This window comes from Sarcophilus harrisii, chromosome 2, assembly GCF_902635505.1.
Source record: "Sarcophilus harrisii chromosome 2, mSarHar1.11, whole genome shotgun sequence".
NCBI lineage: Eukaryota > Metazoa > Chordata > Mammalia > Dasyuromorphia > Dasyuridae > Sarcophilus > Sarcophilus harrisii.
Window position 1 is genome coordinate 85,056,652 of NC_045427.1, and position 72,089 is coordinate 85,128,740.

Genomic DNA, 72,089 nt, shown 5'->3' on the forward strand with positions numbered 1-72,089 from the left:
AGTAAGTGTCTGAGACTGGATTTGAATTCAAGCCTTCCTAACTCCAGGCCAGCTGCCCCAACATGCATATATATGCCCATATACATTTATATATATATCTTCACACTCATAGTTCCCTCATTTTTGTAAAGAGAAGGAGGAACACATTTTCCTCTCTTCTCAATCAAACTTGATCATTATAATTGTATAGCTTTAAATTTCCTTTTTGTTCTTTCTTTAACATGTTGTAGCCCTGAATCTTCCTCATTCTTCTTATTTCTCTTTGCAACACTTCATACAAGCTTTCCCATACTTTTCTGTATGGTTCATATTCATCATTTCTTGCAAGTGTAGAAATATTACATCCTGTTCATGCATCACAATTTATTTAGCCATTCCCCCGTGGATGGACATCTATTCCATTTCCAGTCCTTTGGATCATAAGATAATATATTTAGAGCTAGAAGGCACTTTAAAAGTCCCCTTTTTTAAGTGATAAAAACTAAGGCAGGCAGAGGTTAAGTGAATTTTTTAGTCACACAGCCAGTAAGCATCTGAAGCAGAATTCCAACACAGTTCTTCTTGATTCCAAGTAAACATTGTCCATCATGTCATGCTCTTCTCTTTGCTATTAATAATTACAAATATCATTGTAAATATTTGGATATCCATGCAATATTACTCTCTCCTTTCCCCCCTCTCCTTCCTTCCCTCCCTCCCTCTGTCTCTTCCTTCCTTTCTTCTTTGCTTCCTTCCTTCCTTCCTTCCTTCCTTCCTTTCTTCCTTCTTTCCCTTTTTCTTTCTTGTTAAGACCTGTTTTCTCAGATACATACTAACTCTGTAACCTTGGACAACTTAACCTCTGTTTTAATAGATATAAGAGATGATTATCGCACCATCCTCCCAGGATTGTTGTAAGGCTAAGCAAGACAATATTTTTCGAGCACTTCACAAACTTTAAAGTGCTATATAAACCATTGCTACTGATATTTCTGTTGTTATCCTTGAGGTATTAGCTTAGCAGTGGATCTTTGTGGACTCCATTTCACAGCAAACCATTGGAAAAGAAGATGTGCTTTTAATGACATTATACAAGAAACCTGTTCTTCACTTCAGTGGAAGTAGGGGGTTATACTAGTTAGGCTCCAAACAACCCTCTTTTCTAACTGTTTAAGTCCCACTCATTCTTCAAAGGCTAGCTCACATCCTGCCTTCCCATGAAGCCTTCCTCCATTACTCTACCCATCACTGATGTACCTCCTTTGGACCTTTGTAGTTGCACTTATAGGCCATCCCACAGAATATTGAATAGGAATAATTATTATTTTGACTCCTTTAAAAGTGTGGCTTCCTCCTATCCCATTTCCCCAACTACACTGAAATTCCCTCTCTGAGGGAAGTCAATATCTCCTATATGTTATCTTGTCCCCATCCTCCCTAAGTGTCTGCTTTAGGAGCAGATAGGATGTAGGTGATTAATAAGTGAAAATAACCCTGCTTGGGCTGAGTGGCTCCACCACTCTCACCAACAGGGCTTTAAAATTTGAAAAGCTTTCAACAACCTGGACACTTAGTATTAATTTTTTCACTTTATAGATAAGAAAACTGATTCTCTGACAGGCAGAATAACTTGCTCATGATCACAAAGCTAGGAAGTATTTGAGGCTGGATTCAATATACTGTCTCCAACTTGAGCAGAGTCTATTATGCCATATTACCTCTCAAAGTCACCATGCTACTCTTGTCCTTGAAAAAGTCACCTAATCTCTTAAGGTCTAAATTTCCCTATAAATATAAAATGAAGGGTGGAATCTTCAAATAACAGACCGATGAATTTGGCAGCAGTTTCTGGAAAAATCCTAAAACTTGTCCTAGGGAAGGTTTATGAACATTTAGAACAGGAAGTAGTAATTCCTATAAGTCAGCATGAGCTCATCAGGACCAGGTCATAGCAGACTAACCTAATTTCCTCCTTTGACAAGGTTATTCTACTGATTCACAGTCACAATATTACTGGGGAAGAATAGCGTTAAAAAGATAGTGTTTCATTTTAGGGAGAAGCTTGTGGTCATTAAAAACATCACAAAATCCCCAATACAGCTTGATCTATTCCTCTATTCAATTCTGAACCCATTTTATGGACTATAATAACAAAAACAACAGTAATAGTTACCATTTACATAGCAATTTTAGATTTGCAAGACATGTTTACATATTCTCTCATGTGAGCTTTGCAGCAACCTTGTGAGGTAGGTGGTATCATTATTTCTATTTTACAGAAAAGAATACTGAGGATATGAGATGGTAAGTAGTTTGCCCAGGCTCAAATTGCTAATAAGTATCTAAGGCAGCATTCCAACTCAGATTTTCATGATTTCAAGTCTTACATTATCCACTGCTCCATCTGTAGCATTCCGATTTTCTAAAAATTGCTGCCAAATTCACCAGTTTGTTAATTGAAGATTTCACCCTTCATGTTTAGATTTATAGGGACATTTACACTTTAAAAAATTAGATGACTTCTTTAAAGTCATGTGTAGAATGATGACTTTGAGAAGTAATATGCCATAATAGATAGATGTTGCTCAACTTGGAGATAGGATATTGAATCCAGCCTCAAATACTTCCTAGCTCTGTGATTATGAGCAGGTTGTTTTATTTGTCAGATAAATTACTTATTTGTAAAATGAGAACATTCATATTAAGTGCCCAGTGTTGTTGAGATGAAAGCCCTTTTTATCTGCAGCATCTGTTATATATATATATTATTATTATTAAGATATATATATCTTAATAATAGCTAACATTTACATAGCTCTGACTATGTGTCAGGTTCTGGGCTAAGTACTTTATTGTCTCATTTGACCTTCACATAGCTAGTAAGTATCTGGAATTAGTATTGAATTCAGGTCTTCCTGATTCCACCGCTGGTACTCTATCCATTGTACCATCTAACACTTAACCATGTAGCACAGTTGGAGTTTTTAGCAGTGAAGAATTGCATAACAGATGCAGCATTAAAGATAAAAAAAAAAGGTGGACTGGTCGGAGCAAAGGGCAGCACAAAGTTCCATTAGTACCCATGTAATATGTCAAGAAATTTATAGGAAGCCTACAATCAGGTTAGATAGATTACTCTGGGCTATTTACTCAAAGTAATGGACAAGAGGAACAGGATAAGGTATATGATCTATCTACACAGCTGGAGGAAATACTCCCATTAAGAAGAACCCATATTCATTGAAATAGCCAAGTAATTAAACTGATTGTTCAAAAGAACATAGATACAGTATAACTGGATTTCAGTAAGACATTCAACAGCCTTTCAAATAATTAAAACACAGAAAAGTGGTTTCAGATGGTGGAATGATAAAACTCAAAGAGCAGTTTTTAATAGATCAATGTTAGTTTTGTAGGAGATCTTCAGGCATTTGTCTTTGTATTCAACATTTTTGTCAATGACTTTGTTCTGGGTAGTCTTTTTAATTGGTCAGTATCTTATATAATTGCTGTGATTCATCTCATGATTCAATTTACTATTGATGTGTGAATTTCTCCCTGTAAAGAATAGATCCAAATCATGAATGGCATTGGTCTCATTTCTTGCTTATTGTATACTGAGACAACTAGAACCCCCTTTGGGAGATTTCCTACTCCCAAAGAAGAAACACATATAAAGACTGATATAATAGAAAGAAAACAGAATTTAGAGACAGTGTCTATGTCCTATAATATATAGTTTTGGGAGTTACATGAATATTCAACCCAATGAGATCATCCTCTGAACTAGTTCAGAGAGAGAAGGGAAGAAGGTCTATGACAAAACCTTGAGAGACATTCTTGCTTAGCACAGACAGCATGGTTAAAAAATCAGCAAAAGAAATGGAATGGGAATTGTTGGAGAGTTAGGAGGATAGTCAGAAGACAGTATCATGGAAACCTAAGGCAGAGAGAATGGTAAGAAAGTGGTCATCCAAAATATTCAAAATTGCAGAGAAGTCAAGCAAGGTGAAGATTGAGAAAAGGCCATCATTGTTTATGTAAAAGAGCAATCCAGTTTCCTGTTTCCTTGCTGCTGAATATTTGTCTTGTGATGAGCATATAAATGCTGGTGCTTGTAACAACATGGCTGTGGTGGGCATGGGACTAGGCACTCTGTAGGTCAAGAGGAGCAGACCCTTACCCTGGAACTATCCCTGAACACCCTGCTATTATTTGCTTTCTTTATGCTTGCTAATCCATTAAAGAGCGAGTTTGCTATATTATATCCTTCAATAAACTCCTTTGGATTATGTGACTTAGATGATTGTTTTTGATTATTCCTTCAGTGGCACGGTAGTAACACTTACCATGTAACTAATTATAGAGAATTTGCTGGGTAGGAGAGTCTGGTTATATCACCAACTTTTAGAATTCGTCCCTTAAACCCAGTGCAGACTTGGATAAAGGCATATTTATCAAATCTGTCAATGACTCAGATTTGAGAAGAAAAGCTGGTACATTAGTTGAGGTAGCTAGAGTCCAAAGTGATCTTTACACATTAGAATATAGGGGCAAATATAATAAGATGAAATGGAATGGGACTGTAATCCTACAATTACCTTTGGGAAATCAATTGTACAAGTATGGGATGGGGTTAGTTAACACTTAATGTGAAAAAGACCTCAAAACTGTTATCAAACTTGATATGACTTAATGGTAGGATACAGCAGCTCACCTCTTTAAATTACATTTTCCCCTTCCCCAGTCAGCTTGTATTCTTTTTGTCTTCATCAAAAAAGGCATTATATGTAGAAGGAGAAAGGGCAGCTATGTGACACAGAGGATAAAATGCCAAGCCTGGATTAAAGAAGACTCACCTTTCCACGTTCAAATTTGGCTCCAAACACTCACTAACTGTGTGATTCCAGGCCAAGTCACTTAACATTATTTGTCTTAATTTCTTCAACTGAAAAATAAATTGGAGAAAGAAAAGGTAAACTACTCCACTATCTTTGTCAAAAAAAAAAAAAAACCCAGCAAATAAGGTCATGAAGAATTGGACACAACTGAAATGACTAAACACCAAAAGCAACAAAACTAGAAGGAACTAGTTAAAGTTCTATTCTAATATGCCCTGGTCAGATTTCATCTGGAATATGATGTTCATTCCTAAGCATCTCATTTTAGGAATTATATTGAGAAATTGAAGAATTTCCAGAGAAAAATAACCAGTATCTATCAATTAATCAGCAAAAAACCTGATAACTAAGTGCCTCCTTTGCACCAGGTATTTTTTCACATCCTGAGGATAGAAAGAATGAAATAATACCTTTTTACAAGGACCTTACATTCTAATGGGGGAGGCAACAAGTCTCCCCTTCATATAATAGATACAGCATAATAATAATGATAATAATAATAGCGTTTGTTTAGCACTTTTAGGTTTACAAAAACTTTAATATTATCTCATATTATTCTCACAACAACTTTAGAAGATAGGTGCTATTATCTCTGTTTTACTGATGAGAAAACTGAGGTGTAAAATATATAAAAAAAAATAAATGTAACAAATAATACCACTATAATATAAACATATGATATAAATGAAACAGGTAATACAAATGATAATAAATACAAAAATAGGCAAAAAAGTAAAATACAAAATAGTTTCTGAGTGAGAGAACTGGCAATTAAAGAAATCTAAAATGGTTTCATGCAGATTATGCTTGAGTTGCAGTAAGTTTTAAAAAATTAAATTACATTTTATCTTTTTTTAATTAATAGACATTTCTCTCCCTTCCAATTTATCCCCCACTTCATGCCTATGAAAATCTGTGGGAAAAAGAAAAAGTTCCTTTGTAATTTTTATGGTGACAAAGAAGTGGAAGTAAGGGGGTGCTCATTGGAAATGCCTAAACAGATCATGGTATATGAATATAGTATAATACTGTTATGTCATAAGAATTAACAAAATGGAAGTTTTCAGAAAAACCCAAGAAGATTTATATGAACTAAGGCAGAACGAAGTGAGTAGAACCAGATAAATAATTTATACAATAACATGACTTTTAAAAAGAACAACTTAGAATTTTTAATAGTATTTTATTTTTTCTCACTTACATGTCAAGACAATTTTAACATTCATTTTTACATGATTTTGAGTTCCAATTTTTTCTCTCTCCTTCTTTCCTTTCCCTATTATCTTCCTAAAATGGTAGTCAATTTAATATAGCTTATACATGTGCTATCATGTAAAACATATTTACATATTAGTCAAAATGTGTTTATACATACACAGTGAAAGAAGAAACAGGTCAAAAAGAAAAAACCATGAAAAAGAATAAAGTGAAAGTATGCTTTGATCTACATTCAGAGTCATCAGTTCATTATCTGGATATGGATAATATTTTCCTTCATGAATCCTTTGGATTTCTCTTGGATCGTTATGTTGCTGAGAAGAACTGAGTCATTCATGGTTGATCACACAATGTTTCTGATATTATGTACAATATTTTCCTAGTTCTGCTCATTTCACTTTGCATCAGTTCATACAAGTAAGTTTTTTCAGGTTTTTTCTGAAATCACCTGTTCATCATTTCTTACTGCACAATAGCATTCCATTACATTCATATACTACAATTTGTTCAATCATTTCCCAGTAGATGGGCATTCCTTCAATTTTCAATATTTTTGTACATGTAGGTCCTTTTCACTTTTAAAACAATCTCTTTGGAATATAGACCTAGTAGTGGTATTACTGAATAAAAGGGTAGGCACAGTTTAGTTGTCCATTGGACACAGTTCCAAATTGCTCTCCAAAATTGTTAGATCACTTTACATATCTACCAACACTACATTAGTGTCTTGATTTTCCACTCACCCCTCTAACAAAAAGAAAAGAAAAGAATTACAAGGATTGGAGGTAGCTAAGTGGCACAGTGAAGTCAGGAGGACCTCAGATATTTACACTTATTGTCTGTGGTGACCCTGGGCAACCTTGATTGCCTTGCCAAAAAAAAATACAAGTATCATCTTCTCAATTAAGGATGTAAACAGTTCAGCTTCTTTCAGCTCTTATCATTTTCCTTTTTTGTCATATTAGTCAATCAGATATTTGTGATGTGATATCTCAATGTTGTTTTAGTTTACATTTCTTTAATCAAAAGCTATTTAGAGTCCTTCTTTATGTGAAAACTGCCTGTTCATATTCTCAGTTCTCTATATATTTAAGAAAGGAGACCAAACTTTATTAGAGAGATTTGTTATAAAGATTGTTTCCCAGCTTTCTCTTTTCTTTCTAATCATGGTTATTTTGGTTGTTTGTGCAAAACCTTTTTAATTTTGTATAATCAAAATTATCTTTTTCACATTTTGTAATACTTTCCTCTCTTTTGTTTGATCATGAACCTGTAACTCATTTAATTTCTTTAAGAATTTGGATGCAATACTGCTTGGTGTATATGTGTTCAGTATTGATATTATTTCATCATCTATTGTATCTTTAAGCAAGATGTGGTTTCCTTCCTTGTCTCTTTTAATTAGTTCTACTTTTGCTTTTGTTTTCTTTACAATCAGGATTGCTACTCTTGCTTTTTTTCACTTCAGCTGAAGCATAATAAATAATAGAATCTGTTCCATCCTCTTACTATGCTCTGCTTCAAGTGTGATTCTTGTAAAATATGTGTGTGAGTGAGTGTGTATGTGTGTGTATATATATATTAGGATTCCAGTTCTTGATTCCACTTTGCTATCTGCTTCTGTTTTATGGAAGAGTTCATTCCATTCACATTCCCAGTTATGATTACTAACTGTAAGCCCTACATCCTATTTTTCCTTCTACTTATCTTCTCTCTCCTTTCCCTCTTTCCCTCCTTGAAAGTGTTTTACTTCTGTCCGCTGTCTACCCCATATCAGTTCCCTTTCCTCCCTTAATCTCCTCCTTTCCTACTTCTCTGTCAGGTAAGATAGATTTCTATATTCAAATGATTGTATATATTATTCTCTCTTCAAGTCAATACTGATAAGAGTAAGATTCAAGCAATTCCCATCACCCACTCTTCCATCTGGAATAGGTATTTCACACTTCTTCATACGAAATAATTTATCCTATTCTACCTTTCCCTTCCTTTCGTACCCAGTGTAATTCTCTTTCTCATGCCTAATTTATTTTTATGTTATTCCCTCAAATTTACCTTATATTTGCATTTTCTGTCTATATATATTTCTTCTTGCTGTACTATTAGTGAAACAATTTTTAAGAATTACAAGTATTACAACTCATTCTCCAGGTGATAAATGGTCAAATGATATGAACAGACAATTTTCAGACAAATTAAAGTCATTTATAATCATATGAAACATTCTCTAAATCACTGTTGATTAGAGAAATGCAAATTAAAACAACTCTGAAGTACCATCTCATAACTGTAACATTAGTAAAAATGACAGGAATTAAGATAATAATAAATTTGGAGGAGGTGTGGGGAAACTGGGACAATAGTGTATTGTTGGTACAGCTGTGCAATGATCCAAACATTCTGGAAAACAATTTGGCACTATATCCAAAGAATCTATAAAACTGTGCATATCCTTTGATCCAGCAGTGCCATTACTAGGCCTGTATCTCAAAGAAATCATAAAAGAGGGAAAAGGACCCACATGTGCAAAAATATTTGCAGCAGCTCTTTTTGTGGTAGCAAAGAATTAGAAAGTGATTAGATGCCCATTAATTGGGGAATCGCTGAATAAGCTATGGTATATGAAAGTAATGGGATATGATTGTTTTTTAAAAATGACGAACAAGCTGATTTTATAAAGGTCTAGAAAGATTTACATGGATGATGCTGAGCAAAACAAGCAGAATCAAGAAGATACTGTACACAGGAACAGCAAGATAATGTGATAATTAACTATGATAGACATGGTTCTTCTCTGTGGTTTAGTGGTCCAAAGCAATCCCAACAAACTTTACATGGAAAACACCATCCACATCCAGAGAGAGAACTATGAAGACTGAATATAAATCAACACATTCTATGTTCACTTTTTTTCCCTTGTGGTTTTTCCCTTTTGTTCTGAGTTTTCTCTTCCAACATGATTAATATGTAAATATGTAAAAATGAGTGTGCATGTATAGCTCCCCAAAATATTGTTTTATATGTTACTTGAGAAAAGAAAAAGAAAATAAAAGAATTACAAGGATTGGAGGTAGCTAAGTGGCACAGTGAAGTCAGGAGGACCTCAGACACTTACACTTAATGTCTGTGTGACCCTGGGCAACCCTGATTGCCTTGCCAAAAAAACTATTACAAATATCATCTTCTCAACTAAGGATGTAAACAGTTCAGCTCCTTTGAATCCCTTATGTTTTTTTTCTCTTTTTTTTCTTTTTAGGCTTCTCTTGGGTCTTGATATTGGAGATAAATTTTTATTGTTCTTTACCTTATGAAATCTTGAAAACCTTCTATTTCATTAAATAACAATTTTTTCATTTGAAATATTCTTAATTTTGCTAGCTAGATAGTTCTTGGTTGCAGTCCTACCTCTTTTGTCTTCTGGAACATCATTCTCCATGATTCTTTAATGTTGCAGGTGCTAGGTTTTAAGTAAGTCTGTTTGTCACTCCCTGGTATTTAAATTATTCCTTTCCGGCCACTTGCTATATTTCTGTCCTCACCTGATAGTTCTGCAATTTGTCTAAAATTTTCCTTGGAGTTTTTATTGTAGCATCTCTTTCCTGAGGTGAACAATGGATTCTTTCAATGCCTATTTTGTCTTCTTGTTCCAGGATATCAGGGCAGTTTTCATTGATAATTTCTTGAAAGATGTTGTCCAGGTTCTCCTCTTAATTATGGCTTTCAGGCAGTCCAGTGATTCTGACATTGATCTGTTTTCTAGGTCAGTTGTTTTTCCAATGAGATATTTTACATTTTCTTTTAGTTTTTCATTGTTTTGAATTTATTTGATTCTTGGTGTCTCAAAGAGTCATTAGTTTCCAGTTGCCCAATTCTAACTTTTAAGAAATTGTTTTCATTAATTAGCTTTTGTACATTTTTATTTGGCCAATTGCACTTTAAAAAGATTTTTTTTCAGGGAATCATTTTATATTTCCTTTTCTATTTGACCAATTCTACTTTTGAAGCAGTTGTTTTTTTTTTTCCAAGCTGTTGATTCTTGTAATTTGTTGATAACATTGATTGTAATTCTCTTACATCGTTCTCCTTTCTTTCCCAAATTTTTTGTTTACCTCTCTTACATGAGTTTAAAGCTCCTTTTTGAGCTCTTCCATGATTTCTTTCTGGACATGAGACTACTTTCCATTTTTCTTTCATGTTTTCCCCATAAGTATTTTGACATTGTTATCTTCTTCTGAGTCTGTGTACTGATCTTCCCTGTCATCATAGTAACTTTCTATGGTCAGATTCATATTTATTTTTTTAGTTCATCTTTTTTTGGCCTTTTTCCTTTTTTTTTTTAATACAAGTTTTCAGTTCCAACAGTCTTGTGATGAAGAGAGCCATCTGCATTCAGAGGGAGGACTGTAGGGACTGAGTGTGGATCACAACATAGCATTTTCACTTTTTTTGTTGTTGTTTGTTGTTGTTTTCTTTCTCATCCCCCCCCCTTTTTTGATCTGATTTTTCTTGTGATGCATGATAATTGTGGAAATATATGTGGAAGAATAGCACATATTTAATATATATTGGATTACCTGCCTTCTAGGGAAGGGGACGGGGAGAAGGGAGGGGAAGAATTTGGAACACAAGGTTTTGCAAGGGTGAATGTTGAAAATTATCTATGCATATATTTTGAAAATAAAAAACTTTAATAAAAAATGTGAGTTCTGCTTCCTGGGTGGAAGGGACATTGTTAGTCTCAGGCTTCTTGTGGCAGGGGCTATTGGCCCTGCAGGTTTATCTAACACCGTACTGATGTTTCTCTCAGGCCCCCTAGTAGCTATCTATTTGCTTAGGCATTTGTAGGTTTGGCTATGCTGAAGCATATGGAAGTCTGGCTCCTGGAGTCCGCCTGTTTGACCAGGACTATATTGAAATACCTGGTGATTCTCATAGTTGGAGTCTGCCTCTTCCCTTGGCTATGCTGAGACATATGGAAAGTCCTGATATTGGTGCTTGCCTACCACACCACGTTGGACTTCAGACTTTCCTACTGGTTTGTTGAGGTAGGGTTTGCTGCTGACTTGCTTGGATTCTTTCTGTCCTGGATTCCCTTTTATACAAGTGAGACACACCTTTCCTGCCAATCTTCGGAGTGTCTTGGGCTAAAAAATTGCTGGTTCCTTTTCCTGGTTCTGCTGTTCCAGGATATGTTTATGGACACCATTTTAAGATTGTTTGGAGGTAAATATAAGAGAATTAAGGTGATTTACTGCTTATTGCATCTTGGTTCTGCCCACTGAAATGTCACAACTTAGAATTTCAGTTGCATTTTACAAGATGAAAAGGATTTTATGAGGCTGAAAAAAAATGGGGAATGCTTGGGGGATAGCAAGTACAAAGGCATAGGGATGGGAGTCAGACAATGTCCTGTTTGAGAAACAAAGATCAATTTGGCTGCAAAGAGTGTTCTACAGGGAGTATCCTCTGATGTGGTTGGAAAAAAATAAGTTGAGGTCTGGTTGTAAAGAGTTTAACAAGCCAAATAAAGTCTATTATATTTGTTATTAGAGACAGTAGAAGTAAAGGAGTCATATGGTTGGATCTCTCTTTAAGGACAATCAATTCAGCAGTTGTGTGGAAGATGTAATGGGGTCAGGAGAAATTTGAGGAAGGGAGAGACCCAATTATGAGACTGTTGCAATAATCTAGGTGAGAGGTGATGGGGGTCTAAGGTAAGGTGGAAGCTGTGTGAATAGAAAGATTCTCGAGTATGTAGGATATTTTAAAGATAGAAATGGCAAGATTTGACAGCTGATGAGATAGGTGGGGTAAGAATGAGGAATCAATAATAATAATAATCCTCAACAGGAAGATGAGGGTATAGCCAGTACCAATGAGAATCACTTCAAGAAGCTAATGATATTTAGCCTGCAGGAGAGGAAGACTTGGGGTATGTGATAGTTGTCTTCAAATATTTGAAGGAATTGCTTCTGGAAGAGAAATCAGCCTTGTTTTATTTCAATTAGTAGCTAAATGTAGAAGTGATAGTGAAAGTCGTAGAGAGGTAGATTTAGACTTAATATAAAAAAAAAAAAAAACCTCTGTTATTCCAAAGTAGAACATGTCATCTTGAGACAAGATGGATTAACTCTAACTGAAAATCTTCAGGCAAAACTTGGTTGCCTATTTTGGGGGAATATTGGCAAGAGAATTTCTATTCAGTACAAGTTGGAATCAATGACCTCTGAAGGCCCTTATAAATTCCAATATTCCATGATTCCAGAAATTAATCTCTTCCTTATTTATGGGGTTATTAGGACAGTGAAGTGGGAAAGTGTTTTTAGAAAGAAAAGCACTGCCCAATTACCAGGTCTTATGATTTTTTTTAGATAGGAAGCTTTCTATTATTCCAAGCCAAATTTTCTAGCCCATATATAAATTTACATCAGCCTTCCTTATCTTCTAAAGTAATTCCTTGGAGAATCATCCCAAGTGATCTATAGATCTGATATGTCTTTCTACAACTACTACTGGTTCAGGTATGCACACCTTGGGGCAGATGAGGCTTCAGCTAAAGTCATCTTTCTTGCCAACCCAACAAAAAGCCCCAAAGCAGTTCTCACTCAGCTCACAGACTGCATTTCAGGCCTACTCTACCTCAGTATGATTAAATGTACACACAAACCCTCCACATTGGTGTTAAAAGCACATAAACCACTTTGGTTGTTAAGATTCTCTTGGCACTGGATGTGTGGACAATATCACTAAAAGCAGGTATGATGAATAAAAATGACTAATGTCCCTTTCCCAACATAAACCAAGAAGCTCATCCTTCAGTTCTGTTTATAAATAAAGGAGGGTCAATTTGTTTGGGAACCCCAGCCCCGGCAGTATTCCATTTAGATAACGGCAACATTTCTAACCCAGCTATCACTTTTGGAGTTGGGAGATGGTGATTAATCAAACACTGTTTGAGTTTTCCCCGATATACATCTAGTTCCTCTGGTTTACAGTGGGCTGAAGATGGCTTCAAAAGTTTACAGAACAGCCTGTGCTGATACATTAGAACATCACTGAAGATGAGAGCAGGGAAGACAACCTATCTAGCTGTTCCATTTGGGCTGCTGTAGACTTTGGGAAAGTTGGGCTAAGCTGGACAGGAAGAATGATCAACTATTGAGAGGACTAATGGGTCTGTGAATTGATGGGTGAGTTAAGATGAGAATCCAGGAAGAAGCAGATTACCAAGAACAACTGGGATTGAAACTTGCATAAATAGAAGGGGAGTTTTCTTTTCTTTTTCTTTTTCTTTTTAAAATAACATGACCTGGGTTCAAATTCTAACTACTGTTTACTACTTGTGGCCTTGTTTGGTCAAATAACTTTATTTCTCTGGACTTCAGTCTCAAAAAAAGAGATTAGACTAGATCATAGTTTTAGAACTAAGAGGAATCTTAGAGATCTTGTAATATAACTGTCATATCTTAGTGATAGAGGTTAGAGAACTCTCAGGGTCATGAAGGTAACAAGTAGCAGAGCCAGGTTTTGAAGCCTTGTCCCTGGAGAGCAAATCCAGAGCTTACTCTCCTTCACTGCAAGATATTCTCTAAGGCACCTTCCAATTCTGAATCCTATGATGTCTGATATATGAACTAGCTTATTTTAGCAGAGGCAACCTGATGTGGAAGACCAGGCTGATCTTGGAGTCAAAAAGACCTGGGTTCCAGTATTGCCTCTAGTACAAAGTAATGATGCAATGCAGAGCAAGTTACTAAAATTATGCAGTATAAATCCAGGCTCATTCCTGCTGGAGAATAAAAGCTAAAGTTTAAACTCAGATATTATTGAGTATGATAGTAGTTGGAATGGACACTAACTGCAGTCATGAGCAGTGTGAAGGTGAGAAGTGCATCGGTTTGAGTAGCTTAGGGAAGGTTTCCTAGGAGCTTATGACCTGGGGACCTCTTGTTATGGGGTGTCCAGGCAGACAAAATCTCAGAACATATAATTGTTTTTTTTTTCCTCTCTCTCCTTCCCTTCCTTTCCCCTCCCTTCCCCTCCCTTCCCCTCCCTTCCCTTCCCCTCTCCTCTCTTCTCTCGTCTCCTCTCCTCTCCTCTCCTTTCCTCTTCTCTCCTTTCCTCTCCTCTTCTCTCCTCTCTTTTCCTCCCCTCTCCTTCCCTTAATAATAAGCTTTTGGGGAAGGCAATGCCAGCCAGGCCCTGAAGGCATGGGGCAGGTCCCATCAAAGGGCTTGCTGCACATGTTTTGAGGATTAGTGTCGGCTCTATCTAACAATCTAATTAATGTTTTTATAATTTACCAATTTCATGTGCTCTTCAGAGAGCCTTGGAGGAAAGCAGTGCTCCCATATAAAGCCCGAGTTTGCCTTCATTATTAGAGGACTGCCTTTTCTGAGCCGGTTAATGAGAAACATCCTTTAAGGCTACTTGACAGCAGTTTTGCTGCTGGAAGGAACTGGGACAAAGCATTTGTTTTAGGTTTTAGACCTTAGGGTTAGTTTGGGATGCCTGGAGGGTAAAAAGGTGAAGGCGAAGGGTCTGGATGAAAAGATACCCTCACTCTGGACCTCACATATTAAATGGGTCTAATTCTGCTTCATCTGGTTCAGGGAGGAGGGAGGAGAAGATGTCTGGTACATGAAACAATAGATGTGAAAATTTTTTGCACAATATAAAGTTTTGTGTAAATAAAAAGCAAAATTACTTTCCACATCCCATATTAGCCTGGGGATTTCTGAAGAGTGAAGGACAGTATCTTTTGGCCCTCCCTCACTTTCTCCAAAGGCTATGTGGAGGTTTGGGAATTGTGCTTGGGTTTAGGGACTCAAGGTAGATGAGGAAACTGAACAGAGTGTGAAGAGAGGCTTTGACAACTGAGAGAAAGCATCTGAACTATGACTACTTGCAAAGGACATGGGGTAGATGCCTGTAATATTTGCTATTTCTGCCTAGAATCCTCTAGGATAGAGCTGTACAAGAAGAACCTTCAATACAGGACACCCTTCCTTTACATAATCAATTGATAGTCTCCCCCCCCCCCCCAATTGTGTTCAATTATCTAGACAATCAAACCCTTCTATTACATTATTTCATAGATCACAAGGAAGGGGCTGAGTCTTATTTTCTCACTTTCACTCTCACTATCACCAGAACCCAGGATTTAACTCACCCCTATTACTTCTCCCTCCAACACTGACTAAACTCCTGTTGTGTATACACCACAGAGAGAGGTAACTATGGCCATAGAAAAATGGCCCTGAAAATATTTATAAAGCATGATTCCCAGCATGGTTAATAATTGTCACTCTGACTGACTGTGTCACATATGAACAAGTCACTTCTCAGTGACTTAGGCATCTCTTCAAATAGAAGAATAGGTATAGTATTGACAGGATGACTTTCCTTAGCCAGTTCCCATACCAATGAAATCATAGATCCAGTGCCTTTCTAGCATAGTTATTATGTGTAATAATCTTTTAATGAATATTCTCTCGGAAAGAAAGAAATTACCTTTCAGATCTATGGATTGGGAATTAATTTTTGACTTAAATATGATAGAAAATCTATCACAAAAATAAAATAGATCATTCTAATTATGTTAAATAAAATGGATTTTGTTCACAAATTAATCTGATAAGAATTAAAAGGCAAACAGTTAACTGGGAGTAAATATTTTAGTAAAGAATTTTTCTAATAAAGATCTCATAATTAAAATTTGTAAAAGTAAGAGACATCTCCCATAAGATAAGTGATCAAAAAGATTTGAAAAGACAATTTTCAAAGAAATCCAATTATTGACAATCATATGAAAAAAAATGCTCTCACTTCTTTTTTCCTTTTTATTCACTTGATATTTTCCCAATTACATGTAAATACAGTTTTGTTATGGGCCAGAACTCTGAACTTGAAACAAGGATTCTTACAAGGTGTAAGTCAGTGGAATTGATAAAGATAATGGCTATCTAGTTTAGCATGGTGCTTAATAGTTTTCTAGTTCTGTACATGTACTTAGTACTTAATATAGTTCTATGAGATTCACACCTGTGATAATGTAATTATAAGAGAACATATAAGCTTGGATAAACTCAGTCAGAGTCAGAGCCAGAGAAGACAAGCAGACTGGAGACAGAAGCTCAAACTTTAGGAGCCAAAGAGAGAGATTCGTTTCCATTTTCATCAGCCTTGTGGTGGCTGGCCTGTCCTGCATTTTCTCTACTGAAACCAAGTCCCCTGTGAAGGTCATGAGAAAGCTAGTTGAGCATCAGGTGAAGGAGACAATAAAGACGTTTGGACTTTAACACATGGCTATTCTTGTGGTGATTAATCTGCTGAAAAGAAGGCTGCTCCAGGACCTCCAGAAAACCACCAAGAACATTACAAAGTTTTCAATATTCATTTTTGTAAGTTCCAAATTTTTCTCCCTTCTTTTTCCAAATACAAAAAATAATTTCCAACATTCATTTTTATAATATCTCAACTTCCAAATTTTTCTTCTCTCCCCTCTCCCCTAGACAGCAAGCAATCTGATATAGGCTATGCAGGTAAAATCATGTTAAATGTATTTCCATATTAGTCATGTTGTGAAAGAATCAAAACAAAGGGGAAAAAAACATGATAAAGAAAAAATGAAGAAAATAAACTTTTAAAAAGCAAAAATAGTATGCTTCTATTGTATTCAGACTCCAATAATTCTTTCTCTCATCTAAATTAGGCTTCTTAATCTTTTTCCACTTGTGATGCCTTTTAGCCCAAGAAATTTTTACATGACCCTTGGTATATAGATGTATAAAATATATATACAAAACAAACATTTATTGGTAATAAAACATAATTATGCAGCTCCTACATTCAATTAGAAGATCCCATATGGGATCATAACCCACAGTTTGAGAAACTTTGATCTAAATCATTTATACTTAGAAAAAAATGCAAAGTAAGCAACTTTGAAGTTCTGCCTCATATTTACCAGTCTGGCAAAAGAGGAAAATGATAAATATTGTGGGAAAACAGATACATTAATGCATTTTTGGTAGACTTCAGAACTGGTCTAGTCATCCAGGAAAGCAATTTTGAACTATGTCCAGAAAGTTACCAAATTGTTCATACCCTTTGACCCAACTCTTCTATTGTGGTGTGACCAAACACATCAAAGAAAGAGAAAAAGGTTATCTATATTATATGTAAATATATATATATATACACATATTTATAGCAGCTCTTTTTATGGTAGTTAAAAATTGGAAATTTAAAAAATTGCTCTCTCCATTGGGAAATGGTTAAATAAGTTAACACACTATTATTTTACCTTAAGAGATGATGAAATATAAGTTTTCAGAGGGAACTGGAATGATGTTTATGGATCAATGTAAAGCAAAATGAATAGAAGTATGAAAACAATAAAAATGATAACTTTGTGGAGGGGGAAATATTTTGAAAGATTTTAGAACACTGATCAATGCAATGATAAATCCTGCATTCAAAAGAATGACTATGAATCATCCCATGGTTTCAAGAATCATTTCTTTGCAGTTGTGTCTCAAATCTACTTGTTCAGGACTAATTCTATCCTGACTTCCTCTCACATCTCTTATATAAATCTTAAACTATCAATGTCCAACCTGAATCTGTTGTCTTTTCATTGCTCCTCCAACTTTTCCTTCTTTCTAATTTTCCTATTACTGTCAAGGGTATCATCATCTTCCCAGTCACCCAGGCTTACAAACTAGATGCCATCCTCAATCTCTCATTGTATCTTATCCCACACTCTACATCCAATCAGTTGTTAAGTCCTGTCATTTCTACCTTCATAACAGCTCTCAGATACACTCTCTTCTCCCCTTTGTTACTGCCACCACTTTGGTGCATTACTTACACCCTGGACTACTGCAATACCCTGTTGGGGGATCTATCTCCCTGCCCCAAATCTTATCCCCTTCTAATTCATCCTCCTCTCACTGTCAAATTGATTTTCTTAAAGAGCAAATCAGACTATATCACCTCCCCTACTCAATAAGCTCCATGGTTCCCTGTTTCCTTCAGGATCTAACATAAAATCTATTTGGCCTTCAAAATTCTTCTTAAACTGGATCTTTTCTACTTTTCCATTATTACACTTTATTCCCCTCCATTCATTCAGCCATTCAGTAACCCTGGCCCTCTTTTTCATTACTCCCACAAAACACTCCATCTTCTGACTGAGTATTCATTGGCTAAGTTACATGTCTGTACTTCTTTCCCTCCTAGCTTTCTACATTCCTTGATTTTTCTCAAATCTTAAAAGGGAAAAAAAACTCTTAGAACCAATAGATAATATAAAGTCCCTATATTTTCAAGAATATCTCCTTTGTCCTGAATTCAATACTCTGTATCCTACCTTTTTTGTATCTTTCCAATAATAATTGCACCTTTAAAATTGGGCCCCAAATGACATGGGTATCTACAGCTCTTTTGCAGAATTACAAATTATCATCTCAGTTCCAATCTTTTATATTACTGAGAACTTTCTTGAAAGCACAACTCTTTAAGTCTCTCTCTAGATCCTAACTCAGAGATAGACCTAAAAGGGAGCAGAAATGGGAATGTGTTTGGCTTGTTCTTGTGAATCTGTTAAAAAAACATGAAACAATTTCTTGTATTAAAGACCTAAGTCTTTGAGAGCATGCTTGTACTGGAGCCTATCTATAAATCTCTGAGGTTAACATATTTTCTTCATGGGCCAAATGGATTATCTACAAAATCACAAACATGTTCACTAGTCTGGGCAAATATTCTACATATCTAAGAAGGTACCACATTTGCCACAGACATTGAAAATTCTCCATTGACTTTCTTCTTATAAAAGCATTAATAATTTACTAAATGGATTTGGACAAAAGGGTTTGACAATGATTCTTGATATTTGGGAATACTTCTCTTTAGAAGAGAATTATGGAGAAGATGATAATAGAGTTAGAAGATAAGTCTTGTTTCATCAATCAATTTCTCCAAACAATCAATAAGTAGGCACTGGCCAGGTTATGGCCAAAATGGTGGTAATATCTTGAAGGATATGTCAAGGACCTGTGATTGATAGATATCCTTAGCATGAGAACTCCTCCCTCTTCACAATTCTTTCTCTTTCCAAGTCCAGCACTCTGTGCCCTACATAATATTGCTTCTTAGGTTGGTTGGAAGAAACATAAAAGGAACAATAGGCATGATCCATGCTGTCAAGGAAATTTAGGCAAAAAGCCGGCTCACAGACAAAAAACAATTAGCAAACAATAAAAGAAGTATATATTTATTTAAGTTCATAATTAATTCATTAATGTTGAAAGTTGCCAAATATGAAACTATCTGTGTAGGAGGGGTAGTTGGCTTCTAACCAATTGGTTCCCAGCTCATACAACCACAGAAATTACAAAGTAGATGAAGACCATGTTTGACTGTAAAAGTTCCTCCTTGACCCACATTTCCTTGTAAAGTGTGAAAAGTTTCTTCCAAATTGAATTGCCAAGGGCTTTGGCTAGGAATTTTTGGTCTTGCCCTTAATGGCCCTTTAAAAACCAAGCTCTCAGCTCCACCAAGAGTCCAGATTGAGAGCAGTTTTGTGGAGTGTAATGCTTGTGCTTATACTAGAAGGAATCTTGGAGGAGAGGAGAAGGTCTTTATTTTTCCCTCCTCTCTCTGTCAAGGGGACCAGATGGACCCACTGGCTCGTGTCATGCAATCATTTTAGGAGTTAGACAATGATGAGAAAGCAGACACACATTTTTCAACCGAACACAGATACAAAGAGCCAGACACATGAGGGAGGAAGCAGCTTTTAGGAGCATGACTTCTGGTAGCCAAGAAGAGTCAAGTATGAATTCAAGAAAAACTAAGTCAAGTCTTTTGGAGAGGAACTGACCCAGCACATCCATTTATGTGATCTGCCCAACAGAAGATACTACATCCACGAGGATCAGCCTAAGGACTCTATAAAGAAAGAAAGCACACTGAGGTCCTGCAGACAAAGATGCATGAGCTGGCGTGTCCACATGGGTTCTATTATAAATGTGTTTCATCACCATAAAGCTATAAACTTGTTCTCATGCTTCCAATGGAAGCTGTGTGTATTGGGGATAGAATGTAGCCCAGCTTTATTAGGAGACATTTTTAGCTATAGTGCTTTTTCAGTAAATCCTGGTGCTCTGAGCTAATTGTGACTCCTGGCTGATTGCTAATAGAAAGTCCACACTTGGGAGCTTGGGAGCCATCGTTTTGTTAAGACTGGATCCACAGGGTATCTTGAAACCTTTGAAAGTAGTCACTTCCTAGAAACCCATTCCATTATGCTAGTACAAAATGGGGAAGAGAGTGAGACATTTGTATGAATAAATTTTAAGTATAATAACATATGTGTATAGCATTCTCTGTCTTACAAACACTTTCACATGTACTACTTCATCTAATTTTCATGATAACCTTTGAGGCAAGTAAGGACATGGCCAGTTGGTGACCATCTTTATGGTTTTGAGCATCAAAGAACTTAACTGGACATTCAAAGTCATTTAGTCTAATTTCCTCATTTTACAGATAAGAAAACTGATGTCTAGACATTAAATGACTTATTTTAGATCACTATACAGCTAACTTTCCAACTTAGGTCCTCTGACTCAGAAGATAGTGCTCCTTCATTGGTTCAGTTTGTAATCAGTGTTAAGCCTGAATCTATAGCAACATTTAAAGGCAGGCAGGATATGTGGCTAACACATATTAAGATTAAGCATCAGCGTGAATCCATTATTTGGCATGGGGGAAGGTTGGGAAAGGAAACAAGAATTTATTAAACATTTCCTATGTACCAAGCACTATGCTAAGTGCTAGAGGTAAAATATATAGAAGGAACTAAGTCAATAAACCCTTCCCTGAAGGAATTTAAATTCTAATAAGGGAAATGAAAAATACACATATACATATTATATATGTATATAATCTTTTCTAAATTATAAAACATTGTATCAATGCTAACTACTACTACTAATAATAATAACAATTAATAATAAGTAGTTGAATGCCTGATGGTTTTGGAGGAGGAGGGTACTAATAATTGGGGAAGAGGAGTCAGGGAAAACTTCATGCAAAAGATAGTGTTAGAGCTGAATCTTAAAAAGATATATATATATATATATAATGTATATGTGTATTTTTCATTTCATATATAGTATATATATATGTCTCTGTGTATATACATACACACAAATATATGAATATACAAAACAGGTGAATATTTGCACATACATTTTATATATACATATTTTTATACATATAAAAGTTCTAGCATATATGTTAAAGGCTACTGTTTGTCCAAGGTCCCAGAGCTAGTTATTTCTACCAGATGCTGTTTTGTGATCTAGCAATGTCATGGTATACTGGATTCAATGCTAGGGAATCCTGACTTCTCAAGTGATGCGATTCCCTACTCTCACATTATTCATTCAACTTCTATAGAGACACTTCTGTTTTTCACTCTAAGTTTTTCTCAAAAAGGGAGAAAGGAAAAGAAGTGCTCAATATACAAACATGAATTGAGTACAGGACAGGAGATTTATTACTACTCAAAGAATGTAATGCTAAAGACAAGAGAATTATAGTTCTCATAAGAGAACAACCATAACAGAATTCAGGGATTCACTTACTACTATCTGTAGAGTTACCTGGAAGATCAGCATTCAAGTCTTGTTGGAACATAGCTTAGTTTTTTCAAGGGTACTAATTAAACATTTTACATGTCAGCTCTATCCTGGTCATTGTCCCAGTCAAAAGATTTTTTTTTCTGGTGGCCTTTCTCCAGTGCCAATTTTTTTTCCTTGTGGAAAGCCCCATCCTTCTATTGCTATTACAACTGCAGGCAATCTGGGAGATGATGGCTTTGTCAGCCAGCTCTTGCCACCATTGAAACTAAGATACCCTTAAGGAGAGGAAACACAAAGAGGAAGGCGAAAACATCCAGGGTCCCCACTGCATGCTTTCCTGCTTAAGTCCTTTGGCTCTAGATGTCTCCCATACTAAATCACCATGATCCAGAAAGAGAGAGGGACTGGCATTATAGCTTGTCATCTCCAAACCTGTAGCCAAGAAGATACCAGCTAGAAACTGCTTCTTCTGGTCTTAAACTATAACTCTCTCAAGCCTTGTTCCTTATCCATATGACAAAGATAGTAACACCATCTACCTTACAGGGTGAGAACTGAATAAGAAAATATATGGAAAAGGTCCTTTCTAAATTATAAGACATTGTATTAATGCTAACTACTACTACTAATATTAATAACAATTAATAATAAGTAGTTGAATGCCTGATAGTTTTGGAGGAGGAGAGTACTAATAATTGGGGAAGAGGAGTCAGGGAAAACTTCATGCAAAAGAGAGTGTTAGAGCTGAATCTGAAAAGGACAGTGAGATGCTTTGAGACTGAGATAGAGATTTTAATTCAGGAATGTGAGATAGCCAGGTAAAAGGGTATGAAGCCTAAAGATGAATTATTGTGGGTATTATTAATAGGGAGAAGCACTAGCACTTAGCATAATGCCCCTAGCACAGTAGATGCTTAATAAATATGTTAAATAAATGAGAGGTTTGGGGTTAGGTGTCAGTCTGTGACTGAGGATGGAGGCTGTTGATGGGGGAAGGGTTAATCTGTAGCCATGGAGTAGAGCAAAACTGACACTTAGAAAGTCCAGAATTCACAACTCTGGTCTCCCTAAAACTGGGCTGTTTCCTCCAAAGCTAACTAGATGCACAAATAAACTACTAATCCAGGCCCAAACCTAGACATGCCCACGTCACAGACACCAGCACGTTCTATAAAAGATCAGTCTTTGGGCTTCCTGGACCAAGCTTTGAGAAACACTGACAAAGATCATGTCGTAGGATCCAAGACGTCTCCTAACTTCAGGCAGGGACCTCTGGTTCTGCACAGCTGGTTCTCCTTACCTCATGCATTCTTCCCAATGGCCTGGAGGCTTCCCATGCTCCATGGAGGGCATCTCTGCTTCCTGCTCTGCAATAGGTCACAAAATATGCCTCCCATTTAATAATGTAACAATAACAAATCTTCACATTGGTCTAACTTTACACTTTGCAATTGCTTTCACACACATTGTTTTATTTAAGTTCTATGATATCTCCGTGAGGTAGGTTTGGCAAGTATTGTTATCTCCATCTTAGAGACAGGAAAATTGAGTCCCAATGTAATCTTTTGGCTAAGATAAAGAAATGTAGGGTAATAATTAAGTTAGAAAGGTTCAGATCCTGTTAAGTAACTGGCTTAATGAAGAGATGTCAATCTGCAGGGAAGTTTTTAGTAAAATAATCCAGGGATCTGTCCTTGGCCTGATATTAGTGAATATTTTTATTAGTGTTGAAGGCAAAGTTGGCATGATTTTCAAATATATGGAAGGCACAAAATTGGGTGAGACAGAGTTAGGATACAAAAACAAACATTTTGACAGGCTAGGATGATTGAGCGAATCTAATAAGCTGAAATTTAACAAAGCAAAATGTGAAATTCTACACAAGTTTAAAAAAAAAACAAAACAAAAAAAAAAACCCTGCACACATATAGAATGGGAGTTAAAAGTTTGGATTAAAGTTCATATGAAAAAGATCTGTGTTTTAGTATACCACAGACTTGATATGAGTCGACAACGTGGTGCAATAGTAAAAAGGACATAATTTGATTTTAGACTGCAGTAATTGAAACATCCTATCTAGAATGAGGGAAGTAATTGTCTTGGTCTGTGCTTTGCTGCATTTGAGGATTGTGTTCAGTTTTGAGTACCATATGAAGAAGGTGATCAAAATGGTAAGGGGACTCAAAATCCTGATCTACAAGAATCTGGTCAAAACCTGGGAAACAAGACTTCAAAACGACTTCATGGATCCTGGGGTTAAAAAACTCCTGCCTGGAGCTTCACTTAATAAGCAAAGAGAGGACATATGTTTCCTTTGCCTTATATACCACAGCTACATCCAGATAGCTTCTCTCAATATTTACATGCAAACATAAATAAACATTTGAATGAGAGGCAGCATGCTTAGAGACAGCTACCTCAGTCAGAAAGACTCTCATTGATCCAGAAACTCTCAGAGATTTTAAGTTGCAGAAAAGTTGATGAGCTGCAGAGATAAAGGAAATTTCTTCCCTGGAAGCTCCCTATAGAAATGAAATCATAAATATATGCATGGAAGGCAGCATGTCATGATGGATGGATTTAGTCTTCAAGGCAAAATATCGAGTCCAAGTCCCATTCTGATATACCCAGGTAGTGCGACTCTGGATAAGTCATCTGACCTTTGAATATCTCAGGAAACTCTCTCAGTTGGCAAATTTCAGAACAGTTGTAAGTTTTCATTGAAAGAGAGTTTCTTTTTTTAATATTGATTTATGAATTGATGATATAGGGAACTCCCTGGAAAAGACTCTCCCTCCCACTTCTCATCCCCTCTCTTTCTTTCCCCCCTTCTCTCTGGGTGTGCCTCTCTTAAATATTTGAAAAAATCCACAATCTCTTTGATGTGATTGTTGCTCCAATAATGCATATTGTAATCCACCCATGCTTGTGCATCCTTTAAATGTGTTCTCTCATTATTCTGTACAGGGAGGTCTACACAATATTCTGAGGCACTTCTTTATTTTTTCTTTTTGCCCCAAAAATGCCAGTGGAATTCATGAGTTACTCACTAGTTAACCTTAGCTCTTGATACTTGATCAACTCATATTGTATTTGGATCATAAATTTTTTTGAAGATATATTTTTCTATTCATAATTTTCTATTAATTATGCTTTGCTCTGTGTTCCCACCCACCATGCTCTTCTTTCTTATCCTCTGAGAGATACTTATTTTTAATTATTCAGAAAATATAGAGTTCAATTACTTTAAAAGACTGGTAGAAAATTGTTACTAAAATGATAAGCAACCTGATTTAGTAGCAAGTACATGCCTGTGGTTCCTGCAACTAGGGAAGCTGAAATTGAGCTTGAGCTTTGGAATTCTGGGTTATGGTCAAGCTAAAGCCACGTCCAGCACCAATATGGTGAGCCCCGTGAAGTGGAGGACCTAAGCAGGGCAAATCAGCCCAGGCCATAAAGAAAGCAGGTCAAAACTGCCTGGCTAATCATCAGTGGGTTCAGACCTGTGAGTGGCCACTGCACTTCCAGCCTAAGTTAGATAGGGATATCTGGTCTGTAAAATAACTCAATAACTAACTAATTAAATGAATGAATGAATAAATAAATAAAAATAAAAAGAATATTTTTTCAGAGAGAATGTTGGGGTCACATATATGGGGATTAATCTTTCCATGCTTCCAAAATCGCATTAACTCCATAAACCTCCTTTTGAATAATTGGACAAATCCAGATGCTTTTCTCATCTTTGCTTTTTAGTGCTATTTCAACTTCTACATAGAGTAAATCTGCTGACTTTCACATAAGAAACTAAATGTGACAGTTCCACTATTATTGACAGAGAAAAACAATTATGGCATTTTAACAGATCTTTTCCATTTTTATCTGTTTGCTTTCCTTTTGGAGCAGCTAAGTGATAGAGTCTTGCATCTGGAGTTAAAAGACCTGAGTTCAAATCCTCCCCTAGACACTTAATAGTTGTGTGACTTTAGGCAAGTAGCTTAATTTCTGTCTGCCTCAGTTTCCTAAACTGTAAAATGAGGATGATAATAATAGCATCTATTATGTCCTAAGGGTGCAGATGAGATAATACTTGTAAAGTACTTAATACATAGTACATGCTTGTTTCCTCTCCTTTCCTTTCTTCCTTTTTCCAGTTTCATGCCCTTATAATGACTTGACTTACTTGAGTCTCTCATTTAAGTTTTCTATAAATGTTTTTTTTCATTACTTCTCACTATCTTAAAAGGAAATATTGTTCACACTTTTCTACCCTTCTCCATCACAAGATTTTACAAACAAATATATATTCTAAATCAGTATTGTTCTTAGCTACGCATTTCTTTAGTTAGCAAGGAGATCAAAAGTTTGATGGCTGAGGCCTCTTTTGACCTCTTTGTGGCAATTAATTTACCTGAGTTAACCTTATTTAGGAAATGATAATATTTTGAGATGATGTCTGTTATTCTAGTTCTAATTTGTTAGTGTCAAAAATTTGCTTAAATAGGTCCATTGTCCTTTGACCTATCTTAAATAAATCACGGGGTCACGGGAATATCTTGATTATATGTCATAATTTTTAATAAAGTATTTGATATAATTTCATCTTCACTCTAAAAAGTTGTTGTTTTGACTATAAATAGGTGATTTAGAAATTGTTCCTATGTTGGTAACTATTCTATTAAAATATAAGCAATTTTTTTTTGTGATGTCCCATGGTGCTTGCTATAGTTAATTCCTCCTAATTTTTTTTGAAGATAGTATTCTTAGTATATAGATTTAGAACTTTTCCATGGAGGTCTTTGACTTCCCTTATTTCTTATTTCTATTGTGTTCCAGAAAATTTTAACATGATTCCTCAGGCTCATCTTTTCAATTAAGTCATTCTATAATTTCTCTATCTGTTCATTCTCTACAGAGAATGATTCATAAGCTGTATTTTTTTTCCCTCATGGTCCTTTTGCAAATTCTTATGTTGATCACTGTGATACAAGATGGCCAAGTATTCTATGACATGGTATTTATCAATGTCTTTTAATCAATCAATGAGAATTTGTTAAATACTTACTATGTCACAGATACTGTGCTAGGCATAAAGTAAGTTCTTTGATGTAATAAAGAAAGCAACTGTAATCAATTTTGTAGACACAGATCATTTTACTCTTTCTTTGATTTCTTTGAAGTATGGGCCTGGGTTTAAGAGGTATGTATGGTTTTGGGGAAAAGTTCCAAATTACTTTGTAGACTTGCTAAACAAACTCACAATTCTGCCAACAGAATTTTCAATTAATTAATAAGAATTTATTAAGTCCTCATTGTGTACCAGCCACTGTGCTAAGTGCTGGAATCACAAGATGCTCACGAACTCATAGTCTAATGAAACAATGACATTCAAATAACTAAGTATAGACAAGATACATACAGGATAAATGGAAAATAATAAACATAGGTGAGGCACTGGCACTAAAGAAGATTGTAAACTGCTTCTTGGAGAAGGTGGACTTGAAGGAAACTGGGGAAGTCAGAAAGTAGAGATAAGAAGGAGAGAATTCCAGGCATGGGGGACAGCCAAGAAAAATACTCAATCAGAAGATGAAGTGTCAGATGTAATGTATGGGTAGTGAGGTGTAAGCCTGAATGGCCAGGTTATGAAGTGCTTTGAATGTCAAATAGAGTATTTTACATTGAATTCTGGAAGTGATAGAGAGGCACTTCAGTGAGTGACAGTGACATGATCAGACATGCATTTTAGGAAGATCATTTTGATATTCAAATGGAAGATCGGCTGGAGTGGGGAGAGATTTGAGGCAGGAAGACCAACCATCAGAATCTTATTAGTATAGCACAGGTGTGGGATGATGAAGGCCTATGCAAGGGTAGAAATAATGTTAGCAGAGAGAAAGGAGCCAAACCCAAGAGATATTGTGAAGGTAACATCGACAGGATTCAATAACATATTAGATATGGAGGTGATCAATAACAGATTAGACATGGAGGTGATCAATAACAGATTAGATATGGATTTAGAAAGTGGGGAATCAAGGATAACACCATAAAGGTGATGATAACTTTGATGGTAATGATAGTAACAGCGAAGTTAAAGAAAGGGAAATGTTGAAGAGAAAGACAATGGATTCCGTTTTGGATGTGTTGAATGTAAGATGTTATAGGAAATACAATTCAAGATGCCCAAAGAGGCACTTGGAGATATAAGAATAGGGGTTAGAAGGGAGGTTAGAACTAGATAAGTAGACATGAAAATCATCAGCATAAAACCATCCTCCTCCCAAAGAAAACCCTCCACTTCCCTATCCTCATGTTTCCATAGCAATGATGCTGTGGGTATGGCAAAACCCAGTTATATATGGAATGTGAGTGCCGGGACTGAAACATCTGGAATGAGAACTCTCAGCAAACCCACGCTCCCCAATTGTACAAAAGTGGAATCTATGCCTCCTTTCCATCCCTATAATTACCTCTCTATTGTACTTCCACATGTTCTCCTGCCCTGAATAAAGTGGCTTTTGTTGCTCTCAAGAACAGATGAACATTCCAAGGATAAAGGATGCAGATGGAAGCCTGATGCCCCAAGCCAGAGTAACCAACCCTAAGGGCAGCATCTGAACAAACAGTGAGATCTCTTTATTTTACAAAAAAATCATCTGATTTCTATAAAATGGAGGTGGACTGGGAGTGGGGCTAAACTAGAAGATCACAAAAGTCTCTTTTAGCTTTAAATTCAAGGATTGACTGTCTTTAGTCACTTTTTTGTATCCCCAGCACTTAGCACAGTATTTGGTGCATCATAGGTGTTTAAAAATGTTTATTGATTGGTTGAGTAAATGGGATTTTGGGTCAGAGGAGGAAGAGTAGCATTGATTTCCTATTTCAGCATGTCCTAAACTTTTAGAACTTAAAGGTGGAAAGAATACAAGAAAGCTTCTAATTTCCTCGTCTCTTGTCTGCTCTCCCATTGTATAGATGGGGAAACTGAGGTTCAGAAGAAGTGATCATGGAATTAGTAAGGAATAGAGCTGGGATTTGAAATTTAGGGCTTTTGGTACTAAATTTAGTGCTTAAAAATCACCAAATCAGGCTTTGCCCAAAAGAAGAAACAGAAAAAGAAGAGAAACTTGTTAGGCATTATTGTGCCCTCAAGAAGGCTCTATCAGACCACAAGGATAGAAATGCGAAATACCAAACTTTAATGTTTATCTTACTTAATCATCAGATTGCATGACTAAGAGCACCTGGAACTTTGCCATTGGGTGTGTCTGAGGAGAGAGCCACAAGCACTTTAAGACAACGTTTGCATCTCTGTTATCCTCTGGAGGTTCAGAGACATAGAAAATCAGCATTCTGTTGCCACCCTTGGCACTTTGGGAGCAGCTTGCTTTGGTCAGGTGGGAGACCAGGATCATAATGACTCAATCAAACCTGGTTTCAACTGTCTGCAGAACCAAAGGAGAAAGCAATGATTCTTTATAATTTATGTTCTTTTTTCTAAAGAAATTAATCCCTATCCCCATCCCAGGGAGGCCATTGGGATGATGATGATGATGATGATAGGTAACTCTTTGAATATGGGCAACACATTGATTCTCTTTATCTAACAATTCTGGATTCAGATCCTAAGAACTTTGGGAATACTACTTTCCCCTGAACCAACAGACTTGCTTCTAATCCAGTCCCTACAGCCATCATTGAAAAAAAAATCAGCAGAGGGAGGACTCCTTTTTCATCACCATCAGTAATAGCAGTTGACCAAATGCCATTAATAGGCAGAGAGTCACAGGAGTCCTGTGAGTAACAGTACCCACTGAATATGGGTCCTTCTTCTGACACAGCCCTCATAACCATCAACTGCAAAAGCAACTCCTGTGGAGAATGGCTAGCCATTTTCACTACTTGCCAACCACCTGCCACATGCAGAGTAAGCAAATCAGCTTAGCTAAAGCAGCAAAGTATCTCATGGAAGAAATGGGAGAAATTCTGATCATCACCTAGCACCCATCTCCCCTTTGGCCCATTAGAAACAGCCCGGGACCTTGAACCCAAGAGCTAGCCCCCCTACTCTCAGCCATCATGGTGCAAAGAAAACTTGTGGAAATGCAATCTGGCAATGTACAGGTCCAGCCACAGGGACTAAAGACCCAAGAAGGAAAGTTCTGGCCACCCAAATCCTTGGCATTGCCAAATGGTTCAGCATCAGAAACTTTGTGATTTTATCAGTGAAAATGGCATTAAAGAAAAGGCATTGACATTTGCTTTGCTTCTGTAGCCTCTGTAAACACGCAACATTTCCATCTGACTTACTATTGAAATTTTCCATATGTGTTCCTTCTCCATTAGAATGCAAGCTTCTTGAGAGTAGGTTTAGTCTTACTCTTCTATATGTAAGCCCAGCATTTAGCCAAGTGTTCTGTATGTAGAAAGTACTTGTTAAATGCTTGATTCATTCATTCATCTATAAAATGAACATACAATTCCTGTACCATTTCCCTCCAACAGGGTTGTTGGGAAGATCAAATGAGTTACTATATATAAAATAATTCATGAACCTTAAGGACTTTATGTAAATTATTATAATTATTATCATTCTAAAGCACTTTGTAGTTTATAAAACACTGTCCTCAGAACAACCCTGTAAGGTTTTGTATTATATTGTAATAAAAATATTATAGAGGCAGCTAGTTGGCTCATTAGTCCTAGAGTCAGGAGGAACTGAGTTCAAATTTGGCCTCAGATACTTAATATTTCTTAGCTGTATGACCCTGGACAAGTCACTTAACCCACATTCCATTGCCAAAAAGAAAAAAAAAGTATTATAGGAGCCCATTTCAAATTAAATGAAAACAAAACGAAGAATGGCTAAATGATATGGTCCAATGGTTAGTTAGTGCCAAAAAATCCATATCTTTAAAATTCAAAACTGGAGTTCTCTTTAGAAATGATAAGGGATAATTGGGGTAAAGGAGAAATACTAGTTTAATTCTAGTCAACTCAATTCTATTGGTGGAAAGGGAACTGGATTTACATTTGTAGAACCTGGATTGAATCCTGGCTCTGAGATTTAATTCATGTCCTTTGGGGAAATCAATCCATGTGAGCCTCAGTTTGTTTCTTCATCGGTAAAATGAGAGATTAGAATCAGATGGCTTAAAAATTCCTTTTTATTATTATTAATTTGACAAACATTAATAAATATGAAAATTTATCTATACAAAGATGAAAAGAAAAAGATCTGCATATGAGAATTTGAATCTCTACTTCATATAGTCTGTTTGCATTTAATATTTCATATTGGACATGGTAGTTCCAAGGTTGCCCTGCTTATATGCATTCCCTTTCTGAACTTTCTTCTACTCTCATCTGTTTAAATTAATAATTCATTGATTCTTTTTAAAAGACTAACTTTGACAACCTCTATGCTCTCCTATTTGATCTTCTGTCCCTTCTCACTAAATAAAAACTATCCCTTTTAAATATGTGTTTAAAAAAATCCCTATCTATCTATCTATCTATCTATCTACTATCTATCTATTACCTGTCTGTCTGACTTTCAGTCTATCTATTTAATCTCGAGAGATGAGTGAGTTTGCATTTAGGTGAGTTATCTCTTCCCCCAGAAATGATTTCCTCATCATTTTCCATGTTGCATGGCTAGCTAGCCTTTTGGAATTCAGATGCTGGCTTCTGCCAAATTCTCTGAGAGGCATAATACGCAGGAGCATTGCCTGATCCCCCATAGAGGCACTAAGGTTTTCCTAAGGATTTAACCTGTCGAAAGTGCCTACACTTGAGAAAACTTTGCTTTTGTGACTGATGTTCCAGAAAAGCCAGGTAATACCAGTAAGATAAATCTATTGTCTGTTATAAACCAAAATATTAGAGAATGGAAACAAAATTAGCAAAATGTCACATCTTTTCTTGTCCAAACTTTATTTTCAAAATGATCAGGATAGAAATGGTTTCCTGCACAATTTCTATGGGTTAATCAGAGTAATAAGAAACAGTCACTCAGGATGTCTCTAAATGCAAACTAGTGCTCAGATTTGATTTGACTTTTTAAAAACAGATTTATTGTCAAATTCAGTCAATCCAATGGGTTAATGAGCAATTGTCACCTTTTTTTGGTGTTCCATTTCCCAAACTTCAGGCCATGTTGCTTATTTCCATCCCTCTGCCTCAGCTTCACCCTCCCACCCATCACATAATAGGTGGATCTCTAGACTTGGAAGTGCAATTTAGAATTTTGCCTTAATAAAAACAACTTATTAGCCATGTGATAATGGGGAAAGTATTTAACCTCTTAGAACCTCAAATTCTTTTCTTTCCCTATAAAATTGAGATAACATCTATGGTACCTCAGTTTCCTTCTCTGCAAAATGGGGCTAATCATACTTGTATATATCATCCAGAATTGTTGTAAGGTTCAGATATGTCATTTGTATAAAGTACCTCACAAACTTTAAAGCACTATGCAAATACTAGTTATTACTAGGTTACTAGAATTTTTAATAAGATTTGGAAGTTTTTTTCATTTAAAAGCATATTATATTTTTCAGCTACATGTAAAGATAGTTTTCAAAAATCATTTTTGCAAGATTTTGTGTTACAAATTTTTCTCCTTCTCTTCCTCCCCTAACCTCCCCCTGCCAAAACAACAAGCAATTTGATATAGGTAGGTTATATATACACAAACATGTTAAATTTATTTCCACATTAGTCACATTGTAAAAGAAGAATCGGAACAAGAAGGAAAAACCATGAGAAGGAACAAAACATGCAAAAAGTGAAGAGTATGCTTTGATCTGCATTCATTCTTCATCTTTATTTCTATGGCTGTGGATGTTTTCTGTCATGAGTCTTTTGGAATTGTCTTGGATCATTGGTATTACTGAGAAGAGCCAAGTCCATTACAGTTTATCATCACATAATGTTTTTGTTACTGTGTACAGTGGTCTCCTGGTTCTGCTCATTTCACTCAGCATCAGTTCATGTAAATCTTTTCAGGATTTTCTGAAATCAGCCAGCTCATCATTTCTTATAGAATATTGATATTCCATTACATTCATATACCACAACTTATTCAGTCATTCCCCAATTCATAGGCATCCATTCAATTTCTAGTTCCTTGCCACCTCAAAAAGAACTGCTATAAACATTTTTGCACATGTGTTCCTTTCCCCTTTTTCTTGCCAGTGGCACTGCTGGATCAGCAGGTATACACAACTTTATAGTTTGGGAAGTTTTGATTTTCTTTAAGATAACAATATATTTTGTTGCATAGAATGTACTCACCATTTACATAATCTTAGTTCAGAATATATTAAATTTTTCTTCCAAAATCTTTATATTCTTCCACATTGAAGTTATCCCCAAACTCTACTTATTCCCTATTACACATATACACATGCACTTCAAAATACTTGGAGACCTTTTGTGTAATTATCTCAACAGCCTTTTCTCTGAGGGAAATTTTATATATATATATACTGCAAGTATTAGCTGAGGGTGTTCTATAATGGCATGCTCATCTGGCTCAACTAACTCCTTCTAGTGTAGGAGAGAGACACTGCTGAACTTGGGCTTACTGGAAGATATCGGCAGGTTATAGGAAATAGAAAGCAGTTCTTTATTACAAACCATTGTAGGAAGCAAAATATTCTCACAGATAATATTCCTGGTTGTGATATGACATTTACCTCACCAACTATTGCTTCAGAGGTTGTCACACAGATGTCAATTAAGCCTCATCCTAACCGAAGCAATGAAATGTTGTCTGCCATATACTTAGTATGCAGCTGACTCTTCAGGCTGTTATGATGAAAATTTATTTATAGACAGGGGGCCATAACTAAATATGAAGTCTAGGTGTAGAAGACAGAAATTTATGTGTATGAAGTCTACCTGTTCCCAAAGTTGATTTCATTTGGAATCAATTTCTAACCAATTGAGCTAATCAGACAGTCAATAAAGCATTTATTAAAAGCCTACTATGTGCCAAGCACTGTGCTAAGTGCCAGGGATACAAAAAAAGGGAAAAGAGAGTGTTTTTAAATTTTTTAAAATTAAAGCTTTTTATTTTCAAAACATATGCATGGATAATTTTTTAACATTAACCCTTGCAAAACCTTGTGTTCCAATTTTCCCACCCCCTCCCCTAGATGGCAAGTAATCCATTATATGTTAAACATGATAGAAATATATGTTAAATTCAATATATTCATACATATTTATACAATTATCTTGCTGCACAAGAAATATCAAATCAAACAGGAAAAAAATGAGAAAGAAAATAAAATGCAAGCAAACAACAATAAAAAGAGTGAAAATTCTATTTGTGAACCATACTCAGTTCCCATAGTCCTTTTTCTGGGTGTAGATGGCTCATATCATCACAAAATTATTGGAACTGGCCTGAATCATCTCATTGTTGAGAAGAGCCATGTCTATCAGAATTGATCATCATATAATCTTATTGTTAACATGTATCATAATCTCCTGGTTCTGCTCATTTCACTTAGCATTAGTTCACATAAGTCTCTCTAGGCTTCTTTGAATTCATCCTGCTGGTCATTTCTTACAGAACAATAATATTTCATAACATTCATATACCACAACTTATTCAGCCATTCTCAACTGATGGGGCATCCACTCAGTTTCCAGTTTCTAGCCACTACAAAGGGGGCTGACACAAAACATTTTTGCCTGGTCCCTTTTCCTCCTTTAAGATCTCTTTGGTATATAAGCCCAGGAAAAACACTGCTGGATTAAAGGGTATGCACAATTTGATAGCTTTTTTGGTATTGTTTCAAATTGCTCTCCAGAATGCCTGGATGTATTCACAATTCCACCACCAGTGTATTAGTGTCCCTGTTTTCCCAAATCTCCTCCAACATTCAAAAGAGAGTGTTTTTTTAAGAAGTATTTTTATTTCATTAAATATTCCACAATTACATGTTAAAAAATTTAAGTCGTTTAAAAAAAATTGAAGTTCCAAATTCTTTCTCTTCCTCTTGCCCCTAAAAATTATATAAGACCATGCAAAAATAATTTTATATTAGTCATGCTGCAAAAGAAAACCAAAAAAAAAAACAATAAAAATTAAGAAATTAAAAAAGGAATGCTTCAATCTGCATTTGGAATTAATCAGTTCTCTCTCTGGAGGTGAATAATATTTTTAATCATGGGTCTTTTAGAATTCTCTTGAATTAGGATACTGATCTGAGTAGGTAAGTCATTCAGTTGATCACCATTACAGTATTTCTGTTACTGTGTACAATATTGTCCTGGTTCTCCTCATTTTACTTGGCATCAGCTCATGTAAATCTGAATGGGTTTTTCTGAAATCAGTCTGCTCATCATTTCTTACAGCATAATAGAATTCTATCATAATCTTATATTACAACTTGTTTAGTCATTCCCCAATTGAAGGGAATCCCCTTAATTTCTAATTCTTTGCCTCCAAGAAAGAGCTGTTATAATAAATATTTTTGTACAAATAGTCCTTTTTCCTTTTATGTATCTCTATGAGGTATAGACCTAGTAGTAGCATTGCTGGTTTGAAGGATATGCACAGTTTTATAGTTCTTTGGACATAATTGCAAATTGTTCTCCAGAATGGTTGGATTAATTTATAACTTTACCAACAATGCATTACTGTCCCAATTTTTCCACATACTCTCCAGCTTTTGTCATTTTCCTTTCCTGTCTTCTTAGATAATCTGAGAAGTGTGAGATGATATTTCAGAGCTGTTTTAATTTGCATTTTTCTAATCCATAATAAATTTAGTTCTTTTTTATGTGACTATTGATAGCTTTGATTTATTATTTTGAAAACTATCTGTCCATATTTTTAATCATTTGTCAATTGGAGAATAACTTGCATTTTTATAAATTTGACTAAGTTCCCTATATATTTGAAAAATGAGGTCTTTATCAGAGAAAGTTGATAAATTTTTTTCAGTTTTAATTTTGGCTGCATTGGTTTTGTTTGGTTAAACCTTTTTAGTTTCATGTAATTAAAATTACCCATTTTGCTTCCCATAATCTCTTGTATCTTTTGTTTGGACATAAGTTCTTCCTTTAGAAGAATCTGGCACATGTTTTCTACTCTGCCCTATTTATTTATATCACCCTATCCTTTATTTCTAAATTGCTTATCCTTTTTTATCTGATTTTGGTATGTAGTGTGAGATGGATATCTATGCTGAATTTCTGCCAAATTGCTCTCCAGTTTTCCCAGCAATTTTTATCAAATGGTGAGTTCTTTATTTTCACAGAATTCAAGTTCAGTCTATTTACTTATTTTTTAAAATTTTTATTTATTTATTTATTAGAGCTTTTTGTTTACAAGATATATGCATGGGTAATTTTCCAGCATTGACCCTTGCAAAACTTTCTGTTTCAACTCTCCCCGCTTTTCTCCCATCCCCTCCCCCAGATGGCAGGTAGACCAATACATGTTAAATATGTTAAATACAATATATGCATTCATGTCCATACAGTTATTTTGCTGCACAAGAAAAATTGGACTTAGAAATAAGGTAAAATTAACCTCAGAAGGAAATAAAAAATGCAAGCAGACAAAAACAGAGGGATTAGAAATGCTATGTTGTGGTTCACACCCATTTCCCAGAGTTCTTTCACTGGGTGTAGCAGGTACTCTTCTTTATCGAACAAATGGAACTGATTGGTTCATCTCATTGTTGAAGAGAGCCACATCCATCAGAATTGATCATCATATAGTATTGTTGTTGAAGTATATAATGATCTCCTCATCCTGCTCATTTCACTCAGCATCATTTCATGTAAGTCTCTCCAGGCCTTTCTGAAATCATCCTGTGGTCTAAATGGTGAGTTTTTAACCCAAAGTATTTGATCTTTGAGTTTATGAAAGATTACTAAATGATAATTTACTACTGCCTTATTTCTTAACCAGTACAAGAATGTTTTGATGATGAATACTTAGTTATATAGTTTGAAATCTGGAACTGCTAGACCATCTTCCTTATTATTTCTCATTGATTCTCTTGATATTCTTGACTCTTTGTTTTTCCAGATAAATTTTACTACTATTTTAAAAAATCCTATAAAATATTTCTTTGGTAGTTTAATTGGCATAACACTGAATAAGTAGTTTAAAAATGTTTTTTGTTTGCTTTTTTGTTTTACAAACCAATTGGAGTTAAGTGACTTGCTCAGGGTCACACAGCTAAGTGTTAAGTGCCTGAGGCCAGATTTAAACTCGGGTCCTACTGACTCCAGGGCTGCTACTCTATCCATTGTCCCATATAGCTTCCCCTGAATAAATAAATTAGCTTAAGTAGAATTGTCATTTTTATTATAATAGTTTAACCTACCTTTAAACAATCAATATTTTTCCAATTAAATCAATGAAAAATGTGTTTTTTTGTAATTGTGTATGTAATTTCTGGGTTTATCTTGAAGGTAGTATTTCCAAGTATTTTATATTGTCTGCAATTATTTTAAAATGGATCCTAGTACTGTATCCCCGGTAAAAACACCTCGGTAAAAAAAAAAAAAAAAAAAAAAAAAAAAACCACCATAAAAAAACCTGGTCATAGTATATGATCTTTGTGATATCTTGCTGTAATCTCCTTGCTATTATTTTGCTTAAAATTTCATATGTCTGGAATGAAGTAATTCTTTACCTTCACCACACAGACATCCCCAACAATCTTTTGACACAGGTGATGCTTCCTACATAAGATTTTATCCTATGCCCTTCTCCATCCCTAATTATTAACAATCTCTCTCTCTCTTGAAGTTATGTTATGATTTTTGTTGTTATTCAGTCATTTTTAGTTATCCTGAATCTTCATGACCCTATTTGGGGTTTTCTTGACAAGAATACTAGAGTGGTTTGCCATTTTCTTCTCTAATGCTTTATGATACTCTATATTAATTTTTAATCTATTTACTACTGTATTGTAAATCCCAATAAAATGTAAGCTCATTGAGGGCAGGGACTACTTATTTTTGTTTATCTATCCACAGTGCTCAGGACAGTCCTTTAGGTACAGTACTGTGGATTTGGAGAAATCTCAGAAGAAATCTGGTCTGATCCCTTCATTTTACATCTATTCTGAGACTTTTTTTTGTTGAATTGAATTGAAATGAATTTTTGGAATATGCACTTTCTTTTTTTGCCAAAATTATTTCAACTCCTTGATCCAATGGGCACTGGTCACCATTTTCTAATTTGAGAATTTATGTGAAATCAAATTTAATGTATATCATCATAAATTTGGATCTCTGATTTATCTGATGCTCATTTTACTATATCTCTTTTTTGTGCAAAACATTTTACTGAGTGATATCTTTTCAATTGGGGATTGATAGGGATTATCACCAGGGAATTGTTTCTGGGTTCCTGAAAGCCTACTTTATCTAAGCAGGGATGTTTAGACTGAGCAGACACAAAATGGGATCAGTAGAAAAAATCAACTTGAAATCAGATAACCTGGGTCTAATCCTCCTCTCTTACTAGCTGTATGACTATGGGTGGACCTCTTATCTGCTCTCTGCCTCAATTTCTGCTTCTGTAAAATAAGGATATTAATACCTACTCTTCTACGATTTATTTAAGGAAAGTATCTTATGAACCTTAAAGCACTATAGAAATGTGAGTTGGTCCCTCTCCCTATCCTTTTCCTCTTACAATTGAGGATGATCAGGCACCCCTCCTGATTCTGTCCTATGAGATCATCAGAACATTCTTAGCCCTGCCAATCTGAATACATACTGAACTTTACCTAAAGAAAGGTATGTATGTGATGTAGACAGTTGCAGCAAATCATATGCCAAGAAGCCACTTATTCAGGATCTTTGCAAATGATCCATTTTTATGTAGTTACATTGCTGAACATGGCTTTCCTGCTTCCAAAGATGGCCTTGGTAATTATATGGAAAGCCACAGCAGTGAATGTTTCTGAGGTTACACCACAATCATCATGTTCCTCTCACAGTTAAGGCTCCTTCAATTACAGGATTACCAGCCAGAATAACCATAAGAACACCTTGGTATTATGCTCAACTTGCCACGAACTGTTTTATTTATTTTATTCCTATCTCTATCACATCCTCTCTTTTTAATAAATCTACTTATTATTCCTTAACTAGTTAATAATCACCCACTGTCATATGCTACTAGAAGGATTTTTAAAATATGCAATGACTACAAAGCAATAAATTTATTATGCACCTACCATGTTCAATGCTTGGTATTAGATGCTGAGGAGAAGTTCAAAGAGAAACTTTAGGCTTACAGTTTTAAGAAATAATTGAGGAAGGAGAAATCACTTTCACCTGGGGAGGATGGAGTATCAGAGAGATCTTCAAGAAGAGATGATCTTCAAGAGAGATCATCCTCAGGAGACATCTGAAAAGACAAAGATGTAGGGAAGTCCATATAAAACAGCACATACTCCCTCCTTTCCACCCAAGTTTTATTGGTTTTTTTAAAAAAAAAAATCATAGTAATTTCTCAATAAATTTCCCTATCAATCCCACAGAACTTTCTCTTGTACAAGCAGTGAAGTATAAGCAACTGATGGCAATTAAGTCTGATGATGTGTGCTATATTTCCCACTCATAATCCTTCACCTGCCCACTGAAAGAAAGAATATCCTTCCATTTTGTCTTCCATTACCAGAATTTTTCATTGCAGTTGATCTCAGGTTAGCTGTTTTTATAATCACTGTATTTATTAGGGGTTTGGTGAGGCTGTCTTTATTTTGTATCACTTTATATGTCTTCCTATGTTTCTCTGAATTTCTCATAGTTTCGTTACATTCCCCATGGCACAATAAGTTGAGTCATTTTCTCATCATTGAACTACTCTCCCACTTTTTACTACCACAAAAACTATTATTGTAGATATTTTGACCTGCATGGGATTTTTCTTTCTAGAATAATTAACTACTCTTTCTCCAGTTTGACAGTAACGCAGAAGAATATGATAGCTTGAGAAGGTATCGGGGTTGAGACAAGCTTTTTTCTTTTAGAATAAAGGAAATCTAAGCCTATTTGGAAGCAGAGTAGAAAGACTCAGTCAAAAGGTTATTATATTTAGAAGAGGTAAGCAACTGAATTTGGGAGTCCTCCCCCTCCCATCCCTGCTACCTAGTTAGTGGTCCACACTAGGCATTTTAGGAATAAATCATCACAAATCAGATCAGATGGTTTATTTTATCTCCATGTAAACAGTTTGCCAATGTGCTTGGGCAAATGCCAGTTTGATGGTTTAAACCAATAATTTTGTAACTTCCTGTCTGCTTCTTGGTCATTTTTAATGGGTACGCTATGCACTTGGTTACAGAATGAATGTACATGCGTAGGTTACAAAGTAGAAATTATGGTATAGCATTGGCCAGAACTCATGACATGTGCGGTATAATAAGCCCCCTCTAAAAACAGACTGGTCAGTGTGTCTTGCCAGAAATATCAGGAAAACCAATGGTTTCACCTCAGGTCCCTAGAGGAGTTTGACTAAGTATGGTCTAGAAAAGTATTTACTAACCTAGACTATATTAATTCTTTACTTCCCTCAGTCTACACTGGCCAGTCTTCATTCTCCTCCCAGCTCTGATCCTAACTTTCTTGACTTTTATTTCCTCTTGTCTCTGTCCTTGACTTTTCCTCACCACCTCAACCCACTCCCACATTTCAGCTCCCTTTTGTGTGTGGTCTTCAATATTAGAAGGTAAACTCCTTGAGGGAAGTGAAGGTCTTTTTTTTACTCATATTTGTATCTCTAGTATCTAACATAGCATTTAGCACACAGAGCAAGGGATTAATAAATTTGTTTCCTCCCTCCTTCTTTCTTTTCCTTCTTTCCCTCCTTCCTTTTTTCCTTCTCACTTTCCATTCTACTTTTGTTTCTTCTTTTCTTCCTCTTTCCTCTCTCCCTTCCTTTCTTTCTCCATATTGACAATGAGTTTTATGAGGAGGCATTCCAGAAGTCAAGAGACTTTCTGAGTTCAGAGATAGCATGTCATGAATGGAGCTATCCCAGCTATAGAGCAGAGTAACTCATCTGGCAACAATATCACACTCTGCAATGAACTTTGTGAAGACCCTCCAGACATCAAGACCCAAATGTGTGCCTACTTTTTCCCCTAGTAGACTGTATGTGCTTTTGTGGGAGAAATGCTTGATAACTATGTTCTTGTTCTAGCTCTTTAATCAATACCCTTACTAAAAGTACTATTGAATCTATGATTGATTGTTAAGGGAAATAATAATAATGATGATAACTAACATTTATATAATACTATGCACCAGGTACTATGCTAAGAGCATTACAATTATTATCTCATTTGATCCTCACAACAAACCTGGGAAGTAAGTACTGCTACCATCTCCATTTTACAGATGAGGAAATTGAGGCAAAGAGGAGTTAAGTGTCTTACCCAAGATCTCCCAGTTAGTAAACATCTGCAGCTATATTTGAACTCAGGACTCTATCCTGGTACTTTATCTACTGTGTCCAGGAAAACAAATAGGAGATTGTTAGCTAGTGTTAGTAAACTCACAAAGTTACACCCAGGATCCTAAAAGTAGAAGTAGCCTCCCTTTTGGAGATCCAATTGACCAGTGTGAATCAGTGTGGGTAAGTAAGTCCAGAGAAATCTGTCAAATACAAATAAAGGAGTTAAATTTAATTACCAATACATGTAGTGAGCATTAGATATTGGATTTTAATACTTCATATTTTGCATATTGCTTCATTGGACCCTTACTCTAGCACAATTATCCTTTCTCTCTCTCTCTCTCTCTCTCTCTCTCTCTCTCTCTCTCTCTCTCTCTCTCTCTCTCTCTCTCTTTCATCGACTATTGCATCCCTTAAATCCCCTTCCAGATCCCAACACAACTTTTACCTCTTCACCTCTCAAATCACCTGGCCTCCTACATTAATGAAAAAATTATGATCCTTTGTAACAATCTTCCTCATCTCCTCTACTTTACAACTCAAAACCTTTCTGTATATTTCACCCACCCTTCATGCCTTGGTTCACCCTTGTGCCTCTGATGACAAGCTGACTCTTCTCCTTGCCAAGGCTAATCCTTCTACTTGTGACTGCTACAGAGATTTGAATCTTCACTCTTGTGGCAAGATTGTGTTACCCCCCTCTGATTCACAGATGCAGGTGGTGGGAATAGACACTAGCTCCTCCTCCTACTGGGAGATTTTTGGCTGTCACCTGGAGGAAGATAGGCAGAAAGGGTGGCTGAATGACTTTCTGAATCCTAAAAAAAGATTTAGAGGGATGTACTGGCCAACAATTAACACACTGCTAGTCTAGGTTCTGAAGGAGGGAGGAAATAAATGGGTTGGATTCATTCTAATGCTTCTTGGATTGGAAAACAGAGACTAGGTCCAGCAGGGTGGGGGAGAAAGTGGCTCCCACAGTGCTCAAATAGGCCTTTTGTTTGTAGGGCGATGCTTTGTAAAAGAAGAGAAGGAAATAGCCTGGAGGCATTTGGGCATGAAAGAACTGTAATATGGCAGGTGGTATTCCAGATAATCCCACCACAATTTGGCTATTGAAGAACTGATGCCATTTCTTGGTGAGATGAAGCAATTGCTGGGGTCATAGTAAAAGGAAGACTGCTAATGCCTAACTGAAGCAATACCACTGAGAAGGACCCCTGCAATGGGCAGAAATGCAACAACTGTGGAAATACAAAATGGTGGGTGCATGCTGTCAACAGAATAAAAGATGAAGGACTAACTATGAAAGCAAGCAGGAGATACAATTCTTACATTACCCCTCACTAGAGATGCAAGAACTGTGCATTCACAAAAAATAAACAAAGGAGGAAAAAAGATTCATGATCCAACAATCTCAAGGGCTTGCTGTGGGCAAATAGATAAGTGCCCACAGCACATTCACTTTTCCATAATACCATTGCCTAAAATATGGATAGTACTTAGAGAAAAGTGGTGACCTGAGCTCAGATGTTGATTGAGCTAGAGATGAGTTTGCTTGGGAGCAAGGTGGAGCTGGAAATGAGGAGCTTCATGGAAACTTCCAGTTATAGGCAAAAATGGTGTAGGCAGGCAGGACTGGAACAGAGAAGGATGTAGAAATGGTACATAAAGTTCAGGGCAAGAAAGCCAAGACCACATTGGAAGCCATGATGTAAGATGGAGAGGGTATTCTAACCTCACTTATACTTGATTGACATCTCATCAACTCCCAGTTTAGTGGTGTGAAACTATGCAAAGTTTAGAGCAGGAGTATGGAAGATTAGGCAGAGGAAAATGGCCCCCTCTCCTTGTGGCTGGATTTATTGGTTCATCATTAATTATAATATTATTATTAGTATAATTAATATAATCCAGACAAATCCAATTAATGCATTTATATTCTTGTAATAAATATTTTACGTTCAAAATATTAATTAGTAGAGTTGGTTGTTTGCAGATGATCAGAAACAAGTCTATAAATAGCTAAATTCAGATTTTATTCCAGAAAGACACAGAGATAGAGACAAAGAGACAGAGACAGATAGAAAACCATACCTTCCCCTGGGGTAGAGAAAAACACAAGCCACATCAGTGTTATTACAAAGAAATCTTTCAAGGCTAAAGAAAGAGTCCATATAATCAGAGCTTTGCTTTTGAATATTTAAGCTACAAATGAAACAGGTTTTATTTCTGATGCCTGGTAAGGCTGAATACTGACAAAAAAAAAATTGATATTGTTATTGGGAAGTGACAATATTTTCTGGTTTCACCTGAATCAGTGCAAATACTTATTCAGAGATTACTAATGTGCTTTTCTCAGTTCTTATTCCTCTCCCCTTGGCCTTTTTGCAACTCAGGCAATGTTTGAATACCCCTCCCCCCTTTTGGGACACTCTTCTTCCTTAGCTTTCCTGACAATGATTTCTTCCGATTCTTTTTCTATTTGTCTTATAATTCTTTAGTTTCCTTAGTTTGTTCATCAGCCTCTAATTATTTATTGGGTGTTCTTCAAGGTGCTGTTCCATAATTCTAGCTGAATATGCTGGACCATATTCTCTTGGTGATTTCATCTATTCCCCAGGATTTAATTTTCATCTCCTGTGAATGAGTTACAAATCGTCATCTTGATCTCCATCTTTGACTCAGTGCTTCAATATCTGTCTGTCTATCTCTATCTCTTTCTGCATATGAATGTAAAGGGATTTTGGAAATGAATTTCTTCAAGCAGAAAAAGTCTTCAGTGACTAGCTATGAGGATCTGTGAGAAATTAAGTTCCAGATAATATTTTAAATTTCTGTCTTAAAAGGAACTGTGAGCTCTGAGCTGGGTGTGGCTGTGGGAACAGGAGCAGTGAGTTATAAATTCCACTGACCTGGGAGTTTTGGCCTGATCCTTCAGTTGTGGCAGCTGGTTGCAGCAGCAGCAGAAGTGACAGAAGCACCTTCAATTTGAGTGATTGAGAAGATGGAATGGCAGCTGTAGTAGAAGTCTAAAGTCTGAGGAAGCTGAGCATTGAGATGCAACAGCTGCTTATAGGAGTCAGTATTTGAGTCCTGGAACTGAAGCTGGCTCTACTTTCTGTAGTCAGAATAGGATCATGGTTACTAACTTACCATATGTGGTTAACTTACTTTTCAGGTACCAGATGGATACTCCTTTTTTCCACATGAGACACTAGACATTTACTCCAAAGTTTTACTGTCCTTTAAAGTTATGTATATATCTTTTTCTTTTAATTAGCATTCACTAGATAAAAATTAAATCTATCAACTGCTTGGGAGTTCTTATGATTAATAATAACTTATTGCTTAAGTATGAAAATAACTAGGGATAGCTGAATATTGTTGGCTCTAGTTTACACAGTTTACACAGAGGAATAAAGAGGTCTAATCTCTCTGTCTAAAATGCTAGAGTTGTATCCAGAAGGGGACTCCAAGAAAAAAAAAAAAAGAGAGAGAGAGATAATTTTATGGTTTTAATTTGTGAAAATTTTTAAAAATGAATTTTCTAAAAGTCAAACTAAACTAGGTCCAGGGTTTTTCCTTCCTTTGCTTTACTTGAAAAATGAAAGCATCATTTTGCTATCTGTAGCAAAGATAGTTGGTGGGATTCATGGTTTCACTCATTTCTTCTCTACTTCCTCTCCCCATACGTGCAGAGAGAGAGTTTTGTTTGTGGGTAAAGTCAAGGACAGTGACTAGAAAGTAGGAACTACCTAATAGAAGGGATAGAGTGTGACTGAACCTGGGTGGCAACATTCACATTCCAAAGGTGGGGGCCAGAAGGATTGTATTTTTTTTCACTTTCAGCTTTGCCTACTTCTTCTATACTCAGATAACTGCAAATGAGAATTTTGATTAAGGATTTTTCCCCTTATACTTTTGGTTCTATCTTCGCTTTGGGAACTTAGACAATGATTTACTACTTTTTCTGATTCTGTTAAGGCAGAATTTTCTAAACAATTGGTGGACAACAAAACTATCATTTCCAATATTTGCTTTCTTTGACCATCCATGAAATCAGTTCAGAGGCATTTAGCAGAATAGAGTCATTATTGCATCCCTACTATAAACCGATAGCAGTAGCTTTTAAAAATATATTATTTTCTAATTTTTTATATTTTTATATCAATAATATTAGTAAGATTGGTTTATAGTTTTTTTCATCTACTTTATCTCTCCTTGATTTGGGCTTAAACCTATATTTGTCATATATATGTATGTGTATATATATGCTCCCCAATTATATATATACATATATGTGTATACATATGTATATATATACACATATATAGATATAGATATAGATATCACAATAATATTCCATTACAATCATTACACAGCTTGTTTAGCCATTCCCTAATTGATGGGCATCCCTTTTATTTCTAATTCTTTGCCACAACAAAAAAGTTACTGTAAATATTTTTGTACAAATAAGTCCTCTCTTCCCCCTTTTTTGGATGTTTTGGGGATATAGATCTAACAGTGATATTGCTGAATCAAAGTGTATGCACAGTTTGATTGCCTTTTAGGCATAGTTCCAAATTGCTCTCCAGAATGTTTGGATCAGTTCACAAGTCCACCAATGATGCAATAGTATATTTATTTTAAAGAATGAATTTGATGATGTCCTTTTTTTTTTTATTTTTGGTAAGTTTATATAGAATAAAGATTAGTTGAAATTTAATTTTTTGATAAAAATAATAGCTCATATTTATATAGTGCGCTAAGATTTTGCATGTATTATCTCATTTGACCCTTTAAAAACAGTTTTCTATTTTTTGTTTAAAGTTTTAAATTCTGTACCTCCCCCTCTCTCTCTTCTCCCCTCCCCATGGCAAGCAATTAGATATAGATTATATATGTACAAATATATAAAACATTTCCATATCAATCATCTCGCACAAGACTAGAATAAAAGAAAGAAAAAAAAGAAAGAAAGAAAAAGAAAAAAATCTTTATTCAAAGACTTTCAATCTGTATTCAAATAATATCAGTTCTTTTTTTCTAGTATGCTTCATCATTACTCCTTTGGGATTGTCTTGGCTCATTGTCTTTCTAAGAATAGCTAAGCCATTCACATTTCTTTAGGGTATAATATTGCTGTTATTGTGTACAAAATTCTTCCAATTCTGTTCACTTCACTATGCAAATTTCCAGATTTTTCTGAAATCTGCCTGCTTGTCATTTCTCACACCACAATATTATTCCGTTATAATCATTATACAGCTTGTTTAGCCATTCCCCAACTGATGGGATCCCTTTTTATTTCTAATTATTTGCCACAACAAAAAAGCTGCTATAAATATTTTTGTACAAATAAGGCCTTCCCCTTTCCCCCTCACCTTTTTTGGATGTTTTGGAGAGTTTGGGGATATAGATCTAGCAGTGATATTGCTGGAGCAAAGGGTGTGCCCAGTTTGATCACCTTTTCGGCATAGTTCCAAATTGCTCTCCAGAAGGTTTGGATCAGTTCACAAGTCCACCAAAGATGCATTAGTATATTTGTTTTAAAGAATGAATTTGGTGATATCCTTTTTTATTTTTGGCAAGTTTATATAGAATAAGGATTAGTTGACATTTAATTTTTTGATAATAATAATAATACCTCATATTTATATAGTGCTCTAAGATTTTACAAAGTGCTTTGTATACATTATCTCGTTTCACCCTTTAAAAAATCTAATGAAGTAAATGCTATTATTTACTTTATTGGGAAAACTTCGTTCAGCAAATATTGGAGACGATTTTAATGCAATTTCTTTCTTTTTTTTTTTTTTTGGTATGTTTTTTAATTGAAGTTTTTCATTTTCAAAACATATGCAAGGATAATTTTTCAACAATGACCTTTGCAAAATCTTGTATTCCAATTTCTCCCACTCCCCCCCCTCCTCTACATGGCAAGTAATCCAATATATGTTAAACATAGTAAAAATATGTAAATCCAATATAAGCATAATATTTATACAATTATCTAATGCAAGTTCTCTTGACTTCAGGTTTAGCATTTTCTTTTTTGTTAGGCTTTTTCTTCAGTGATATATTTATGGCTTGTTCAATTTGATTTCTGAAACTGGGTTATTTGAAATGTTTATTTCCTGTGTTGTTAATTTAGATATTTATATTTTTTGTTGATATTCATCTATTTAAGTTCTCATTTTTGTTGGCATATTTGTATATCATAATTTTGATAATTTTCATTATTTTCTTTCCATTTGCTGTGAATTTTTTTAATTTAGGAATTCTGGTTTGCCCTTTTTTTTTCTTTATCAAATTTGAAAAAAAAATTTAAAGCATATATTTGTTGTATGGCGATTTTTTAAATTTTAACTTTTCTTTCTGTTTTGACTTTCAGAATTTCTTTGTGCTTAAGTATTATTTTGTTAGTGATCTAGTTTTACTAATTGCACACTTGATTCATTAATTATCTTTTTTTTCTCTTTTGCTAACACATATACTCAGATATATACATTTTACTTTAAAGACTTCTTTAACTGCATCCCATGAATTTTATATTGTTTTAGTGTTAAAAACCTATTTATTTTTTAAAGTTTTATTGATGCCTTTTGTTTTCATATAATTCTCTTTATAGAAATATTTATTGTTTCTCTCATTCATTTTTTGACCTATTTACTGTTTAGGCTATCTTTATTTAGATCTGTATCTTTCATAGGATCATAGGGTTAGAGTTGTAAGAGATCTTGGATGTCTAACATTCTCATTTTATAGGTGATTGAAACAGAAAGAGGTTAAGTGTTTTGTCTTAGGTCACACATTGAATAAGTGGCAAAGTAAGATTTAAACCTAGGATCTAGGACCTTGATTCCAAATCCAAGAATTTTTCGATTGCATCCATAGTTCTTTTGTGGTTATCTTTTAAATATATATGTGCGTGTGTGTGTGTGTGTGTGTGTGTGTGTGTATGTGTGTATGTATTTAAAATATATATATATATATATATACACACATATAAGTTTGAAAAGGATGTGTTTACTATTTCTGCCTTTTTACAGTTATATTCTTTATGCACTAGCAAGTAATCACTATGTTAATAATTCCAGTTGTCTGATGGTATCTCTGTATCTCTTCAGTTTACCAGGTAGCCTGGGTAGTCCCATGTCAGAATTTTCATTTAGCTAAGATCAGGAAAGAATGAATAGCAAAAACAAAAACTAAACATCCTAGAAGTGCTAAGTGTTGTTTAAAAAATACATAGTAACTATATGGGGGAAATCATCCAGTGCTTCCTCCTTCCAGCATCTAAATACCAGCTCAAAGTAACTTTCCTCACTCAAATCCAATAAGCAAAGAAATTGAGACATGAGCAGGGTAGCACCTGTTCTAGGCATACTTAGTTCTGGCTTAGCAACTCCTGAGTCATTGTTCTGGCTCTTTATCCAATTAGTTGATTTTTTCATTATGTAGTATCAAACCCTGAGTCACTAATAACAGGCAACTGTCAAAATGAGAACACCTATGTATTCTTCAAGAGCTGATATTAGGCAGAGTATCAAGAAATACCTATCCCCATATCCAAGACTAGCTTTTGAGTATTTCTGGTTCCAAGATGGAGAAGTAAGAAAGGATCCCTTTGAAGCCCTCCCAAATCCCTTCCAAACAACTAGAAAATTACCTTGGAATTGATCTAAAAGCAGAGAAGCAGTTTACCAGCATGGTAGGAAAGATCATTTCACAGAGGGAGGGGAATAAGATCAAAGGGTATGGGGAGGAAGGGCAGCAGCAGCCAGTCTCACAACAGGGGGCCTGTGGCAGGGGTCTAAATCTGGGACAATCCAAGAGACCTCGCCCTTCTATAAATCAGCAGCTCTCTAGTGAGCAGTACGTACATGAAGTGAGGCAAACCCCCACCCCAGTGCTTGACCCCATTGCTGACCAGTAGTGAAGCCCAATCTTGTGGCTGGCTAATAGCAAGACTTTGCCCCTGGGGACTACCAGCAGAGAAATCCTGTTTCTATAGCAACCCAGAAACTGGGTCCCACCACTGGAGCAGATCAGCAACAAAATCTCTCCTCCAGAGCACCCAAGAGAGGCCAATGATAGGTCCCATGCCCCAGTATAAACAAGAAGGAAAGCCTACCCTCCAGAGAAAGCAAGAAACCTGAAGCTGTGAAAGCCAGCAGTAAGACCCAGAGCTCCAGCACTAAAGCTTGGGACAATAAAGAAACAAAGCCCAACTCTCACATGAAGATACTAAGTAACAAAAAGGCAGAAAAGATGACAAAATAACAAACCAAAAAAAGAGGTTAACTATACAAAGTTACTATGGTCATAAGAGGGATCAAGATATAAACCTAGAAGAAGACAATAGTGTCAAAATAGCTACATGTGAAGCCTCAAAAAAAAAAAAAAATGTATTTTGTTTTCCAGCCCAAAAGAAATTCCTAGAAGAGTTAAAAAGGATTTTAAAAATCAAAAATTTAGAGAAGTAGAAGAAAAATTGGGAAAAGAAATGAGAGTAATGCAATAGAATCATGAATAAAAGTCAATAGCAGGGGGAAAAGATTTACAAAAATTTACCAAGAAAATAACTTCCTAAAAGTAGAATTAGCCAAATGGAAAAGGAAGAACAAAAGAACAAACAAACAAACAAAAAAAAAAAAAACTTTTGCTCAAGAAAATAATTCTTTAAAAATTAAAATTGAACAAGTGGAAACTAATGACTATATGAGACATCAAGACAGTATAAAACAATAAAAAAAAATAGAAGAAATTGAAATTTCTCATTGGAAAAACAACTGATAAAAAAATAGGATCAGGAGAGAAAATATAAAAATTATCGGACTACCTGACAGCCACAATAAAAAGAAAAAGCCTACACAACATTTTTCAAGAAAAACACACACATATACACATATACATGCTATATACATATTTAAGATGTGTGTGTATGTATATAAATCAGAAAGCAAAACTGAAATTAAAAGAATCCACCAATTACTGCCTAAAAGAGATCCCAAAATGAAAAATTCCAAGAACATCATAGTCAAATTCCAGAGCTCACAAAAAAAGTATTGTAAGCAGTCCCTCTCACCCAAAAAACCCCCACCATACTGTGGAGCTACAGTCAGAATTATACAGGATTTGACAGAAAGAATTGGAAGACTTGGAATATGATATACCAAAAGGCATCTGATTTAGAATTCCAGCCAAAATTCACCTACCCTGAAAAATTGAATATAATCTTTTAGTGAGGAAAACTGGACATTTAACAACAAAAAAGAGGATTTTCAGGCATTTCTAATTAAAAGACCAGAGCTGAATAAAAAACTGACAAATACAAGACTCAAAGGAAACATTAAAAAGGTAAAAAAGAAAGAAAGAGAAAATGTAAGACATTCAATAAGGTTAAACTATTTATATTTCTATATGACAAAATAATATTTGTAAATCCTAACAACTTTATTGGCATAAGAGCAATTAGAAGTAATGTGTAGGCAGAGGGGTGGAAGTAAGGTTATTCTGATGGGACAGTACCCCTTCCTTCCCAATAAAGGAGTGAGAAAAAAAAAAAACTGCACTGGAAGAACAAGGAGGCAGATTGGAGGGGGTAAATTATTACACATGAAAGAGACAAGAAAATGCTATTATAATGGAAGGGAAGATTTGGCTAGGTGGAGATGGCAAGTAAAGTTTAAACCTTATTCTCCTTGACTCAAAGGGAGAATAACATACATACTCAGTTATATAACCATATAAAAATATAAAGATATAGATATACAAGTCTATCTCACCATATAAGGAAGTAAAAAGTGGGTAAAAAGGGTGCTTTAGCAGAATCTATTATACTTCATCTGAAGTTAACAAAGCAGGGGTAGCAGTCATGATCACAGACAAAGCAAAAGCTAAAATAGAGCTAATTAAAAGAAGGAAAGAAGGAAACATCTTTTTTTTTTTTTTTTTTGGCAAGAAAATTGGAGATAAGTAACTTGTGCAGGGTCACACAGCTTCTAAATATTAAGTGAATGAGACCACATTTGAGTTCAGTTCCTTCTGATATCAAACATCTAGCTGCCCCATGAAACTATGTCTTGCTGAAAGGTTAAACATCTAAGTCTTATAAATACTAAACAAACATGTAACAAATGATATACCATCCACATTTTGGAAGAAGTTGTATGAATTACAGGAGGAAATAGATAATAAAACCATAGTAGTGAGGAATTTCAACTTTCCCCTCACAGACCTAGATAAATCTAGTCAAAAAATAAAGAATAACTTACAGAGGTGAACAAAATTCTGGAAAAAAATAGCTATTATAGATCTCTGGAGAAATTGAATGGAAATGGAAAGGAATATAATTTTTTTCTTAGCAGTACATTGCACCTATCCAAAAACTGATTATATTTAAGGATATTAAAAATCTTACAATCAAATGCAGAAAAGCAGAAATAATAAGCACATCCTTTTAAGATCACAATGCAAGAAAAATTACATCCAATAATTGATAATGGAAAGAGAGATTAAAAATTAATTGGAAATTAAATAATATAATCCTAAAAAACAAGTGGATCAAAGAACAAAAAACAAATCATAGAAGGAATCAATAATTTCATTAAAGAAAATGACAACAATCAAACAACATATAAAAATTTATGGAATGTAACCAGACAGTTACTTAGAAGAAAAGTTATATTTTTCATTGCTTATAAGAATAAAATAGAAGAAAATTAGACCAATGAATTGAACATGCTACTAAAAAAAAAATTAGGAAAAGAATGATTTTTTAAAAATCTCAATTAAATACAAAATTGGAAATCCTAAAAACAAAAGAAGAGATTAATAAAATTGAAAGTAAGAAAACCATTTAAACTAATAAAACTAGAATCTGGTTTCAATAAAAAAAAAACGAATAACATAGATAAACAATTCTTTACTTTGATTTAAAAAAAGAAAAGAAGAAAATAAAATTACTAATATCAAAAATAAAAGGGAGGAAATCACTACCAATGAAGAGGAAATTAAGACAATTGTTAGAAGTTATTTTGCAAAATTATATGCCAATGAATTTGAAAATCTAAATGATATGAATATCCACAAAAATATTAATTATCCATATTAACAAAGAAGAAATAAAATACTTAAATAACTCAATCTTAGAAAAAGAAATTGATCTAGCCATAAATTAACTCCAAAGAAAAATTTCCCAGGATAGATGGATTCACAAGTGAATTCTACTAAACAATTTGAGAAAATAGGCAAAGGAGTCTTAACAAATTCTTTTCACATCATAAATATGGTACTGATACCAAAACCAGAAGAGTCAAAACGGGGGTGGAGGGGGTGGAGGTGGGGAACTATAGCCTAATTTCCCTAACAAAAATTTAAGAAAAATTTTAGATAAAATATTAGCAAAGAGATTATAGTAATGTAGTATAAGAATCATATCTATGACTTGCGACCCCTGACCAGGTGGGAATTACACTAGGAATGCAGGGCTGGCTTAATATTCAGAAAACTATCAGCATAATTGACCATATTAATAACAAAACTAACAGAAATCAAATAATTAGCTATAATCATGATAATAGATGAAGAAAAAAATCTCTTACAAAATATAGCATCCATTCCTGTTAAAAACACTACAGAGAATAGAAATCAATAGAATTTTTCTTAAAATGATAAAACACTATCTATATAAAACCATCAGCAGGCATTTTAGGTGATGCAGATAAACTAGAAGCTTTCCCAACATAATCAAAGGGAATCAAGAATGCCCATTATCACCTCTATTATTTAATTATGTACTAAAAATATTAGCTATAACAATAAGAAAAGAAAAAGGAATTAAATGAATTAAAATAGGAAATGAGGAAACAAAACTATCAGTTCTGCTGATGATATATTGTGCTCAAAAATGAACTAAAAACTATTTAAAATTATTAACAATGTTAAGAAGTTTGCAACAAATAAATCCACATAAATCATCAGCATTTTTACATATTATTAAGTCCAACAGCAAGAGATAGAAAAAGAAATTCTATTTAAAACCACTATAAAACAATATAAAATACTTGGTGATATACCTGTCAAAACATATCCAGGAACACATGAACAATATATAACACTTTTCACAAAAATAAAGTCAGAAACAACTGGAAAAATATCAATAGCACATGGGTAGGCTGAGCTAATATAATAAAAATGGCAATTCTCTCCAAATTATTAATTTGGTATTTATTAAAACCACACTAAACTATCAAAAATTATTTTTAGAGCTGGAAAAAATAATAACAAAATTCTTCTGGAAAGATAAAAGCTCCAGGGATATTAAGGGAATCAATGAAAAGATGCAAAAGAAACAGTTTAGCAATACCAAATCTCAAACTGTATTATAAAGCAGTATTTATCAAAATAATACAGTATGGACCAAGAAATAGAGTGGTGGATTAGTGGAACAGATTAGCTATAAACTACATTATGATAAAAGACCATAGTTGTCTAGTATATGATAAACTCAAAGAGCAAATATTTTGGAACAAAAACTTATTATTTGAAAAAAACTGTTGGACAAAATGGAAAAAATATTTCAGAAACCAGGTATAGATCAACATCTCAAACTATATACCAAGTAAGGTCAAAATGAGTACATGATTTAGGCATAAATGGTAATGCCATAAACAAATTAAGAGAGCTTGAAATAATTTGTCAGATTTATGAATAAGAGAAGAATTTGGGACCAAAGAAGATATAGAAAGCAATACAAAATATAAAATAGATAATTCTGATTACATAAAATTAACAAGTTTTTGCTCAAAGCCAATACAACCAAAATTATAAGGAAAACAAAAAACTGGGACAGAGTGATTTTGTAGCAAGTATGTCTTATAAAAGACCCATTTCTCAAAAGTATAGAGAACTGACTCACATTTATAAAAATATAATCATTCCCCAATTGGTAAAAGGTCAAAGGACATGAATAGGCAATTTTCAGACAAAGAAATAAAAATTATCTGTAATCATATAAAAATGCTCTAAATCATAGTTAATTGGAGAAATGAAAATTAAAATCACTCTGAGGTACCTCATACCTATCAGATTAACTAATATAACAAAAAAAGAAAAAGAAAATGATAAATATTGGAGATGTGGGAAAATTGGAACACAAGTATATTGTTGGTGGAGTTGTGAACTGATCTTATCATTCTAGAGAGAAATTCAGAACTATGCCCAAAGGGCTATAAAACTATGCATATCTTTTGATCCAGCAATACCATTACTTGGTCTGCTTCTCAAAGAGATAAAAAGGGAAAAGGACCTACATACGCAAGAATATTTATAGCACTTCTTTTTGTGGCAATTAAGAATTAGAAATTGAGGCAATGCCAATCATTAGGGGCTGAATAAGTTTGGAAAAATGAATGTAATGGACTACTATTGGGCATTAAGAAATAATGAACAAATAGATTTCAGAAAAACCTGGAAAGACTTGTGCAAATTAATGCAAAATTAAATAAGCAGAACTAGTAAAACACTACACAGTACTAACAACATTGTGTGATGATCGTTAGTGAATGACTCGGCTCTTCTCAACAACACCAAATGATTCAAGACAAGTACAAAGGACTCATGATGAACCATACTATTTGCCTCTGGAGAAAGATGCAATATTGATTGAATACAGACTGAAGCAAGCTATTTTTTATTTTCTTTCTTTCATTTTTTCTTTTATTTGAATCTTTGTGCACAAAATGACTAACATGGAAATAAATGTTTTACATAACTACATATATGTGTAACCTACATCTAATTGATTATCAGTGAGTAGGGAGAGAAGACAAGCAGGGAGGGATAAAATTTTGAATTCAAAACTTTAAATAAAAATGTTTAAAATTTTTTTTGAGTTAACTGGTCTTTTTTCATAAGCCAGCCCCATCTAAGCCATATTTGCTTATGCAGAATTCTTTACTCCCCCATCTTTTGGTTTTCTTTGCTCTTTTATTTCATTTGGTACATTCCTTGCTGATTTGAGGTGATTAAGGGCTGCTTCTCAGTCTACCATCTTGCTTAATGTCTACAGATTCATCTGTCTATTTTTTTTTAAGTCTGGAATTAATTCATTTACCCAGAGTAGTGCCCTCAGCTTTATCCTATGTGTCTTCTACATAGATACTTTGGTTTGTCTGGGGAAGGACACAACGAAATGTCAGTGTGAGGAAATGTGATGCCAGACAAGAAAAGAGACTACCAGGTTTAATACCCATGCAAATTTTCTTCTTTTTATAATCTTGCTTATTTCCAAATCTACTATGGCAAAAGGGGACATGATCCACAAATAGGAATGAAAAAATGGAGAGTACTAAGGTTGTTGCAGAATCACCAAGACATTTTGTCCTTTTATGGGTAGAAATCTCATAATTCACTTTTAGAAATAAGGGCATAAGGAGGTCAATTAAGGCACTGACTTAAATATATTAAAACTTATCCCAGATCAGATGCTGTTTCCTTTTTCTGATATAAATATTTGATTTTATTAGTATATAAAAATCCCAGGATGGAAACTCTTTGTATTGATACTTATCAGTAGGGTGTAGGCCTAGATGATCCATCCATCCCTGAAGCCTTCTTGTTGTATTATTGTTGTTATTTGAGATTAGGATTCCCTATCTCATACAGGCTAAAAATATAGTGGTCACCCTGATGCTGTTTGAGTGGTCTAGATTAGTGGCTACAAGAGAGTTATTAACAATCCCCTTTAAAGTGGCCCCAGGTTTTAGGAGTGAAAGAATTCACTCATTCCCAAATTATTAGTTGCAAAATGAAAGTTTATTGTTAGATAGAAATCAGTTTACTAAGAGATTGACTTGTATAGTGGCAGATCTATGGAAAATGGAATTTTGTACTGAGAATGCAGTTCTCAGTGGACAGAAAGTCCTGGCAGCTGAGTGAGCTACTGAGGTCCATCTGCAAAAGACCTTGGTTGAAGGAAACTATTATATTGGGTCTTAGTAGGGGCGGGGACAGCCCAAGAAGGTCAGACCCAGTGGGGGCATGGGTGGAGTCCCAAGTTGGCTCATCTACAAGCTGGGTTTCAGTTTGAGCTGGAATTTGAATAGAATTGAATGAGTTTCTTTAATTCAATAGGGTTGGAATTCTTTTGCTCTCAGAACTGAACCAACCCCACCTAGATAACAGAATGAAGCTGTTTGTCTTGTTCCCTTGGGCGGGGTCCCTCACGGAGGCAGAGTTGAAGATTTTCTCCTTCAAGGCGTTTTAGTTTCAGGGTGCCTTCTTCAACCCCATAGCTTACTGATGATCATCATGGGTGTTTTAATATGCACTACATCTCTGACCTGGGCTGGCTCACAGCTACCCACCAGGATACCAACTTAAGAGTAGACAACTGATTCACAGCCCATTGCAGCTCAGAATTCTTAAATTGACCAATTTAATTCACCAATCTCAGCTTCCCTGGAAGCAGAATTGCAAGTATATACCCCATGCCTGGATCACTGGCACCTCCATTTTAAAGAAAGTGTCCAGGGCAGCCATGCTCACCCAAATTTCTTTCTCTAGCAACTCCCAACTTAAATGCTTCTGAATTTGACTTGATTTTAAGGGCAGCACTCTACCTATACTCCACAATGAGGTAGCAGCCTAGGGGAAATCCAAGAAACATTTAAAAAAAAACATTACATTTGAAATTAGAGCTTCTGGATTCCAGTCCTCCTCCTGCCACTTATTACTTGTGTGGACTTAAATGAGTTACTACTGTCTTCTGTGGGCTTCAGTTGCTCCTTTAGTCAAATAAAGGGATTTCAGAGGTTTTTAATCTGGGGGGGTGTGACTTTAAAAATATTTTGTTAATTGTATTTCAATATGATGAGTTTCCTTTGAAATTCTGTATATTTGGGGCATTTAAAAACATTGTTCTAAGAAATCTTAAGGTCTTTTCAAATTATTCCACAGGGATCTATGACCCCATGAAAGGTTAAAAATCCCTGGAATGGTTGATCATGGGTCAACCCATGATAAGTGCCTATTATATAAAATCTGTATAAGTTTAGTGGTGGGATATAGGCATACAACAAATATACTATGAGTATAGAGAAGAGTGGGGGAAACTGTATTTAAGTTTGACCAGTTTACTTTCCCATCTGAGATCATGTTTTTTACAGGGTCAGTATCCCTTCTAGTCAGTAATCAGTCATCTCAGTTCTTGATCAAATTACCCTGTCACAAACACATCTCCAGCTACCAATGGTTTTCAGAGGGCTTTCTTAAGCCTTATGTGTGATTCTGTCTGTGATGCTCTACAGATGAAACTGAAAGGAATCCACCTTCTTCCTCTCCATGATCCCTACCCCCCACCCCGAGGGCTCTAGTCAAAAATTGGCATTATTTTACCTCAAGTCATTTGTCTTTCCAAAGAAATGATACTCCCACCTTGGGTCCTTGCATATTTCCTTCATGTGTAAGTGACTTCAGCAATCACCTCTACATATACACTGCCCTCCAACCCTGCCCCCTCCAGCTACTTTGTTGGACCATGAGAAATCTGTCTCATTGAAAAGCATGGGCCTGAGGTGACTGTCCTATGAGATCCAGATGCTGAAACACCTGGAGATTTTTAAAAAGTGAAGACTAACACTCTGATGTTTCAGAACAACTATTTCCATTCATTAAATCGTAATTCAATTCCTCCTTAGTGACTGTGCCTTGAACAAAACGTACTTTAGGGGAGATGAATCATCCTTTTACTTGTATTGTGAAGGTCTTGGTTATTGACAGGTGACTAGAGAGAGCTCAGGTTGGTTTCAGGCAAAAGCTGAATAAATTGGATTAGGTAATGACTTTGAGGAGATTTTTGTTTGTTTGTTTTATACAAAATATACAAGATTATAAAAGCAGTGTGGAAATTCTCTAAATTGCAAATTTGAGTAAGGAAACCTATGATTCATTATTTTCAGGATCTACTAGAAATAGGGAGTAGGTCAGACAAAGAATATATTAACCTTTTCCTTCAAAATGAACTTGGATAGCTTTATATCCAATTAACCTAACAGAGTTTGGATAAGGATTATTTGATACAATGACTATAATAATGTGAATGGGAAATAGCAGCTCCAAAAGTTGAAACTGAATATATGAAAAGATTATCACCATGCTTGATGTGAAAGGATATAGTTGAAAATTAAGTTCTTTTCCTTCTCTGCAGAGATGGGAGACCCTGAATATGAAACACTATATAATTCAAGACTTGTCCCTGAACTGTTTTTTCCCTTTTTTTTTTCTTTGCTATAAGAGATGTGGGAGAAGTAGAGAGGAATATTTTAGGAAAATAGAGATGATATAAAAAATTATATAAATTAACTGGCTGGTAAAATGGATAGAGAATGGACTTTGCGATGAAAAGATCCAAGTTAAAAACATTTGCCACTTACTGCCATACTTACTGTGTGATCTTGGGCAAACCACATAAAATAGGAATAAAATAATGATATTTACTTCACAGGGTTGTTGTGAAGATCAGATGAGATAACATATGTAAAGTACTATATCAATGTTAAATATTATTATTATTAATAAACTATAAATTAAATAAAAATGATCATTTGAAAATTTCTATTATATATTTTTAGGGGATTGAAGATGCTCCAAAGGCTGAAGTTTCCAAAATAAAACATTCCTAAGGGCGATTTCACACAGAAAAGGAACCTTTTGCCTTTATTTAAAGTCCATAGAGAAGTCTGTGCTCTCTGACCTCCCAGATTCCTTATTGTTCACACTATCCAATCATTGTCCACACACTGAGCAAATACTATTTTTCTTGTATAAAAATGAAATTTATAAGAAAATAATGTCAATGTTTCTATTAGAAATAATAAAATAGATAAAGGTAATAAAACAGTGTATTTATCATGATAATTCAACTTGGGAAACTGTAAATACTTTCCACTTGCAAGGCATTGTACTAGTTGCTAGTAAAGAAGAGGATACTTTTTATTGGAGAGAAACAGAATGGGCTGAACTTTAAACACAGGATATATACAAAGCAATTTCCAACAGAAGTGCTCTAGTTTAATTCAAAATTTACCTTATTCATGCTTAAATAGTACTTCCATAGAGCACACTGGAAGTAGATTGGAAGGAGGACATGAAAGGGATGGAACTGATAGAAAGGTAAATGATCAAGAGAGGGATCAGTTAGTGGAGTCCTGATGTTTGACTAGTAGAAGGGTGAACCATGCTGAGTATACTCACCCTCCAATTCTTAGCTAGATGAGCTCTACATTGGGATTCATTGAACTGCTAAGTAGGCTATTTTCTCTATGCAGGAGAGGGTCTTCAGGAAGACTTTGGATCCTAGACTGGTGACTGGTACATAAGGCAAGGGAAACAAGAGCAGATGATCGGTCTTGATTGGTAGTTATGGACCATCATAAGTCTACAAGTTGATTGAAAATAATTTTCTACCAGCCTTGAAGTCAGGAGGATCTGAGTTCAAATCTGGCCTCAGACACTTAACATTTCCCAGCTGTGTGACCCTGGGCAAGACATTTAACCCCAATTGCCTCAGCAAAATAAATAAATAAATAAAAATAACAATAATTTTCTTTAAGGTCCCCAAATGCAGCTCAATTTGTTTCATTCAATGTTAATTTTAAAACAATTAAATATTTGTTTTATTTGCCCTACTCTAATGTATTTTTGTGATATGGATAAGACTCAATATTCATGAAGGCAGAAAGAAAAGCTAGCTGGAAAGACTTTGGATACAGCACAGAATCAACCCTTACAGGATAAAGTAAAGGAGAGAATTAACTAAAACTAAATAAAACTTTTGAATGAATATCCTCTGTAACTCCCATCAGGAAATTCCAAAGCTATGGTTCTCACAGTGATGGGAACATACTAACCAGTTGGACAGTTCACTATATGGCTTACAACACAGTCTCCCCGTGTCACAAGGGTGCCTTCAGGCTCCCAGAGTAATATTAGATTGCACACATGCTGCTCTCTGGATTAGCTGCTAGATTTGCAAATGTATAGTTTACAATGTGGTAAAAGCATTGTGGGGATGGGATGGGGAAAACGGGGCTCTGAGAGGCTTAACTGACAGATTGTCTATTTGGAGTTGGGGGCTGAGTGGTTACCATTTGAAGTTCTCAGCTGTATTAATGTGGCTTGGGTGCCTTCTGTGCACTCATACCATAAAAATAAATCCAAAAAGTGATTTTCTTGGGGGGGGCGGGGGGGCTTCAAATAGAACCCAATTTATTTCTCTGGATAAGGCCTCTGGTGTTTCTGAGGTCAGATAAAGTTTTAGATGTTGAAGCTGGAACTTTATTAGAAGTGGTTTCTTATTAAATAAAGAGTTTTTTTTACTCAAGGTATGAGGCCTCTTCACCCAGAGTTAGCTAGATATCAATGGCTGGAGTATTTAGAGGAGGCTGAAAACCTGGAACCCAATGTTACTGTGCTACCTGGACGGCCTAGGACCATTATCCCATCTCCTTTGACTATCCAAAAGAATAATATGGCCTGAAAGACTTTATGGCCTAAGAGATAAGAGATCTGGCTTTGGGGGGAGTCCATAAGTTTAGGCCACTTTTTTTTCAATGTTCAATATGGGTTCTAGAGCAGAGATATCACATTCTTTGCCTCCTTCAGCCCACAACGTCCCTCAGTCTGTGTGAAGCAGATTCAAATATAATTGGGAAATCTTTAACAAAAATAAATAAAAATACAACAAATCATAGATGATGTTAATTTGTGATTTCCTAAATGGATATGATGAGCACCTGGGTAACTGGGTGGGGTTGACAGAGAGAGCCTGATAAAATTACTCCCTGAGGCAAGCAGGAAAGGATACAGGTGGGGATCAATTTAATCTTATAGTCTCACTCTCTGTGGGTTTTGTAGTCATCCCCACTTCGCTAATGTTCAATCAGTAATCCAAATTATATCAAACTCCTGAGGTTAAATTTCCCCCTTAAATCTGTCCATGGCTCATGCCATCTTTGATGAATCCCTTTTGGGGTTATAGCTAACCATGGCACTCTACCTTATGATGTCTCCCCCTACCTCATGCCTCTAGGTATCTCTCCTCTTATTCCTCCCAACATGCTTCATACTCTAATCTCATGAGGTGTTTCTCCTAGTTAACTGTGAGTTCTGCTAGGGAACTTGTCTTTTCCATAATTAATTGTTTAAAGCCCTTTCCTTGCTAACTTCCTACTCTATTTCATATTTACCATTCCTGCTGTTTATTATATTTCTTCATTTAGTCTAAAAGCTCTTCTCCTAAATAAAAATATCTTTTGCCAAAGAGAATGGCCATTGTACCGAACCCCAACATTTGGTACCTTATCATTTGGAACTCTCCTAAATCACATCAAATAAGTGACCCTCAAAGATCCTTGGGTATTGGCAACAACAAGGTTATATATCATGATCAATTCTGATGGACATGGCTCTCTTCAACAGTGAGATGATTCAAACCAGTTCCGATGGTTTAGTGATGAAGAGAGCCATCTACACCCAGAGAGTACTGTGAGAACTGAGTGTGGATCACAGCATAGCATTTTTACTCATTTTGTTGTTGTTTGCTTGCATTTTATTTTGTTTTTGTTTTTCTTTTTTTCTGTTTTGATTTGATTTTTCTTGTGTGGCAAGATAATTGTATAAATGTGTATACATTAAAAAAAAAGATCCTTGTGCATAATTCAGTGGCCTTGTTTCCTTTTCCAATATCCTATCTTTTACAGGAAGTCTTTCCCAACCCCTCTTAATTCTAGTATCTTTCCTCTGTCAGTTATTGCCTATTTATCCTATATGTAGCTTGCTTTTTATATGTCTGCTTACATGTTATCTTCTGCTAAGAGAATGTAAGCTCCTTGAGAGCAGGGATTGTAAATGTTTATTGACTTTGCATGAATAAATGAGTTGGATACCATTTTTCTAGAGTATTTTCAGCTATTTTGTCTTTAGAACCCAGAGACAAAGCTTGCCTTTGGCATTTTCCATTTTCTTTCTCTGTTACTTCCCCTGTCTTTTTTTAAGAACTCCACCCCACTCTAGTTGCCCAGTGGACCTAATTGTACTCTTACCTGTCCAGTGGCTCCCCCCAAGTTTGTGCTCACCAGGGGCTCTCTTAGTCTGAGTTTCTATCTCCTCATCTATTTAAACCAAAGGAATCTATGTTAAAGATGAACAACTGTTAATGGAGCATGATGTCATAGAATCAGAGCTATAAGAAAGAGCAGAGATCATCTAATTCAAATCCTGCATTTGAAATATGAGGAAATTGGAATCTTAAGTGACTTGTTCATAGGTAGTAAGTGACAGATCTGGAAGAGAAACCAGATCCTTATACTCAAAATACAGTGCTCGTTCCTTGACATGATGAAGCCTCTTTACATGTGTCTGTCTTTTCAAGATCTGCTTCTAGTAGGAAAAATTTCTTAACCCAAAGGAATAAATCTTTAAAGGTAACATTTCAGACATCAAAAAAATAACTTTGGGAATATGGAATTTTCCCCCTCAGAATGCAGGAAATCTTCCCTATCCCTTCTGAAATCACATCTTTGAGGCACTCTCATTTTTTATTGTATTATGTATTAAAATACAATTTTATGGGTTAGAAATACAATTCACAATTCTTAAGGTTTACAAAGCATTTTACTCAAAACAATAGCATGAGGCACATAATAAACACATTATAATTCCTACTTTAGAGAGAAGGAAATTGAAACAACAAGGCTAGATGATTTGATCATGGTTCCACAGATAGTAAGATACTGGGTTACAAATTAGAATCTAAATCTTTGTTCTTCAATTCTTCCTCAACCTCTGACCATTAATGAAGACCAGAACCAGTCTGACAAGTAGATGTGTAAACAGTTATTATAGATGCAGGGAACAACACTGAATTTGAAATCACAGACCCAGATTTGAATCCTAGCCCTGCCACTTACTGCATTTGAGACAAGAAAAGTCATATGCGATCTTTGGGCTTCAATTTTCTCATCTGTGAAATAAGAGGGTTTGGCTTCATTACTTATCAGTTCCCTTCCAACTTCAGAGCTATGATCCACTGGAATAGGTTTTTGTTTCTGCAGTGTGGCATGAGGAGCATTGTTCTATCGGTGTGATAGTATCCTGATCCTATACTGGGCTGATCAGTGAAGATGGCAGAGTTGGGTTTTTTCCTCCCTTTTCATTTACCCCATCCTCATATGTGTCTGGTTAATCCTTCCCATTCACTCCTACCCTCCTGTGTAACTTTCTTTTTAGCTGTGCCTTTGGTTCTTCCCCTCTTGAAGAGTGGTTTTCTTTTCAAACAAGTCTTGGGAAAACACTTGTCCAAGGTCTTATTGTATGAGTCCTAGCTCACCACCGTAGTCTCCCCCTGGCAATACCTCATTAGTCTAGAAAGATTTAAGCCTAAATTTCTTTCTCTTCTCTGAGAAGTTATTAAAAACGTGAATCAATAATTCACTTTTTATAGCTTGAAGTCCAAACCAGAGAATTTTTTTTTGGCAAAATAGATACCACAGTCATCAAAATCTATTTCTCTCTCTACTTTGGTATGTTCCTTTCCTTCCTTTCTGATACATTTGAGTAATGAAACAAATTTATCAGAAATGTAATGGTTAACCACATTTTTAATACTTAAAGGGCAAAAGTAAACAGAAAGTAAATTCTCAAGAGGAAGGAAGAAACTAAACATTTATTAAGTGCCTACTACATGCCAGTAATAACAGCTAATATTTATGTCATTTATATTTGCTTATTATGCTGCTGCTTTACAATTATTCTTGCATTTGATGTTCACAACAGCCATGCAATAATTGCTATTGTTATTCCCATTTAGAAAACAAAAGACTGAGGCAGATGTTGTGACTTGCTCCAAATCACAGAACTAGTAAGTTAGTTTCTGAGGCCATATTTAAACTCAGGTCTTCCTGACTGTAAGCTTTTCATTGCAATCATTGTACCACTTACCTGCCTATGGAGACAGAGGAACAGGACCACAGGCACATCTTGCCTAGTATGCCTCCTGGTGTGGGAGGGAAAAGGGAAGGAAAGGGGTGATCCTTCATCAACTTTGATCTTAGAAGTCTAAACAGTTCCAGCAAATAGGACATCTGATTTGTGTGCATGGTTGGATCACACAGCCCGTGTCCCATGGTTCAGTGCTGAGGGTCTCACAGTGGACACTTTCTCCATAGTTTTCCAGAGAAGTCCTATGAGTTTCCAACATAGCTGCTGTTTGAAATCATAGCCCTCTCTCCTCCCAGCTAGTGCCACCCTCTAAGCATGATATGTACCTCTTGTAATTTCCATTCTCTACCTTTCATAGTATAGTACTAGCCTATCTGTCACAAGATGAGAGTTGCTTCCTTGAGGGACTGAGATAGAGTCACTGGGCTAATTCTTTCCCACTGGGTTATTTCTTTCCTGATTCTTAATTACCCATCTCTAGCATCCATATCTCCTGGGCAACCCCAAAAGCTGTTACACTGATAAGACACTCCCCACCCAGTCCTCCAAAAAATTTCTCCCACATCAGCCTGTTTGCTGAGATGTCTAAACTATATCATTAAGGTTATTATTTGGCATTCTAAGGATTTGTTAATCTTTTAGTTTTTCCTATTAATATGGCCACACTACTGGGAAAGAGCAACTGAGAACTTTTTATTAGCTCATACTTTAGAAAATATTATTTAACAACTAGTGTAGATCAAGAGAGGAACCTAAAGGTAGAGGTAGAGGTGAACTTGAGAAACCAAGGGCACAAGGAAGGGGAAGATGAAAGAGGCACTAGGAGGATATCAAAGCACCATCTCAGTGGACCCATAATTTTGTAGAGATTAGGTCAGTTAATTGATACCTGTGTAGCCTTCTATAATGGGGAAATCAGAGAATTACAGAATCAGAAAGACCTCCAAGATACCTTTCTATGACTTCCCTAGCCTAGTACATGCTAATTCATGCCTCATCACGAACCTCACTACATCCAGTCCCTGTTTGAAGACTTGCAATGAGGAGAACCACCAGCCCCCCATGTCAGCCCATTCCATTTTTGGCCAACTTTAAATGTTAAAAAGGTTTTCCTTGTACCAATACAACATTTGACTCTGAAGCTTCCAACTATTACGCCTCCTCTTGTTCTCTAGAGCCAAACAGAGAAAGCCTAATCCCAATTTAAAATGACAGATCTTAAAAGACTTGAAGACAGTTGTTTTGTAAGAATAAAACTTTCAGCTTCTCCCACACTGTCCCCAGTATATTCTGTACTAAGCTGAACATCCCAAGTTCCTCTATTGATTTTCATATGCCAATCCTTATTGTCTGTCACCATTCTAGTTACCGTGCTTTGAATATTTTTCACTTTATCATTGTTCCTAGTAAAAAGTAGTACCCAGGACTTAACACAATACTCTAGATGAGAATGTGACCAGAATAGATAGATACATGGGGACAACTCCTTGGAAGTAAAGAGGCTGCATCAACACAGCCATTGACCCAAGTGTTTTGGCTCAGAATATTTTTTTCGGCACCTCCATATATAACAACAAAAATCTCATGATCAGCCAAAGGCTTAAAGCTGCTGCTGAATATGCACCTAGTCTTGGTAGTTTGGGAGTTCTGTCTTTGTAATCTTTATTTCCTCATATGCACATTGGGGATAGTATGAGGTAATATCAAAGACAGCTTCCAATTCAGCCATTTTAGGATTTTAAAAGTACTTCAGGATTTGAATCTCCATCTACCTTAGACTAACAAGCTACAGAGAGAAAAGAACAAAACTCTTGAGATCCCAATTGATTATATAGGCTGCTCCAGTAAGTAGGCTTACTAGAAGGGAAGAAGAAAGACATGACAGGCAAAATAATAATAATGACAATAATAATCACTAATATTTCTATAATGTCTACTATGCGTTAAATACTTGAGATTATTATCTCATTTGAGTCTCACAACAACCTAGGAGGAGGATGTTAAATGTCAATACTACCGTCATTATACATATGAGGAAACTGAGGCAGAGATAAAGTAACTTGCTCATGGTCACACGGCTACAATTTAGGCTAGATTTGATCTGTGATCTTCCTGATTCTATCTAGGTCTAGTTCTCTCACCACACCACTTCTCCCTTAAAGTTATCCTATATGTTTTCTTTCTCAAATATAATCTCCTCTTCATGTAGCTGTAAATTTAGGGGATCTCCAGACATTAAGAAGATATGGGCTCTCTTCTTTGAGGGGGATCCTCTCAGGCCTTGCTCCTGCAGTTGGGTAAGTTCCAAATAAAATCCCATTTTCAACAGGAATCCTTTCCCACCCACCCCACCCCCCCTCAATTCTAGTGTTGTCTCTCTGCTAATTATTTCCTATTTATCTGGTATTTAAACTGGTATGTAATCTGGTATTTGTTTGCTTGTTGCTGCCCCCTCCCATTAAATTATAAGCTCCTTTAAGATAGGGACCATCTTTTGCTTCTTTTTATATTTTCAGCACTTAACACAGTGCCTAGCACATTAATTGATTGATTGCTTCTACAAGCTAAACCACTGCTCTTAGTTTTCCTGATCACATTTCATCTCTACAACACTGATGTGCTTTCCTTGGCAGTTTCTATTTGTTGAGGAATGTAGTAGGATGGGGAAAGCATTAAGGTGGCTTCTTCCCCGTTTCTCTCAGATTATGTACTAAATCCAAAAGATTCAAAGACCCCTTTTTCTCCATTCTTGACCCCTCAGAGGAATTTCATTCTTGCTCATCACCTACTCTTGATTTTCTAGATATGTTTATAAAAATGAAAAAGGTCAAAGAGGGGAGAGAAGTGATAGTGTAGTTTTTGGTCCCTTTCTCCAAAATGGTGATTCCCAACTTGTTCTTGTATTTTCAAAGCCCAATTTTATTTTATTTTATTTTTTCGATGACATGATATCACTTCCCAGCCTCCTCCATAACCTCCTTTATACCTTATTCCTATCCTCTAATATTTCTCCAAAACAAGGTTGCTTGATATTGAAGGATATATCCTGGACCTGTGATTTTATTAAGGTTCTAGTGAGGAAATGTCCTTTACACACACACACACACACACACACACACACACACACACATGTATTTGAAGCTTAAAGAGTTGCCTGGAAGTCAAAAAAGTTAAGATCAGGCTCACATAGCCAGAGTGTATCAGAGATAGTCTTTGCACCTATATTTTCCTAACTCCAAGGCCGGCTTTCTATTTACTATCTGATGTTGTTTTTCATTGTCATCATCGTTATCAATCCCTGATTATCCCCAAAGTTTCTAAAGAACCAACAATGATAATAACTGATTCTCCACCACTCTCTAAGACTTCCTTCTAGAAACCTTGTCTTCTTTCATGATCTCAAAGTGCCCACTCTCAATCCCCATGCAGATGAACTGAGCTGAGTAAATTTGCAGTCACTAATCCAACAAACGGATTATTAAAAGGTTGGGAAATTCCAACTTCCTGCCCCTCTGGAAAGATCTGTCCTGATGTTACTCTAATCATTGTTAAAATATGGGCAACCCTTTTTTGAATGTCCTGTTAATTAACATTAACTGGAGTAGCAATACAGTGTAATAAATAAAACCCAACAACAAAGTCAATGTGAAAGTGTTGACAAGTTTTCACCCCACTTCAGAACATGGGTGTGGTAATTTTGGCTTCCATTAATGTTGCCACACTCCTGGATTGCAAATAGAGGAGCACTTGACTGAGTTTACCCCGGTTTTTTGGATTTTTTTTTTTTACCAGATCTCATAGCATTACATACTTTAAAGCATTCTATAAATTCGAGCTATCTGGATGGCATGTTTCTGACTTACTTGTAGTAGCTGCATAAGAAAAGAGAAAATTCCAAAGAAGGAAAGGTTCTTCCTCTCCTCCTCCCACCCCCTTGTAGTAAGAGGGAGACAACCAGGCCCTCACTCCCCAAATCAAGTCAATACTCTGGGACAAAGCACTATTTGTCCTGCACTAACTGTAGCTCTGTGAGAGAAAGACACAGCTAGAGACATGGAACTTGACAGGAGGAGAGAATCTGAGTGGGGAAATATATTTGAGTCAACAGCACAAAGACAGTTGTTAAAACTATGTAAGCAGATGAAGTTTTCCAGAATGCCTAAGTCTGGGAGCAAGAATTAGCTTTACTGCCAACAGAGGTTTCTCCACATACTGAGTGACTTTTAAAAGTTAATCCCTCAGGGGTGGAAAAAACTGTCTCTTGACAAGGGTAGTTTGTTCATTTTTGTTGATGGAAAAAAAAATAGCCAGGGTGAATCACGTCAAATCTTCATCATTGGCTAATTGTGATATGTTTGTGAATAAGCAGAAGATCCGAGAAAGGCAAGACAATTAAAGAAGCAGCTTGCTAAGCATTTCAAGTAACTCATTTATTTTTTGATTTAACCAAAGCAAAAGGAAGACATCCCGACCTAACCCTTCGGCCCTGGACACGTGGCAAGAAAGGACAAGAGACAAGTTTGGCTCCATTGCCAAGCAGCAGGGCGAGATCAGGTCACCTACTGCAACTGCGGGGAATGAGGCCGGAGATGCTGGAGAAGCATCCAGTCACACAGAGAAGCCACATGTGGCACAACGGCAAATGACAGGGAGGGGAGGTGTCAACAAACTGAGATCCCAGAGAAAGGCAGGGTTGTCCGTGCATTTGAGCGCCCCGTGGCAAACAATCGCGTCTCTTTCAAGTTTCAATGAATGGGTAGGCTTCCTCGCCAATGCAGAGTTGCCAGGGGACCGGGAGGTTGAAGGGAGGGGGCGAGAAGAAGGAGGAAGGATTATTTTATTGCAGTCACTATTGCAACTCAATTGCACTATTGCAGTCACTAATCCAACAAACGGATTATTAAAAGGTTGGGAAATTCCAACTTCCTGCCCCTCTGGAAAGATCTGTCCTGATGTTACTCTAATCATTGTTAAAATATGGGCAACCCTTTTTTGAATGTCCTGTTAATTAACATTAACTGGAGTAGCAATACAGTGTCATAAATAAAACCCTAGTAGTTAGTTTAAAACCCTAGTAGTTAGTTTAAAACACTATCTTGTGTTATTGTGAGAATGCAGAGGAGCAGCCTTCCCGATGGGAAGACCAAGATTTTATATTAATAACAGCTAGTCTTTACATGGTGTTTTAAGGTTTGCCAAATGCTTTCGATAGGCTATGTCATTTTGATCTTCCCAACAATCCCGTGCTATTATTATCCAAATTTTACAGATGAGAAAACCACCCCGGGTCACACAGCTGGCGAAGGCGAGGCGAAATTAGAATTCACCTCTCCTGGACTCCAAGTCCTGCGCTCTATTCGCTGTACCACCTACCTATTAAAAGGTTTAAGTCCTGCCTCTGACACATGCTCAACAGGCAAGTCACTTAATCTCTCAAAAAAAGGCACAACTCCATAAGAAAGGTGTCAGTCATCTTCCATAATGAAATAGAAGTTCTTCACTGAGGGCTCCTGAAACTAATCAAATCACAGATCTAGCCAGAAAATAAATTAGTATGTAAGGCCATGTGGCACAGTGGATAGCTTGCTGGATCTTGATTAGAATCTTCATTTAGAGGTAGCAAGGTGGTAGCTGTCCTGTAGATAGAGCACCAGAAATTGAAAGAAACTGAGTTCAAATGTACTTATTGACGTTGTCTGCCTCAGTTTCCTCATCTGTAAAATTGTCATTTTTACAGATGGATAATCTGTATTTTTTTTTTTTAGCATCTGCCTCCCAGAATTATTGTGAAGATAAAATGAGATAATTCTAAAGTGCTTTGCAAACCTTAGGGTGTTAGATAATTGTTGGCTGTTATTATTGTTGTTTTATGAGTTCAAAACTCTAACACTTATTGTTTGCTTAATCCTAGGCAAGATGCATTTCAGCTCCAAAGCTATGGCCTCATCATGCCATTTAATCTATACATGTCTCAAATAACTCATCAGGAACTATCCTTTCAGGATTGGATTTTATTATCAATATCTACCAAAGCTCAGATTCCTTATTAGAATGGGGTGATAACTCTAAATTCTCAAAGACTTCAGCAGAAAAACACAAGATCTAGTAGCTTGAATCAAATTAGAAAGGCTTGGAGTGTGATCCTGAAGGGACTATATGTCTGGCATCTGAAAACTAGACTAAGTATAGAGAGGATTATCACTAGAATAGTCAAAGAATTGCACATAGAATGTAAATTTTTTTGGCTACATCGACTTTCGAAGACTGCCTACTTAGTTGCAAAAAAGACTATATTTAGTTGGGGAAAGGTTCTTCTCTTTCAGTGAAATCAGAGGTCCCAGAAGTATTGAAACATTGTTACTCAACTTTTCATATATCCTTTTTAACTAGATCAGGAGATCGTTGAGGCTTATTAGCCATTCTCTCTCCCTCCCCCCCATTTAGTTATCTATCTCTTATGATTTCTATAAAAGAGATAAAAAAAAAAAATCTGATGATTTCCACAAAAAAAAATACCTAGAACTTTCATAGCACTTTAAATTTTTTGAATTACTTTACATTATCTTACAGTAGCCTCATGATAACACTTCGAAGCAGGCAGGACAGTTATTACTTCCATTTGACAGATGAGGAGCCCAAGACTCAAAGCAGGGTCACAGGGCTCGTAGGTATCATAGAAGGGATTTGGATTCAGATCTCTCTTGACATTGAGCCCAGTTCTCTTTCCATTAAGAGGCTGCCTCTCTCATTTAACACTCAACATGTATTGATTTATTTTTTTCAGCTTCAGCTACTCACAGTAATAGCAGTCATCATCCATAACAGCAGCTTTAAATGTGAAGAACTGTTAGATTTGTGTATTCTTTTTAATCTGTGAACAGATTTTGTAAGCAGTTCACTGGAAATATTTGTTGCTTACTGCTGTCATAACCATTTATGCTTATTTACAAAGTGCTTTCCCCATGACAACTCTCTGAGAAGATTGCTAGTTGAAATTACCTTTTGATAGGATGCCCATTCCTTTGAGATTGATAAGACAAGATTTAATATCTTTTATATTTCCTAATGGGAAACAAACTTTAATTTCAAAGTTTGCACTGAAATGAATGCTTAAGCAAACTTGTTTTCAGCTTTAAAAGGTATTATATATTATATAAAATTATGTGATGTATGTATTAGGATGATTAAAATTATAGACTCTGCATATTAATTGAAAACCCTGTGACTATCAGATTGTCCCAGAGAACTCTCCAAAGTGTTGACTACCTTTTGAAAAAGAAGAGATTTTCACTTTATTCTTTGCAAGATCAACAGCACCTGGATAACTTGCTAATGACGCTGATCTAAAGTCTTTGGCCAAAAAACAACTGGGTAAACTCGGTCAAATATTCCTCTATTTGTCTGCAATCCAGGAGTGTGGCAACATTATAGAAGCCAAAATTACCACACCCATGTTCTGAAGAGGGGTGAAATTTTGTCAACGCTTTGACATTGACTTTGTTGTTGTTTTATTTATTACCCTGTCTTGCTGCTCCAATAAATTAACAAGATAACAACAGCAAAAACGATTGCCCATATTTTTAACAATGATTAGAGAAACATCATGACAGACTCTTTCCAGAGGGGCAGGAAGTTAGAATTACCCAAAAGTTTAATCATCCATTTGCAGGATTAGTGACTACAAACCCCATTCAGCTCAGTTCGTCAACATGGGATTTGAGAGTGGGCACTTTGGAGAGGTGAAAGAAGACAAGGTTTCTAGAAGGAAGTGTTAGACAGTTAGTGGAGAATCAACTATTATCACTGTTGGCTCTTAAGAGACTTTGGGGATAATCAGGAATTAGGAAGGTCCCCATTTTGTGC